Below are 54,843 nucleotides of genomic sequence, written 5' to 3' on the forward strand. Positions count from 1 at the left end.
TCAAATGCTGCAGATTCTTCCAAAAGATAAACTAAGAAAATGCAAGGGTTGAAGAGGGAATCAGTAGAGACTTAAAAGATACACATTTTTAAAAATACGGTCAAGACTAAACTATAGGGTCTAGGGATGTGTACTTGGGCAATAAAACTATAAAGAAACACAAAGAAATACTGTACAAGTCAGGCTGCGACCAGGGTGGGACATTTGAGGGGTTCCTTTTTTTTTTTTATTTTTAGAGAGGGAGAGGGGCAGGGAGGGGAAGAGAGAGAATCTTAAGCAATATCCACGTCTGACAGGGAGCCCCCTGATGCAGAGGCCCCGACACAGAGCACCCCCAATGTGGAGCCCAATCTCACAACCTTGAGATCGTGGCCTGAGATCGTGACCTGAGCCAAAATCAAGAGTCGGATGCTTAACCAACGGAGCCACCCCGCGTGCCCCAAGGGGCTCCTATTTCTTGATCTGACTGGTGGTTACAAGTGGTTTGTCTTATGGGGTCCCCACTGTTTTGTGTGACTTTCTGTACTTGTTTTATGTTACAATAGAAAGGTTTTTTACAAAATAACGGCGGTAGTCATCTATACACCGACATTTTCCAACCATTACCACCTTAATTAACCACACATGAGGATTTTAATCTCCTTTTAATAGTTGAGGATGCGAGGTTCAAAGAGGGAGGCAACTTGCCCACAGTCACACAGCAAATAAGTCTGGGAGCCGGGACTCGACCCCTGGGGCCTGGTGCGTCTCCGCAGCACAGCGGTGGTTGGGCGGCCAGTGGTAGTTCCTGGCCCCCCAAGGAGAACTGGAGACGCCTCATGACAGATGCAGAGAAACTGGCTCCTCAGAAAATAAAGCACACTCAGAATCCCCTCTGGGCTCCCAGGTCTGCCTTTTGCTTCCTCTGCACCCGGATGGCCGTGTCACCTCTCAAGCAGGTTACCCAAAAGGAGGCAGGATGGTCTCGTAGTGGGCAAGGAGCAGAGCTACGGCGTCAAACAGGCGACCTGACTCTGAGTGCTCTCTGAACCTCAATGTCCTCCTCTGTAAAATGGGAACAATAAAGGGGTATTACCTTATTTGGCTATTATGAGAATTCAGTGAGATATATGTTAGCACACAAACCCAAGTTTGTTCAAGGTCAGCTGTGAACCTCCCGCGACAGAAGCACTGTGATTCCGTTGACAAGCTGCTCAAAAACAGGTAAAACTCACTGAAGGTAACGGAAGTCAAAAGTGGCTACACTGGGGGACTGATGGAAGCTCCGACCGAGGGCTGTCTCTGCCTTCTGTTTCGATCCAAGCGGCGGACACAGGGTGAACGTGTGTAAAAATTCATCTGGTTGCATACTTGAGATTTCAACACTTAAAATTAAGTTACACCTTAATCAAAAAATTTAGTTAGTTAAATGTGATTTTTAAAAACCTTTGTTTAAAAGAGTTCTTTCGACAAGTATAAAATGAAAATCCTATATAAGAGGAAACACACACCAATAGAAATATCCCATTCTGTCTTCCCAACAACACACACTTCCTCCCCCGTACACATGACTACCCCCCACACACCCACCAAAACTCCCAACACTCTACACACGTAGCCAGAGACCCCAACATCGACACAAACAGAAGTCACCGTCCAGCAGAGCAGACACGTCTGCACTCCTACTCAACCACACAGCACAACCATCTTCAAATATAGATGTTTTTTTTTTTTGCACTTTGGGTGCGTGGAAACACGCCCTCCACGCAAACACAAACAGAGACACACATAAGCCAAACCCATAGACCAAACTGACTCAATGAGTAGATTCGTGAGTCAGACAGACTCCGCCACTTCCTCACTGTAGGACCTGAAGCAAGTCATGTAATTCCTCTGAGTCTCAGGCCCATCTGCAAAATGGGCCCATTTCTCTCATGAAATGAAATCAATGGAAAAGGAAGAGAGTGAGCAAATACGCTCTTTGAGGAAAGGGGCTGTGTGATTTGTGTCTCTATCTTCAGTGACTCACATCACATCATTTTTCGTGAACTTGGGTGTGCTGTCCATTCTCACCAGATTACTCCTTAGATTCAATACAACCTTAACCAAACGTCCAAGTTTTCTGGAGGAAGTTGGCAAGCTGATTCTAAACTTCATGCAGAAGAGTCATGGCCCAAGAATTTGCAAGACCCTCCACGAGTGGTAATGATAGTCATACATGATGACTGAGCAGAAGCAGAAAAATGAGTGGAGGGTGAAGCTGGGACAGAGGGGTGGGGGTTGGGGACAGCACTACAAGGTGGGGGACAGCATGGGCAAAGGCTCTGAGGCAGGCAGGAGTTCAGTCCATGTGAAGCGAACAAAAGGCAGGTTAGGGAAGACTCCGGGGATGACAGAGTATAAGAAGGAGGTTGAGAGATGGGCTCAGAGGTAAGCAGAAGCCCTTTCTCGCTGGTGGGAGTCCTTGGGTGCCACACCAGCTGCAGGGCGGGTGAGGACCTGAGATCATCCTTTGTGCTTTGCCCTGTGTCCAGTCCTGCTACCCTATGGGGGTGTGGGGGCTGGGGGCTAGGAGGGAGGCAGGGAGAGCGGAGCAGGGCTTAGCCCTTTAGGGAAACTTTTAGGAGCTGATTTCCCAAGGACCCCCAGGACCCTGAAACCAAAGGGGTGCCCTTAAAGGCCCTTCCCAGTCCTCCCCCTCCCACTAAAGATTCTAAGCAGGGTGTTCACGGTGGCTGAGCCAGGAAGCTCCTTACCTCCTGGGTGTCAGAGAGGACTGGTCCCCTCCAGAAAAGGTGGGGGAAGCTGGAGGTTGGGGCTGGCCAGGCAGGCTTAAGCCCAAGGGGCACCCTGTGCTCCTGTGCCTTGGCCCACAGTCCCAGCGGGAGGCCGCTAGGGGTCAAGGCCATGCCCTCGGGGGGGCCAGCGGCCAGAGGACTGGGGAATCGTTCTCCGGTCCAGCCCGAACAGAACAGCTGCACCGCCAGGTGTGGTCACGGAATTTGCTGTGTCGCAGGGCGGTGCAGCCCGAGCGGAAAAGCCTCAGTGTCAGCGCCCCCCCCCCCCCCCCCCCCCCCGCCGCCGCCCCGCCTGGCCACCACCGCCGAGGTGCCCCACATTCCTGCGCAGGGCGCGGAGTCCGGAGTCGAGCCCTGCGGCTACATCCCCGTCACCGCCAGCCCTTAAGAGTTCAGCAGGGCTGGGCGGGAAGGGACCAGGGGGAGCCTCTGGGCCTCCCGGCTCCTCCGTGGCCTGAGAACAGAGTCAGACTTCTCATCTGTTCAGTGGGGACAGTGACACTTTGCAGTGCCTGTCTCACAAGTTACAGTGAGCAGCCAAAGATGAGCATCTTTATTTCAGAGGTGATCACCTATTGTGCGCCAACTGTATGCATGACATCTAGCACAATAAGGTTTGGCTTATTTATCTGGGAAACAAAGCTGACACTATAGGGTTCTCGTTTTTCAGACAAAGAAACGGAGAGGTAGGTGACTTGTCTTAGAGGCATACTGACCCCGGTCTAAATCCCAGGTCTGATGGATTGCCAGCTGTGTGACCTTGGCTAAGTTTCTTAGCCTCTCTGTGCCTCAGTGTTTGCAAAATGAAGTGATAGCGGTACTTACCTGTGGAGTTGTTGTGAGAAGAAAGAGTTGAATACAATAAAGCACTTAGCACAGTGCCCGTTGCTCAATTAAGGTTCCGTAAAACTGGTTCTTCTTAGAACCTGGGTATTTTATTCCCAGCTTGGTGTTCTTTTTAAAAATATATACCATCTCATAAATTGTGAAATATAACAAGTGTACTAGATTTATAAAATATAAATATATAGTTTAATCAGTTTCTTAAAGTAAACATCTGACTACCCCCCAGGTAAAGAACTAGAGCTTTGCCTATGCTCCCTCTGATCCCAGTGTCCTTCCTTCACCCTACAGGTAACTGCTCTCCACACTGGGATATTCAGTGCCTGGCTTTTCTTTCTAGTTTTACCAATGTTTTTTCGAACAACAAAACCTCAGCCCCGTGACCGCCTGAGATCGGAGGAGAGTCTGGGGTCCAAAGGAGACTGGGAGTGGAGGAGGGTGTAGGGCTGGTGAGGGTCCAAGGCAGCCCCTCCTGCTGGTCTCCCTGTGGCCTGCAGATGAGCAAAGACGGGTCCCTGTAGCTCCTGCACCAGCCCTTCTGACTCTGTGCCCACGAGCTGAGCTACCGGGGGTTGTGTGTGTTGGGGGCAGGGCCAGAAGACACAACCTCCTCCCAGTTAGCAGTCAGGCCGCCTGGCCTCTGGCAGACATTGGCTTTGCTCAGCTGCCTCACCCCAGGGAGTGGCTAGTCGTCCCCTCCGGCCAGAAAGAGATAGCCAGAGGTTAAGAATGGGGGAGACATTGCAGAGGACAGCTCAGAAGGAAGGGATTGGTGCTGGTTGGCCAGGAGCTGTGGACAGAGCGAGCTGCCCACTGGGAGAATTACTGGGCCTGACCCCTCCCCCAACCCAGAGTGAATTATTTCACACACACCAGCCAACAAAAGGACACCTGCTGGTCGCTCTTCCTGGAATGACCGCTTCCCACTGTTCTTCTGGACAACCCCTGATGTCCACTTAGAAATCCTCTCCTCCAAGAACTCTTCCCTGACCCTTTCTGGGTCCTATGGGGTCTTCTCCTCATTGGCCCTAAGCAACCTCTACCAAACCCACTATCATTCTACTGCAGCATCGTTCAGACTTTATGGACCAGAAAAATCCCTTTCCTGGTGATTTACAATTTTAGAAACCCCTTAAGATTAAAAAATAATAATTTCATAATTATTATTCTGTCGTCTCTTCAGTTTATTAAAAAAGCCATTTTAATTTAAAATAACTTCCTTTACACCAGCGTATTAATAATGATTCATTCATTTATTTAACAACAACAAAAAAAGGGTGCCTGGTAGATTCCAGCTACAGTTTTAGACACTTGGGATGCATCAGTGAACAAGAGAGGCAATGTTCCCTGCCCTTTAGAGTTGACATTCAAGTAGGGGAGACAGAAATAAACAAACAAGTATGTAAATTATAAAGTGTATTTTATTTTGTATTTTTAAAGTGTATTTTATTTTTAAAGATTTTTTATTTTTTTAAAGATTTATTTATTTTTACTTGAGCGAGAGAGAAAGCAGGGACCGGGGCGCTAGGAGAAGCAAAGGGTGAGGGAGAGAGTCCCAAGCAGACTCCACACTGAGCATGGAGCCCAGAGCAGGGTTCAATCTCATGACCCTGAGATTACAACCCCAGCTTAACTGACTGCACCACCCAGGTGCCCCTAAAGTGTATTTTTAAAAGGACCTTTAATGATACTCCTCATTCATAGAGACCTCCTATTCTTTGCCATTTCATCAAGTGATTCAGGTCAATATACTTTAAAACAAACCAAGATCATTGTCAAAATAAAGATCTCTTTTCCAATGGAACAAACACTCAAGATTTTTATGTATTCTACTCTGGCAGAATGTAATCTCCTTATAAATCCAGTGGCACTATAATGTAATGTGGTTATAAAGAAGAAAAATTCTTCATGAGAAGGCAGCACGAACTTACTTTTTCATGTATTTAATTAGCTTATATATATGCATGTCCAACCTGGCCAAAGCACCATGGCAACCTCAGATGATTTCCATGCAACCATTCCATGGAGTCAGTGAGTCTGCCTCCAACTAGGGAAATTGTGTTTTTAAAGGGTGATAATCTTTAGTTATTAAGGAAACTCACCCACTCAACACATAGGCAGTCCTAACATCTAGCCCAGTGCTTGGTGTAGAGCAAATTAATAAATGTTGCTTGGCTGAGGAAATGAATGACGATCACCTTCACTAGATTTTAAGTTCCTTGAGGTTGAAGACCATACACTTGTAACAATAGCTGCTGGATAGATAAAGGAGGGGTGAAACTAGCTATTAGGCAGTACAATGGAAGCCTCAGGTGGGGCAGAACCCTGGTATTTGCGGTCTTCTATCACCCTCTGGTGGGGAGGGTTAGGGCATGGTCCTCCAGAGCGTTTTTCGAACTACATACAGATCCCCACCCATTTGAGTTGTAAAATCATGTTCAGTGGGTCATGACTAGCATTTCTAAAAAATTGAATTTATAACTAAACAGAAAATATCAGAGCGTCTCATACCTAGCAGAGGCAAATTCCGTCATGAACTATCATAAAACTATTTTTACCGCGATGTCTATATATCTGTTAGCATGTCTATTCTCTCATACGCTACAGATATATTTTTACGTGTGTGCTGGATTACAGCCAGCGATTTATCGATAAATGTTTTACAACGAGCGCTCTGAGAAAATGTCTAAGCATATATGGGCATAGGTTTATCATTAAGTTTTCTTAATATAAAGTGTAGAGTACAGATTTTACAAGTAGTAACATGCACAAATATTCTTTACTGTAAATTTCAGATAGTAACTTCACAGAACGCCTTCTCTGATTTTTGCTGGACTCTTGTCTCTCTAAACAACTTACAGTTTCAGTTCAACCGTACTTGACAAATGGAGTCACCTCTCAATCTAGACAATCCACACACCAGATAAAGCCCTGATTTACCATGACTGCCAGTTTCACCAGTGTAAAGACTTCCACCATGGCTGGTTTCAAGCTACTGGTGTGATGTCGCTGAACGCACAGTTGGGAAAATTGCACTGTAACATACCATACAGATACAATAGATGTAAGTAATCCCAAGAGCAAGGAAAATAAGGACACATAGTAAAATAATTAGGAAATAATGAGTTTTGAATATGTATGTTGAGTTTGTTAGTTTATATAACATAATTTAAAATAATGGCTGTGTTTCACAATCAGCTTTCAAAAGTCCTGAAAATCTAACACTCTGCTCTCACAGGCCTGAATAGGTTAGCCCCAGCACACCATTAGACTCACAACAGAAACATACATTTTCTAATATGGGTGAAAGAAAAAGAAAGAAAGAAAGAAAGAAAGAAAGAAAGAAAGAAAGAAAAGAAAGAAAGGAAGGAAGGAAGGAAGGAAGGAAGGAAGGAAGGAAGGAAGGAAGGAAGAAAGAAAGAAAGAAAGAAAGAAAGAAAGAAAGAAAGAAAGAAAAAGAAAGAAAGAAAAAGAAAGAAAGAAAGAAAGAAAGAAGAAAGAAAGAAAGAAAGAAAGAAAGAAAGAAAGAAAGAAAGAAAGAGAGGGAAAGAGGGAGGGAGAATGGAAGGAAGGAAGGAAGGAAGGAAGGAAGGAAGGAAGGAAGGAAGGAAAGGGAAGGGAAGGGAAGGGAAGGGAAGGGAAAGGAAGGGAAGGGAAGGGAAGGGAAGGAGGAAAGGAAGAAGAAAACTTCTCTAAAGACCTACAATTTTTCAGATCTGGGTTTAACCTGGTCTTCCAAATTCTCCAGGGATGAAGCAGCATAATCTTAAATGGAACAAACCCAAATCCTTTCTACAGAAATACACACCCGGGGGGCCTGGGTGGCTCAGTTGGTTAATCGTCTGCCTTTGGCTCAGGTCATGATCCCAGGGTCCTGGGATGGAGCCCCACATCAGGTTCCCGGCTAAGTGGGGAGTCTGCTTCTCCCTCTCCCTCTCCCTCTGCCTGCTGCTCCTTCTGCTTGTGCTCTCTCTCTCTCTGTCAATATAAATAGATAAAATCTTAAAAAGAGAAAGAAAGAAAGAAAGAAAGAAAGAAAGAAAAGAAAGAAAGAAAGAAAGAAAGAAAGAAAGAAAGAAAGAAAGAAAGAAAAAGAAAAATCCTGAAAGTTTCAGGGGGTACATTTTTGAAAGTTCAGTTTGGGTGATGTCTAGAGTTCCTGTTTGCCTAGCACCCTTTCATCTTTTCTTGGGGTGGGGGTCAGCATTTGGATTTTCACTAATGAAACACTTTAATAATGTCCAGTGTGCCTCCCTGTTCTTAACCATTATACAGTTTGCTATGGAAAGGAACAATAATTGAGCACCTGCCAACCTTCAGAAGCTAGAAATGGTTTCAGATACTATTTACAAGCTGCCTTCACAAATAACATCTTTCTAGCTGTGTAGTTTTCATTACCAATCATGAAAAACCAAACTGGCTTGATCACCATTACATTTTCTTTTTAAAACATAACTTTTTGAAGGTCCAGAGACATCTTGCTATGGAAGAACCCTGATTAAGAAAATGTAAATTTATAGATATGAAGATCATCCTGAGGTGGTTAAGAAATTAATGCTTTTATTCATTAGTTTATTAATTCTCTGCATGAGAGATTTTAAACATCAGTCTATTATAGGCATAAATCAGGACAGTCTTTCCCAATGGTTCCAACTGTTAGCTATCCTTGATTTAGGGGCTTGTGATTATTTTAGGCAGCTGGTGATGATGAATATTTAAATATAAATGTTTTATTTGTAATAGAATAAATATAACTGGAACACAGAATTCATTATTTCAAGGATATTTTCGGCTTGGGAAGCTATTCAGTAGGTATTTAAGTTTGAAATGTGTGCTGTTTAAAGGAAAGCTTTAAGTAAATAATAGTATTTGGTGGTGTATGGACATAGCAAAAGAAGTTAAAGTGGCTGTAATGGCTTGAACAGTGATCCCCAAAAAGATGTGTCTTAACTCCTGGAACCTGGGAATGTGACCTTATTTGGAAATAGGGTCTTTGCTGATATGACTAAGGATCTCAAGATAAGATTATCCTGGATTTAGAGTGGACCCTGAATCCAAGGACTATTGTCCTGATAAGAGACAGAAAGAGAAAGACACACTGAGGGGAGAAGGCCACATGCTGATGGAGGCAGAGACTGGAGTTATACAGCTTCTAGCCAAAAAACGCCAAGGATTGTGAGCAGGCGTCAGAAGCTAGGAGAGAGGCATGGACAGGAGTGTCTCTCAGAGCCTCTAGAAGGAACCAACCCTGCCAACAGCTTGGGGCTTCTGGCTTCTGGAACTGTGAAAAAATAAATTTCTGTTGTTCTAAACCAAGAAGTTTGTAGTAGGTGTACCTGGGTGGCTCACTAGTTAAGCGTCCGCCTTTAGTTCAGGTCATGATTCCATGACATGATCAAGCCCCACATCAGCCTCCCTACTCAGTGGGAAGCTTGCTTCTCCCTCTCCTCCCCAAACTGCTTCTCCCTCTTCTCCCTACTTGTGCTCTCTCTTGTTATCTCTGTCTTTCTGTCTCTCTCTCAAATAAATAAATAATAACATTTTTTAAAAATAGAAGTTTAGGGGCTCCTGAGCTGCTCAGTCGGTTGGGCATCTGCCTTCAGCTGGGGTGGTGATCTCAGGGTCCTGGGATTGAGCCTCGAATCTGGCTCCCTGCTGAGCAGGGACTCTGCTTTTCCCTCTCCCAACCCCCTGCTCATGCTCTCTCTCTCGAATAAATGAATAAAATCTTTAAAAGAATAAATCAATAAAAATTTAAAAAATAAAAAAAGAAGTTTGTAGTAATTTGTTATGGCAGTGCTAGGAGGCTGATACAATGAGGGGGGGAGCCTGAAATGTGGGAAACACTGAATTAGACACGCAGCGATGATGGGGGTGAGAGGGTTTAGTTCTGTGATAAACTGAGTGACTAAGTCACCAACACCCTCATCTGATCTTAACCCCCAGGGTCCAGCATTTTCACTCAATACAATAGTTGTTTTAAAAGTTTTTAAAAAATCGAATAACATTTAAATTGAGTAATTATTTTATGCACTTCTTTTCTAATAAAATTGTCTCCTTTCCCTATACCTGGATCACCGTAATGACCTCGGGTTCATAAACTAACTCTTGGGAAGTGTTGAGCTCCTCCTGTCTCCCCATTTTACAGATCAGAAAACGAAGGCGCAGATGGAGGAGGTGTCTCCAAACTTTTAGGAGAGACTAAATGATGCTGTGATCACTGCTCTAATTCCTACAGTACTGCATTTATTCTTCCACATCTCCAGCAAAGACTCCCAGGAGCTCTTTTTCCCAGACCCAAGCAAGACACCGCGACTGTCGCCTGGCGGCCGGACCGGGAGGAAAGGAGCGCGGAGCTTCAGGACCGGACGCGCTGCAGAGGCCGCCACTGGCCAGATGGGGGAGGGCGAGCGCGCTGCAAGGGGTGGGGCTCGCGGGCGGCGCGCATGCGTCCGGAGGGGCGCAGCGGCTTCTTCCGAGCGAAGGGCAAGACGGTGGCCGAGAGGACCCGGGGAAGCGGACGGTGGCCGACGAGGTCGGGCATGGAGCATCTGGAGTGCTGCGCGAGGCTCCTCCGGGGGACGCTGGTGCGAGCGGCCGTGCGGCGCTACCTGCCCTGGGCGCTGGCGGCCTCGATGCTGGCGGGCTCCCTCCTCAAGGAGCTCTCCCCGCTGCCCGAGAGCTACCTCAGCAACAAGCGCAACGTCCTCAACGTGTGAGTGCGCCCCGGGTCCTCTCCTGACCCCGCCATAGCCGACCCTCCGTCGCCTCGTCCAGAGAGCCGGGGCTTAGCGGCCCTGATGGACGAGTCATCGGACAGGGAGGCCCTCCTCATTGTGACAGCTGCATCTGCACGCGTGTCGCGAGCGAGGGACCCCCGAATGGCTGTGTCACTAGCAGTTGAGGTTTACACGCCCAGACGAGCAGGCTTGAGTTGACTGGGCAGGGAGTGACTGGCAGGGCTGTGTGTGTGCCGGCGCGCGCGTGGCGGGGGGCGGAGTGGGATGGAGTGGGATGGGGTGTTGAATTGGTCTCAGCCGCTGCGCCCCCCACATCCTCCTGGAGTTAGGCTTCGACCCCGTACCTGCTTGGGAGATGCCACCTCCCTCCTGCCTGGCTGTGTCAGACCCCACGCTGAGTCGACCCCTCCCCCACCTCGCCCCTCCCCCTGGCTTATAACAGAATTCCATCGCCACCTGTGCCGTCTCCTCCTGACCCCCCAACCTTTGCGAGCCTTGCACCAGCCGATGATAGAACCCCTCTCCAAGATAGTCCTTCTGACCTTTACCCTGGATCTCCTTGGACTTTCTCAGCTACTCAGAGTTCATGGCAGTGGCCCAAGAAAGCAAGCCTAGTTGGGCTCTTTGGGATATCTCCTTGACTCCACCCACTCACGCCTTTTTTCTTTTTTCTTTTTTTTTAACTCCTGGATTTCAAGGTTTTGCACAAAAACACTTGCAGTAGTAAAGTAGTAAAGTTTTATCTGAAAGATAAAAAAAAAAAAAGGTAAAAACTTCTCCCCTGAAGTGAGCTGAGATTCTTCTTTAGAATTACAGTGTCAGTAGCATCTCCCAAAAGTCACCCCCACTTGGGCTATCTACTTAAACCCTGCTTTCTCTCCCCAGCAGTTTTGCCAAATGCCTGACAGGTCTTGCATATCAGTCTCGGGGAAGATGTGAGTGACATGCTCTTGGGTGGTGTCTGAGTAGCCTTTGGAACCCAGGAAAAAGTCGTCCTGTCCTTGGCCCCCCTTCCTTCCTCACCCACCCCCTGGTGGCTGGGCTAAGAATAGATGATGATGAATGTGGTTGTAGCCCCAACTCTTGCATGTGTGTTTCCCATGGCTGGTCCCCAGGTCAGCCACATTTGATGAGTGAGGGGAGGCAGACAGGCAGCTGCTGCTTTATCTGGCCTGGGTGAGCTGGGAGCCAAGCGGCCTGTCAGACAAGTCCCTGTTGTTTGTGGGTAACCATGACCATGGATTCTGACATTTTGTTCCAAGCCTCTGTGCTAATTGGAGGGAACGAGTGAATCATTGGCTCTGGGAGGGACTTAAAAACTCACTTGGTGTCCTCAGCTCTATTTTACAGCTGGGGAAACTGAGGCCTGGAGACGTGTGGTAACAGGTTGAGTCAGAGTCAGCATTTGAACCGGGTCTTCTAGTTTGAGGTCAAGCTCTGTTCTGAGATCATTGCTGCCATGTAGGAAAGAGCCAGGGTGTAGAAAAAAACATGGGCTTTGGGGCTGGCCAAACCTTGATTTACTCTGGGCTTGCTGGTAGTGTGACCCTGGGCAAGTTATGGAACTTTTCTGAGCCTCACATTCTCTATAAAATGGGGCAAATGAGACCTTCTTCCCAGGGTAACCATGAGTGTTCTATGTGTCCACTTTCCCAGGCCCTGGATCACAGATTAAGATCACAGGTACCGGGTTTGAATCCCAGCTCCACCACTTATGACCTCTACTTTGGGCATGATACTTCTGTACCTCAGTTGTCTTATCTGTAAAATGGGGATAATAACAGTACCTACCTCACCGAGTTGTTTAAGCATTAAGGAGTTATTCCATTTGAAACTTAGTAAGTGAAGTTGTTATCTGTAGCTTTTATCAACTTTTCTTACTTCCCCTCCCTGGAGAATCTAGAGACCCAAGTCATGACCTTGTCTCCTCTCTGCCATGTCCCCTGTCTTCACCTCCACTTTCGTCTTCTGGCAGGTATTTTGTCAAACTGGCCTGGGCCTGGACCTTCTGTCTCCTCCTGCCTTTCATTGCCCTCACCAACTACCACCTGACAGGCAAGGCTGGCCTGGTCCTGCGGCGGCTGAGTACCCTGCTTGTGGGCACGGCCATCTGGTATGTCTGCACAGCCCTCTTCTCCAACATCGAACACTACACGGGCAGCTGCTACCAGTCGCCCACCCTGGAGGGGGTCAGAAAGGAGCACCAGAGTAAGCAGCAGTGCCACGGGGAGGGAGGCTTTTGGCATGGCTTTGACATCTCGGGCCACTCCTTCCTGCTGACCTTCTGCGCCCTTATGATTGTGGAGGAGATGGCCGTGCTGCATGAGGTGAAGACGGACCGCAGCCACTGCCTCCACACTGCCATCACCAGCCTGGTGGTGGCCCTGGGCTTCCTGACCTTCATCTGGGTGTGCATGTTTCTGTGCACGGCCGTTTACTTCCACAACTTGTCCCAGAAGGTGTTTGGCACCCTGTTTGGTTTGCTGAGCTGGTATGGGACCTATGGGTTTTGGTATCTGAAAGCCTTTTCCCCAGGACTTCCTCCCCAGAGCTCTAGTTTGAATTTGAAGCAAGACAGTTACAAGGAATAAAAGATAAACAAAAGGGGTGATGGCGGGACAACGGCTAATGTATTTTTTCATGATTCTTCTTAGTTATTTGACTAAATTATTGATCCTGCTTCAGAGAGGAAGCTTACCAGGGAGGTTTGGTGAGTGGTGGTGGAGTCTGGGGAGTGAGTTTAATCCCCACACTTCTTGTCACAAGCACCACCATTCCCAGGCGGGCACTTTTTGTCCCTGGCAAGACTTGACCTTAATCTGGAATGTCCCTTATGTCCCTGGAGGGCAGAGCTAAGGCTCAGTGAGAGGACAGAATCAGGAGAGCCGCTATTGTGCGGCCAAAGGGGAGGCTGGGGCCTCAGGACCCTTCTCCGCTGCCATCTTTGTCTCCGTGATCCTGGGTGTCCCATATTGTAATGGCTGTTAACGCTGTGGTTTAACAGTATTGCCCTCTGGTCAGTTTTGCATAAGCATTTATTTCCAGCAGGGTTCTTTATAGAACAACCAACCGCCTGAAAGACGTTCTCTGGTGGTGATATTTCTTTATCCACAGAATGTTATCTATTGCCACTGACTGCTGATTAGCTACAAAACAGTGACACTGGAGTGCCTCTCTGGCTGAGTGTTGGACGATATTTATGTAACGAACGTTGCTAGTTTTCTGTGTGTGTTGTCTATTATGTATTGGTTTTTGGAGCAATAAGGTTACCTTTTTTTCCTACAATTTTGAGCAAATGCTTTATTGTTTTTAATAACAACTGTGGCATTTGTTCTTTGTTGACAAAACCCCTGAGAATAACTCACAACTTCAATGCTGCACTTTGGCACGTGTGTAGATAGCTTTGAGGTTTTTGTTTTTGTTTTTTAAGAACACTAATTTACTTTTTATAATCCAAACTCTTGGCTTATGGTATTAAATTCCACCTCACTTCAGGGGCTGTTTTCTCTATTAAGAATAAAATCCGACAGCAGACATTTTGATGACAACTGGATGAATTTTAAGCTGAGTCAGGGTAACTTTGCAAAATGCATTCTTGCACTGAAACTTTCCTGACCACCATCAGTGGTTAATCTGAACAGCATGCTGAGAAGTTCATCGATCAGTCTGCTCTGGCCCAAGGAATTTTTACATTCTCAACAAGAGTATGATAAATTGGAGGTGAAGGAACGTGCCTTCCATTGCCTCTGATGGCAGGAAGCCAACCTGTTTGCAAAAATGTCCCTATTAAATATTGGAGTGACTTTGGCCCCACCCTCCTACTTGTACCAACACCAAACCAAACCTGGGCCTGTTCAGCTGGCCTTGAAATCGATCTTTTCTCTCCCCTTTGCACACTTCCCGATGTCCAGCCTTATCCTTCTGTGGCCTGTCACCTCCACCCACAAAGGTGCGGTTGCAGCTCTGTGATAGGACACCCCCCCCACCTGCCCCCGCAGGCTGTGTCCTTAGGCCTTTTGTACCCAGCCCCTTGCACTTTGGATTATCATCCTGGAAGCTTCCCTGATGTTCCTTCTCTCCCCCCAAGTTAAGCCTGATAATAGCATTAACTGACAAGCACTACACTTGACTGCCTTAACTCAAGCTTAGATTGTTAAGAGCTTGAGGCCTGGAAAATCTTCAGGGTAAATTGTCTTTCATATAAAGATGTATTTAAAATATATAGTTGGTATCCCATCAGGCTGCATGTTAATTTGTATCCATCCAAATGTGAGTTGTGATACATTGTACCCAGACGTGGCAGAAACACTGGCACTGAGATTCCAGAGATGTCACCAGGGTGCTTTGAGAGCCTTGGCAAGATGGCACAGGCCCCGTGAGAGATTTTTTTGCCCTCTGGAGTTTCCGTCTGTGAACGGGGAGTGGAAGAGGGGGTGGCGTAGGTGGCAGGGGCTAGTTGAAGGGGTTGGGGTCTCTCCTGAGTTTCATGTTCAGTACCAAAAGGCAACAGACACGAGGTAACTCTACACGTCCATGTATCACCCTTAAATCTCCAGTCATTTCTCGCAGATCGGATCCAGGCTCAGCATTAAGTTAACTCTGTGGAACGTGTCCGTGACTGACCCTTGTGTATCAAGTGGTCTCCCACCACTTCCTGTTCAGTCTTAGCACCCTTGCCTTTCTCTTGGGGACATGCTCCGTATCCCCATGCGAGACAGCCTGGCGTAGCTGAGAGTGTGGGCTTAGGCAAATCCAAGATGTGGGTTCCAGTGTTGGTACCACTGCTGAGAGTCGTCTGACCACGGGCAAGCTTCGTGTCCACACGTGGACAATGGAGGAGATGACACTGTTAGGATTAAGGGCAGTGATGTATATAAAACACTCAGCACCTGTGCTCAGCAGACGATAATCCCCCGTCTCCCTTTTTCCCCACCAGGCCTTTAGAACTTCGTGGCTCCTTGGGGAAGGCAGGGAGACGGGCATGTGCTTTCAAGTACCATTTGGGGTCTGGGTCTCCCACTGAAATAGTCTTGTATCATCTGGAAAGTGTCTGTTGTCCCCAGGTGCTGAACAAGAGGCTTTTAAAGGCTCTGTGATCCCAGAACCCCGCCATGCTGGTTTTGCCTCTCGTGCTGAGGTTCATTCACTGACGCCTCATTTTCCATGTGCATCTGTCATCGTCTGAGTAGCAGATTGTATTTAGAGAATGGCTCTTGCCACTGTTATGCACACACAGACCGTGTGTGTAAACAAGCAAATTAAGTAAACTGGAGATAATGAAATCCCACATTCCATGTCTCGTGTGTTCTTTTCTAGAACCCTTAAGAAAGCCCAGAACTAGGAAAGCTCAGCCTACTTGAGGACAGTGGTGTAGTTCTTATCTGAGCTCTCGCTATATAGAGTGTTTCATGACCATACTTAATCTTTTTGTTTCCTCCTAAATCCTATAAACTAAGTTTGGTTTATGTTCAGTCTCATATTTCCTAGCTTCATTGACTCCTTCCCTCGTGCCATATCCGTGTCTGTGAGTCCTGAGGTCTGGATCAACCAGATTTGGGAGTTTTCCTGGCAGAAGGAGAAGAGCTGAGCCTCATGGACGTCCCGCTGGAGAGCAGTTACAAAGTTCACTCCCATGAGGTCCATTGGGAAAGTGCCCCATGCCCTGTGCCCTGGAGGCCTAGACACATGTGAGGGCTTTCTGTGCTTTTTCGTGCCCACTCATTTGTCAGCCTGACCTGCTTGGCACCGCCAGGCAGTGTCTGTCGAAAACTCCACGGCCGCAGGATTAGAAGCTCCTTGTGCTCAGAACTTCCCTGTGCACATCCCTTCAGCGGCACCAAACTTCCCGAGTTCGTACTGTGAGCCAGGAGCTGATGGGGTAGGATAACTCCCTCCCTGCTGGCATTTGTGGTCCGAAGTCCATGCCCTCGGAACGTCGGGTGCGTGCTGGGGTTGCGGAGGAGAACGTGATCCATCTGTGCGTTCAAGAAATTTTCAGTCTTGTGGAGGAGACGCAGAAGGAGCCAGCAAGTGCCATCAAGTGTTCCCAGTGCTGGGGCAAGGTCAGGGCATGGGGCCATAGTGCGGGCACAACCGGCTGCCCTGGGGAGGGAGGGGATATTTTCACAGAACAGAACCAGTTAGGCGGAGAAGGGAATCCCAAGAAGTGACAATAGGATGCACAGAGGCACAAAGATATGCTATGGTGATTTTTATCCGACATCCCTTCTCAAGAAACCTACTATTCCCCCCATTTTCAAGAGCAACAGAGCATAAGAAAGGTCGACTTAAAGAAGGACTCTCAGCGGAGGTGATGGATGGCCCCGCTGTGATATGAAGAGCTCTCAGCTAGGAGTCAGGCTGCCTGGCTCTGAGCTGGATTCTGCCACTACTCGTGCTGCTTTTCTGTGTGACTTTGGATTTGTCACTCACCCTCTCTGGCTCTCAATTTCCTTATCTGATAAACGATTGGAGCAGACAGAGTCATCTCACCCACTCTTCTGGTCTATTCTGTTTCTCTGTTCTGCCTGGTGAAGCTTCCTAAGCGGGTTATGACTCCTATTTTAGGAAACAACATGAAAAGAAACTCCTACTCAGAGCTGAGGTGGCCGCTGGTTTTCTAGTGAGTGACGGAGGAGCCTACCTCAGGGGGCTCTTATCACCCCCCAGACCTTTACTCTGCATGAGCAGCCTAGGGCAGCCCAGACCTGATGGCAGGCGTTCCCTGCACTTACCGGACGTGGGGAGCTGAGCCTCGTTCCCAGGGCGATGAGCTGCTCTCAAGCCGTTTTGGCGGCTATCAGGGAGGAGGGAGGTCCTGTTGAGAGAAATCCTGTGCGTTGCAGTCACCTTCAAAACTTGTCCCAGAAACCCCCTCACACGGTCTCTGACGGGTTTTTTAAGTTATGCACCCACAGCACAGAAAGCAGGTACTCCCGTGGCTGGGGAGACAGGAGACGGTAAATTGGTACCCATGTTTAGAAGGTAACCTGGTAGTGTCCAGACTTAGCATGTGCAGACCCGGCGATCTCAGTCTAGGGCCGCGGGCTGTGGAAGTGCTTGTGGAAGTGGGCAAACAGAGGTCAAAAGACTTTCTTGCCGCTCCTTGTAATCATGAAAAGTCATCAAGATTCGTGTAACTGATGCCCGTCAGTAAACGGACTATGGTAACTGTACCCGGGAGCGTAATGCGCTCACTAGAGAGAATCCGTGCTGTTGTACTCAGTGCGGGATCTGGGGGCAGGCAGCCTTGGGTTCCTGCCGACCAGAACTTACAACTGTGTGCCCTCAATCACATCCGTCTGTCTGAGCCCCTGTTCCTGAAGCGGAGGGTCGGGATGCCACGGTCTCACCTCCTTCAACATTCGAGGCTCCTGAACTGCGGGAGCGCCGAGGGAAGCACAGTGTTCGTGCAGAGAGATGTGGGGCCTGCAGGGGTTCGTCTAGCTGGGTGCAGGCAAGGAAGGGAGCGACTCCAAACTGTGCTGAACCCCTAAAGCAGGGTGTGTCCCTGACCCACCCTGACCTGCCCAGCTTGGGCAGAGGCGGTCTGCGGAAAGCGCTGAGCAGAGCGAAGGAGGAAGGAGGTTAACATGGACCCCAGCCAGACTGCCAGGGTTCCAATCCTGGCTCCGCCACACACACACACTGGCTCTGTGACCTTGAACAAGTTCCTTCACCTCTGGCCTCAATTTCCTCATCTGTAAAATGGGGATAATAGAAGTACCCACCTCATAGGGTTGTTGTGAGGATGAAATGAATTGATGCTTGCAAAGTGCTTGGAACAGGACCTAGTGTGTGGGAAGTATGGTCAAATGTCTTCAGTGCACAGAGTCTCTCATGTGCCATTGTCACCACGACTTACTTTACAATCAGGAGAAAGAAACCCCATACACGTCAGTGTTTTAATTTTTATTAACTCTGAAGTAATTAAAATGTACAGTTAATGAATGTAGAAGGCCATGTGCCGGTGACCTAATGTGGGAAGGGAGTCTCTGAGAGTCTGCAGTCTGCTTTCAGGGTTGGTGGAGGGGGCGTGGTTTGAGGGAAAGCAAGAGAGGTGTTCTCCAAGAGAGCCGAAAGGAAAGGCCATCTGTTTGTGGGGCTTGGAGGGCAAGGTAAAGTAGGTCTCCCTGTTTGAGGTGCCGTCCACGCACAGGCAAGTTAAAGTCTGGCTGACCTGGCAGCTTGTTTTTGAGAACTGGGCTGGATGCCTTATCATGGAGCCCTGCCACTCCGCTGGTCTTCTCTGCCAGGGTGTGGCTGCCTGGGTACGTGTGCCTGAGATGTCTGAGAGTCTAGGAGATAAACAGGTGGAGAAGCCTGGGAGCCACCCCTGATTAGCATCTTCGTTTCTGGAGCAAAGTTGTTCGGGCCCTGCCCAAACAGGCTGTTGTCGTCCATTGCCCACGGCCCCCTCCTTTCATCCCTTTTTGACTTCTGCTTGCATTTCCTGAGCATTTTGTGTCTGCCAGGTACCCCCATGCTCCTGGGGACTAATGCGGGGGCCAATGGGTGACTCTCATCCGGAGTTATTAGAAGCTTTGGATTGGAGCAAGCAGACTACATTCAAATCCTGCTTGTCCACGCCTCGGCTGTGTGGTATTAGGCAAGTCACTTAGTCCCTCTGGGCTTGTTACTCATTTATGAGATGGGGATAATACTTTTTTTTTCTACCTCTCTAGTCTTTGGTGTAATGAAATCATGGATGGGAAGATATTTTGTAAGTTTTAAGATGTCAGGCACCTTTGAGGGCTGCTCATTACTGAAGAGATTCCCCTTTGCCTAGTAAATGTCTCTCTCAGAAGCTTGGGCACTGTAACTCCCACATTTCCCCAGCAGCCCTGAAATGACTCGGTGTCATCAATGTACTCTTGAAAATGCAACATTGAATACAATGAATAACAGCTAGCATTTGTTCTGAATTTTTTAATCTGGCGCCTGACATTTTTATTATATGATCTCAACTGCAATTCCCAACGACTAGGCCCTAGACAAAACAGGAAGGTCTTTGGCTTCTAACAAATGCCTTTGGCTTCTGATCCCAGCTCTGCCACTGTATTCGTCAGCGATTGCTGTAATAATGCCTGGTGACAGACCTCCCCCAACGTGATGGCTTCTGACCACAGATGCTCACAGGTCACTGCCACTCACTGAAGTGGGCCGGCCCAAACCTGTAAGCTCTGCTCCAGGGCCACATGCTGGGCTCACATCTGTTCTACTTCCATTCTGGGGCCCAGACGAAAAGGCCAGCAATTACCTGGGATGTGCTCTTCTTGTGACGATCACTGGGCATGAAGGCTAAGACAAACTGAACAGCACGTTAAAGCCTCTGCTTGCGTCCCGTCCTTCCACTAACATTCCACTGGCCCAAGGTGGTCACAGGGGCAAGCTCAGCACCCACGGGCCAGGGAGCAAGCTCTGCCCACAGTGGGAAGGCAAGGCTGTGGATGTATCATCCTGTGAGGGAATCCAGTAACCCAATCTACCCCTTGTACCTTGGGTACTTAACTCTCTAAGCCTCTGTTTCTTTATCAGTGAAACATAAAAATCGGTGTTTTGCAGAGTTAGGAATAATTTCTGTGAATTTCCTAGGGCATGGTTAGTGTTCACTAGATGGCAGCTACAGTATTACCAGCTCCATTTTAGAGATGGGAAAACGGAGGCCTTTAGCCAGTGTGGACCCAGGTTGTGAGGGGAGGATCAAACAGGTCTTCGGGAATATGTTGGAGTGACCTGGACAAGTGATTCTGTGACTTTGGTAGTGAAGAGTCGGTGAGCTGTGGAGAATGTGAAATTACTGTCCTCCCCACCACAGACCTTTCGTGACAGTGGAACTTTGGGGAGACCCATTCCCATAGCCCAGGGGGTGGTGGTGACCGAACTCTGATAGCCCCACACCCACTTCATCCCTACATCCCTCCGCGGAGCCTCATAGACGGCTCAGCAACTGATGGATTGTGAGCAAAAGTTTGTGTGTTGCCCCTTCTTGTCTCCCACCCTAGGTTCTCTCCATGACATTCCAAGAGACAGAATGCGACCAGGGAAAGGACTCTCAGCTCTGGCTCACTCATGGTGGGATCCTGACCAAACCAGACACCAGTCTATCTAGGGCCTCAGTTTCCCCATATGTGGAACAGGTGGCTGGATGTTCATGGTGTCTTCCAGCCTGGACTCTGTGATTTTCTCCAGCCGTCTGCCTGTGCCTCTTCTCATTCAGTTATCCTTTGTGTTAGAGGCTGCTAGCTGTCCACTCACATCTGTTCTCTCCTTCCTTAGCAATAGGCTGCCCAACCAGACGACATTTCCCAGCCCCTTTGCAGCTGGGCAAGGCCCAGCCATTAAATTCGTACCCATGGGATGTGAGTGGAAGTGACGTGACCCTCTCCCAAGTGTAGGTCTTAAACCACTGGAAATGTGCTCTTCCGTCCTCTCTTTCCCTTCTGATCAGATGAAACCTGGACATCACAGGACCTTGCGGATGAGGACAGTGCCCCAGAGGAAGGTGGGGCAACAGCACGCGGGGACTCTGGGTCACTGAACGAATGTGAGAAACAGCTTCCAGCCCAGTCTCTACCACTCACTCACCTCGTGAATGGGAGAACACTGAATGTCCACTCTCCTAAGTCCCTGATGTTTCTCCCTCTTGTTAAAAACCGCTTGGTATGCACCGTAGCAATTCTGCATTCCCTGCCTGCTGTACTCCTCCTTCTTTATTCCCACTTCTCCAGGCCCGACTTCCTTGCTCTCCAGGAAGGTGCCCTGGGAGAGCTCAAGTGTGTTAGGCGTTTGGTGGAGACACAGCTCGGCTGGGCATCAGTCTCTGTGCCGGTTCTGGGCAGTTGCCAGCTCCTCTAACAGCCGAAGACCCTCCCTGCCTCCAAACGGAGCCTGGGGCTTCTCTGTCTGCCGTGGGCAGTCACCAGACAGACCTCTACCTCCCCCTGCTGGTCGGTCACCCTCTTCTCCCGTCCCCAGTAACCCAGGCCAAGCCTCCACTTAGCACTTGGGCCGAAGTTATGTGTTAAGCCCATCCCAACATTTTATCTCCCCATTTAGGTAGAAGGGCCATTTGGGTAGTTGAGGGGAAGGCTCCCAGAACTAGCCACCACCCCCACACACTAGACTAGTTTCCGCACTGGACAGGGGATGGCTCCTGGAGACGGTTTTATTGTGAACTCCATCAGGTGATAACTCGAACTGCTGCTATTCCAGATGTGGTTTCTTTACTAAAGCAAATCAACAGTGTCTGGCACTTTGAATTCAAACTCTGGTCTGGAAACCGTGGTTCTCTGTATCATTTAGTAAGGACCAAAGCCATTTGCTGTTACTTGGCATGGCAACAGTTTCTTAACGTGGGGCTGTGTCAGCTTTTTGTCCTCCGTCGTAATCTGATCTGTAGAGACCTTTGGTCTGTATCACAGGACACCGATGCGCTACAGTGATGACATCGGGCTGTGCCCAGTGAGCAGGAGAGAGCAAGTGCACCAGATGCCTTAGGAAGACCCACGCATGCCAGAGGGTGGGATCTCAACAGCAGGAAAACTCGGGCCCGTCACCATGGTGAGATTTGTCGAGACCCAGGGGGTAGGAAATGTCCGGCTATCCCCTCCAAGTGAAAGACAAGTGGCTACACCTACCGCTAAGATCAAAGCACTGCGGGTGCTGGCCCCCTTTGGCTTTGAGAGGCAATGTACTCCCATCTGTGTGCCGCTCCAGACCATTCGCTGACGGTCCGTGAGACTGCTGGGTTTGCAGGGATCCCCAAGCAGATGCAGGCTGCAGTGCAAGGTGCTCGGCCCGTCGAGCCCAGCAGATCCAGTGGTGTGTAAATCGTCTGTGATGTAGACATGGTGCGTGGAGCCTCCAGCCAGCCCTCATAGGAAAATCTCGGGCACACCTGAGCACTTGCAACAAAGCTGTGTCCTCTTCTGCAAATAACAATCCTCCTTCTGAAAACTAGTTTCTGGTCTACTACTGGGCCCTGGTCGAGACCGAACACCTGACCATGAGACACCCGATGACAAGGCAGCCTGAGCTGCCCCTCACGAACCGGACGTCATCTGAGCCATCAAACCACGAAGCTAGGTATGTCCAGCAGTGTTCTATCAAATGGAAAAGAAACAGCTCAGACTATGTCAGCTGTTCCTGCCACATTGCCGTCTCTTCCTCACCCAACACCTAAGGCCTTGTGACGAACTCCCTATGATCAAATGACGGAAGAAGAAAGATGTCAGTCCTTGTGCCACCTGGAAGTGGATGGTCACAGCACTACGGGAATGGCCTCAAAGACACGGGAGAAGGAAAGTGCTCCTGGCGAGGACTTCAAGCAGTACCTGTGGTTGTCCGCTGTATCGAGATGGAGACAGAAGTCCAGAAATACGGATCTACACATTTTCATGGGATGGGTGGTTTGGCTGGGTGACCAAGAACAAGAACGGAAGATTGGTAACGAGGAGATGTGTGAGAGAAAGGCTGTGGCTGGACCTGTAACAAGGGGCGCGGAGAGAGAGGATATTTGTGTTCTATGCGGATATCCCCGCTGGAAATACTTGCCTGAGAGGAGACTCTCAGCAAGTGGATGGACATGACTTGTTCTGTAGGCGTAAGTCACCCCTTTGCCCAGCCACCCTAGTGCTTGCTCCGTGCGCTGAAATACAAAATGGCCTTGGTAATGGAGTTAGAGGTTCTAGGTGGACACAACAACATGGACTTCCTCTCGGCAAGACTGAGGTAGCTAGTACCAGCATCGAGTGCCCAGCTTGCACAGAATTCCCGATATGGCACCGTTCCCCGTAGGAACTAGCCACTTTGTGGCAGATGGAGTACACTGACCCCTTCCACCATGGAGGGGGCAGCAATTTGTATATTCCATATATGGATTTGCCTTCTTTGACCACCATGCCCATGGACACCTTGTTCCAGTCTTGGTGTTCCATACAGCATTGCTTCTGACCAAGGAGTTGATATTACAGCAAAAGAATGCAGCAGTGTAACTATACCTATGGAACTTTCTGGTCTTACCCTGTGCTCTATTATCTAGAAGCAGCTAGGCTTATAGAACATTGAAATGGCCTATTGAAGCCTCCATGACAGCACCATCCAGGAGATGCTGCAATGCTGGGGTGATGTCCTACAGGATGCAATATATACTTTGTACAAACCACAGTGCTGTTTCTCCTACACCCAGAAAACATAGATCCAGCAGTGCTGAGGTGAAATGGGAACTAGCTCTCACTACTGCACCTAATAACCCATTCACTAAAATGTTACTTCCCATCCCTGAATCTTTGGACTTCCATGGTTTGGAGATTGTAGTTCCCAAGGAAGGAATGCTTCTGTTGGAGACTACATCAGTGGTTCAGCTGAATTAGCAGAAGCTGAGATTGCCATTTGGCCACTTTGATCTCCTCAGACCATTGAAACTACAGGCAAAATGTTTCGTGTACAGACTACGGTGGTTGGTCCCGATCACCGAGGGTAAATGGGCTTGCTACTGCAGTGGTGGCATGGGACACACTGTACAGGAAGCAGAGGATTCTCCGGGGTGCCCCATCATATTGCCACCACCAATAGTAAAAGATTAATGGAAGACCACAGCAGCCCCAGGACCACCAAGGTCTGAAGCCTTTCCCCGGGGAAAATACCCCAACCATGAGGTGTTGGTTGAGGACAAAGAGAATTTAGAACAGCCAGTGGGGAAAAGAGGAATTATCAGTATCAACAATGGCCAGGTTACAGAAATGAGGACTCTGGCAGCTATGTGGATTTCCTTCCTTGCTTGTTATGTGTGTATATCCACTGTGCATACGGAACACCGTGATGGCTGAACTGACGTCTTCGTCTGTAGGTTACGGCGTGTTGAGGAGTGCCGGTGACCTCTGGAAGTAGAGGAACAAGAAGAGAATCCAGCATCATCCAGAGCGATGTTCTGATGAGGCTTTGTGAGTCTCATTTTGGAGAGGGGGTGAGAGCAGGAGACCAGTCAACCCCACCGGGGTGAAGCATGATGTTTTTGTTCTTGAGTGGAGTTTAATTATGAGCGGAGAGTCTGCGTGCATGTTTGAGTAGCCTAAGGGGGGAACAGCGCTAGATGGTGACTCTGCTCTCATGTTCCACGCTTGCCCTGTCTGGGCCCTGGCTATTTTTTTCTTTTCATCTTGATGAACAAAAAAATGGGCAAATTAGTATGCATTTTTGCAAAACCAATAAACTATGCTTTATGTTCTATAAGTTATATCCCTGGTTTAATGTTCTTTAGACATCTTAGCCCATTTTTCCCTCTGGGGGACTGTGGGGCAGGTGCCCTGGGTGTACCCTGGGGACCACCTCCAGGTTAACGTGAGCAGATGGTTGTGAACATGCTTTATAAGCTGGGAAGCCCTGTGTCCAAATGAGGTGGGTTTGGGCCAAGGTCAGAGCATTGCAAAGTCCATCTGGAAGCCATCCCCACAACCAGCAACCTGAGCCTGGACTCAACCCTTGCTTGCTCTTACAAAGCACTGAGTTTGAACCTCGTGTCTCTGCATCTCCGGCCCCAGATTCTGGAAACGAGAGATGGATGGACAACACGGGTTTAGAAATGAAAAGCAACCGCTCCTCCTGAATGCTTTATTGGGGGCTTTCAGTGGTTTCTAAGCATGAGCGGCAGTGACACCCAGACCCTCTCCCAACATGCAAAAGGCACAGGAAAGTGAGACACGACCAGGGAGGGCAGCAGGGATGCAGGGACCCCCCCTCCTCCACGTGGCATGATGGGGCACAGGGGGAGCCCCACGAGTGATGGGGAAGGGGGACATTAAAGGAGGTGGCTTTGGCATAGGCAGACACAGACTAGCCAATCCACCTCCAGACCCACCCCTGCACTCAGGCCAGGACTGACCTTCTGAGAGAAGGTCAACATGGCTGTCGCTGAAGGCACCTCCCATGGTGGGAAATGTCAACCCCAGGTAGGAAGAGGATGATGGATGGATGCTGCCTCCAGGGGCTTCTGGTAAAGTGTCAAAGCAAACACACTGGCCAAATCAGGAGGGGAACGAGAGGGTGTGCTCATGGGGTCGGTCCCAGGCGTGACCTGGTGGTTGGCTGCCACTGTGTTGGCTGGAGCCAGTGCTGTCTCAGTCCATGTGCAGGAGAAGAGTGGAGCCCCTTCGGTCTTCAGGGGCCTCCCTGGGGTCTGTGGTCTCCAGCCTCACCCGGAGGCACCACTTAGAAGAGCCAGTGTTGATGTTGGCTTTGTCCTGTGGAAGAGTTCCCTGGGCAAGAGGGAAGGGGAGGCAAGGTGTCAGGCCCTCTGAGCCCCCAGCACCTCCCGGAATCTGGGCCCTGGTGGATGAAACAGCCTGGGACTCACCTCAGATCCTAACCAGTCCCCACAGTTCCATCTTGAGACCTTGAATCAAAAGAAAAGGCATTCGTGTTTTCTCTCTCTCGTGTTCTCTCTCTCCCTCTCTCTCTCTCTCTCTCACACTCACTCTTTCTCTCCTTTAGTAGAGCCGTGGCCTCAATGCACGGCATTGGCAACGTCTACTTCTAAACTATGGAATGTTTTCACATTGACGGTAGAATTACTCCAAACGGGGCGGGGAGTGGCTGTTCAAGTGTTCATGAGACAGTGCGTAACTGAGAGCTTGCTGGGAGTCACACAGTACAGACACACCGACAGGCACCAAGCCCGGGCCTGGCTCTAGATGTATTTTTTCTTGAGGTACCAGTAGGCAAAGTAGCCCATCCCACCCAGGGAGCCCATGAGGAAGGACGCCCCAAAGAAAGATGGGGGTTTCCGCTTGACCAGCCGGAACGCGTTGGGGATGACGGCCGACAGCAGGGTGGTGTGGATGTCGCCAAGGACTTTCCGGAAGGCCAAGCGCTTCTGGACCCTCTCGAAGAAGGACTGCAGGTTGGGCCGGCTGCCGTCTTCCCAGTACTTCTTGGACAGTCCCAGGAACTTGAGGCGGTGCAGGGTGGCTCCCAGGAGGACGTCGGCGAGGGTGAAGGCACAGCCGCAGAGCCACAGCTCACACTTCTGCCCTGGAGTGGAAGGGAGAGGAGACGGGGGTAGAGGGGCTCACTCATCCGCCGCTTATGCCTCTGGCCTCCACCCCCTGCCCACCACAGCGCTGCCAGGCCGCCCGCTCCCTACAGCTTCGATCACTTTGGCCCAAGGCTTATACTACCTATGTAAGTATTTTTTCTTTAAATCAACTGACTTTTAAGTGCAAATACATGTGTCTAAACTCTAGACCCCTACGTCCAACTGCCCATTTGACAGGCTCCACTTGGATATCCACCATGCCCTTCAAACTCAGTATATCCAAAACCGAATTCCTGATCGTCACCCCCAAACCCACTACACTCATCACCAGGTCAGCGACCGTGTGCCCCCAGTTGCTCCGGCCAAAGCCCCATGCCACTTCGAGTCCTCTTCCTTTCATTCCCCACGTATAGTGTGTCAGCAATTCCCAACAGCTTCTCTTCCAAATGCATCCAGGGTGTGAGGTTACCTCTGCTGTTACCAGTCCTGTCCAAACAACCATCCTGTCTGACCTGAATTATAAGAATGTCCCCTTGATAGATCGCCCTGCCTCTGCCCTTGACATCCTCAAGTCTGTTCTGAACACAGCAGCTGGAAGGACTGGAAATAGTCATGGCTTGCCTGGCGGGGGGGGGGGGGCGGTGAGCAGGGAGTGATTCATGAGAAGTCAAGATTAGAGAAGTAGATGGAGATAAACTAGGGTAAAGCTTAGAACCCCCCACAAAGGAGTTTGGACATGAACATGGTCAGTGGGGAGAACTGCAGGGTTTTGAGCCAAGACGTAATGTAGGAGACCAAAGGAGCTCCATGTCCACCTCTGGGCCTTTGCCCCTGCCAGGCCTCATGCCTGGAATGCTCTCCCCTCTGCCTCCACTTCCTGTGAGGTCTGCTGTCCCGGGACGCTGCTTCTGCGTCTTTGAGCAGGTGTTCCGTTCAACTCAGAAATGTCCTGAATCTGAGGCCCTCCACCATCAAAGCTGGAGCCCTTCTATCCCTCTCACTCATGGCTTCTTGTTCATTCATTTATTCATTCACCCAACATGTTTATCTAGTGGTATGTGCTGGGCACAAAGCCCTGACATGACAAGATGCGTGACAAGACACAGGGTCCCGAGAAGCTCGTGCTTTCACAGGACGAGGAGGTAAAGTGTAATGAAGGCTCTAATCCGAAGCCTGTTCTTGATACGTAACCTTCAAGATGCCTGCTGGATATCCAGGGGGCGACAGATGATGAATCAGCAGTTAGAGGTACACATAGCTAGTTCAAGTGTGCATCTTCAGCATGGAGCTGGAAGGACATCAGCAAGGGAGTGAGTAGACAGATCTGACAATAGGACCAGGGGCTGAGCTCTGGAGCTCTGAGATTCGGATGTTGGGCAGCAAGGAGAAACCAGCAGAAGGGCATGAGGAGGAGCACCTGCGAGGTGCGAGGAACCAGGAGAGAGTGTTTTCCTGGAAGCCAAGGTAAGAAAGTGTTCCAAGGAGAAGAAGGGAGGTGTTCGAATGCTGCAGAGAGGTCAAGTAGGAGGCGGAGAATTGTGGTGGCATTTGGTGACTGGTGACCTTGACAAGAGCAGTTGGAGCCGATGCTGACACTGAAAACCTAGTTGGAGGGAGTCCTGGTTGGAGGGAAAGGGAGGAGAGGAACTGGAGACTGTGAGCAAGGATCCCTCTGTCAAAGAGTTTCGCTGTGATGGGAAGGACATGCCAATAATGCGAGGCAGGTCAAGAGTGTCTTTGCAAGCGGGGGGGNGGGGGGGGGGGGGGGGAAACCCAGCACGTTGACGGCGATAATGTAGCAGAGGGGGAAATGACGCTGCAGAGGACAGTGGGGGAGTTACCAAGACGGGTGCTTGAGCGGATGGCCGTCTAGTGCACCAGGGGAGGGGTTGCGCGTTCAAGGACAGCTCACTGTCCGTGGTTCGAGGGAGCGCGTGCAGCTATTATCTCACCAGATCTAAGTTGCCGCGGAGTGGAAGGCAGCCACCCCGGGGGGCACAAGCGGTGCCAATTCGACTTTGACTGTGAGACACATTCCAGTTTCAGAGATGTTAGGATGTGATGGGACAAGCTGTCTCTTAGAGCTGATAAAATGGGGTGTGTAGAGTACGAGCACTGACGCTGGTGGGGGCGGCGCTGTGGGGTCAGAGAGCTTCGGTTTCCTGGGTGAGTGAGGGGAGAGCTGGAGGCAGCGGGTGGAAGGTTGAGGAGGAAGGAGACGGTATTAAGCAGTCACCTGGAGAGGGGAAGGGGGGGAGGCCAAGGGCAGGTGGAGAGCCAGCTAAGGCTCGTGGTCGTGAATTCAAAGTGAGACCAGCCGGCACGCGTGTTTCTCCAGCCACGTTTGGGCCCACAGGCGCCGCCGAGGTAGAGAGTCGGGTGTAACCACTTGAGGTTTTGCAGAGTACGCTATAAAGCCAGAGCAGGGCAAGGATGCCGATAGCACAGGCAACGGAGTGCTCTTACTGGTGGACGACGGGCGTTACTGCCAGGTCCAGAGCAGAGTGAGATTGGGATGGGGGTGAGGGGCAGCGAAGGGAAGCAGGATCAGGGGCCTGCAGTCCCTAGCGACAGACTGGAGGAGACAGCCAGATTTGAGAACAGGAGCAAGGACTGAGCCCTGGGGCACTCCAAGGTCTAGATGACGGACAAGGAGGACCCGGCAAAGCTGTGGGGGAAGGGTCCGTCTGTGAAGTGGGAGGTGCGCCAGAGCGGGCGGTGTCACCCCTAGGCCTCACAGCAACCCTACTGGCAGGTGCTATTACTATCCCCACTCTACACATGCGGACACTGAGGCACAGAGAGGTTAAGTAACTTAGCCAAAGCCACACAGCAAGGACGTGGCAGAGCAGAATCTGGATGTGAACCCAGGCCGTGTGGTTCCAGAGTCTGTGCTTGTAACCGCTACAGCGCACTGCATCTTTCCCCGTGCAGACGAGCACACGCACAGGCATGTACTCCACACGCACTTGGGCCCTTCCACAGGCGCCTTCTCTGTCGGGTCTGTGTGCAGATCCGTGTGGCCGCACCGTGCGTGGCATGTCTGTTCGCCCCCGGGTGTGCCTGCCCAAGTCCATGTTTATGCACGTGGCTATCTGCCACATGGCCACCTGCGTGCGTGCGGTGTGGAGGCCCCAGATGTGTAAGTGAAGTGTACGCCCACATCCATTGGGCCGTTTGCCTGCAGACAGATGTTCCCAAGCATGTCTGCGCGTGGCACTAAGTGTGTCCACGCCTGGGTTTCTGTCTGTGGGCAGATGCTGAGAGCCACGACCACCACGTACGCAGACACGGGTCGCTTCCTGGCAGGACACCCTTCCGTTTGCGCCTCTCTTCCAGCTGTGCGCGCCCTTCGAAAAGCCCCCAGCCCTGGACAAACCCTATCTGGGCCTTCCCCGAGTCTGCCAGCTCAGTGCGCTGACCAGTGAGGCTTCGAATTCATTACACAAAGCCCAAGGGGGCACCCAGGCATGCCTGGGCCTCTGTGAGTTCTGGAGCAGACTGGCTTCCCCATGACCTGCAGACACAGCCCTCCAGCTTTCATCTCTCCTCACACCCGGGCCCTCGTCCTCGCTCCGACCGGGACGCCACCGCGTGCATTCAGAACACAGGAGCCTTCAGCCAGGAAAGCCTTCACTCCAACCGTGAACCCTAAGCCAGGCACACGCACCCTGCCTCCGGCCACCCCCACCCCNACCCCCGCTTAAGGCCAGGCCCCCTGCGGTTCTCTGCATCGGCTGAGGCTGCACATCTCCCCTTCACCTTCCAGATCCGCTCTCCTCCCTTCTCCATGCTGCTCTGCGCCCCAGGAGGACAACTGGACGGATACCCCAGTGGGGCTCCCAGCCCTCAGGCTCCAGTCGGGTCAAGCCGTTGGGGAGCAGAGGCAGGAGGTGGTAGGGTGGGCGAGAGTGAGGTGGGAGTCCTGCTTCCCTCAGTGTCCTCTCCGCGGGTCCACAGATGGAAGGCATAGCTCCTGACCTCCTGTCAGGCGGTCCCCCTCTCCACACAGCATCCTGCAACTGCTCCCACCCCTCACGGCCTCAGGCCCGGGGACCCCGTTCATCCTTGTGCTCTCCCTGCATCCTGCCCACCTATTTGTGAACAGTCCCTTGATGAAGTCCTCCTCAATTTACCCCATTTGAAGGTGCCCTGTTTCCCACGGGGCCCCTGCCTGGAGCATGCCCCTGGCATCCTCTCCTGGACTTGGTGTCATCCGTCCTACAGCACTGACTTCTCCTTCCCACTGGGTCTTTCTACCGACCTGAAAACATGCTCTTGGATCTCCTCTTCACCCCACATCCTTCCTCAGGCACCATCCCATCTCACTACTCCCTCCCACAGCCAAACATCTCAAAAGGGGTGCCTACACCTGCCGTCTTCATCCCTCACCTCCTCACCTGCATTCAGTCTTCAGCCACCCACGCCCGCATTCCCACGAATTGCCCTTGGCAAGGTCACCAGCAACAGCCGTGAGACAAAATCCAGGGGACGCTTTCCTACCCTCGCTTCACTCAGACTCCCAGCAGCGTGTGACATTGTGGTCTCCTTAAAACACAACCCTCTCTGGGTCCCATTGACACAGGGTCCTCCTGCCTCACTGGTGACTCTCTGTTGGCTTTGCTGGCTCCTCTGCCTCTACCCCTCCCCCAGCATGGGGGGGCCTCAGGGCAGGAGTGGCAGTTTTAAAATGCACTCACAAGCCACTCCGTACTTCTCTGTTGGAGCCCGATCTCCCTCCCCTTGAACGTGGACTGTATTTTGTCACTTGCTTCTAGTGAAGAGAATGTGGCAGAAGTGACAGTGACTTCCCACAGTATGTTGTAAAAGGCACTGTGGCCACCTCCCCCCTCTCTCTGCGCTCACTGGTTCTGGGGAAAGCCGGCAGCCGTGCTGTGAGGACACGCAAGTGGCCCCATTGAGAAGCACAGGTAGTGAGGAACTGGGGCCTCCCGCCAATGGCCAGCAGGGAACGGAGACCTCTAGTTATGAACCACGTGAACGAGCCATCTTGGCTGTGGATTCCCCAGCTCAAACGACTGCAGCCCCAGCCAACAGCTTGAGTGCAACCTGCATCGTACAGCCCTAAATTAGAACCACCCAGCCACCGTGCTCCAAAAGTCATGAGCCACAGAAAATGTGTGATGTAATAAATGTGGTTTTGTTGCTGCTTCAGCCCCTAATTCATGGGCAATTTGCTGTGCAGCAAAAGGACACATCAGCCCTGACTCTGTTGTGTTTCCCTCCAGTCTCTCCCTAGATGAATCACCCAGTTCTATGGCTTTAAATACCACATATGTGCTGGAGACTCGCAGATCTCTGTCCAAATTCTGACCTCTCCTTCACAAGGCAGACTAGAATACCTAATGGCTTGTGTGACACCCCCTCTCGGGTGTCTGAAAGGCCTCTTGAACACACTGTGTCCCAAATCAAACACTCGGCCCCCTTGTCCGTATCAGGAAATGGCACTCGGTAGCTCAGACCAAAACCCAGTAGTCATCTTGGATTCCATTCCCTTACTCTCCTTCCTCATACGACCACTCAACAAATTCCAATCCATTCTGTCTCCAAAATGCCTCTCGAGTCCATCTACGCCTCCCCATCGCCCCTGCCACCTCCTCAGTCCAAGCCAACATCATCCCTCCTGGGCTGCTGGGACAGCCTCCACTCTGTCTCCCTTGAAATCCATTCTCACAGCAACTAGAGTGCTCTTAAAATCAGAACGTCTCACCCTGGGTGAAAATGGCCACCAGTTCCTCCCATTCCTGTATGCGTGTGGATTTGCTGCCTCTGCCAACAGGAGGTGAATCTCACTTTTCACCCCTTTAGTCCAGACTTGCTTTAGCTAATGGGACTCTAGTAAATTCCACAGAAATAGAGGCCTGAGAAATGTTTGCATGCTGAGTCTTTGCTCCCTTGCTGCTGTCAGAAACCCTGCAACCACCACCATATGAATGAGCATGGGTTAGCCCACTGGGTGATGAGCAACCTGTGGCCCAGTGGCCCGGCTGACAGAGAGCCAGCCACTAGACATGCCAGGGAGGTCACTGACTGCCAGCTCGCTGCAAATACATGAGTGATGCCACCACCAGCATGTGGGACAGAGATAGGCATCCCAGATGGGCCCAGTCCAAACTGCCAAACCACAAATCATGAACAAATAAAAGGTTCTTTTAAGTGACTCAGATTGAGTTTATTTGTTACGCAGTAAAAGCTAACTGATACAATCCCCTTCTCAAAACCCTCCAAAGATTTCCCATATGATGGACTGTACATAGTACAAAATCTAAATTCTAAATATAGACTAAATTTTAAATATAAATAAAATATAAATATGGGTCTGTTCTAAATTCTAAATACAGGTCCATGATCTTGTATCTCTCTGGCTCTGTCCAACCTCACTTATGCCACTCTTCCCATTACTCACCACATAGTAGCCAGTTACTGGAGAGTTCCCAGCTATCCCCTCACCACGGCGTCCCCTCAGTCTAGGACACACCGGTCCTGGTTCTTCACTAGGCTAGCCCTTCCATAACCGTCAGGTCTCATTTGAAATGCCACCTCTTCAGAGAACCTTTATCATATTTGCCTGGCTCTTTTACTGTTAATCTTAATACTTATCACTGTTTATAATTCTGTTTTTACTGATGGGATTATTTGACTAATGTCTTTCTTCTCTGCAAGACTATAAACTACATGAGAGCAAGAACAATGTCTTGTTTTTACTTACAGTTTTATCCTCAGGACCTGGCACACAATCGGTGTCCAAGAAATATTTCAATAAATGAATGAAGAAAAATGGTAATAGTAATTATTTTTGAAACTGCTATTTCTAGAACATTCTACCTTTCACCAGGCACTGTGGAGAGTGGTAACACCCATTATCTTTATGAACCCTCACAACTTTCCTGTAAGTTAGATACTGTTATTATCCACATTTTGTAGATGAGCACACACGAGTGAAGTGAATTCTACAAGGTCACAGAACTAGGAGGTAGCTGATGAAGAATCCACATCAGTGTCATCTGGCTCCAGGCTAGGGTTCTCAACTGTGACATTTTAACACTTCCCAACCCGGTCCCTGCCTCACAAGGGGACAAGTGGAGGGCATAAGCATCACCCCCAGGAAGTTTGGGGGTGCCCCAGTGGATGCATGAGACCATGTGGGCCCAGCCACCTCCGCAGACCTGTGCTGCTTCCCCCAGCCATGGAGGGACACAAGGACTGCCCAACGTCTCCATCTGGAACAACCCCAGTCATCTTGCCATGGGGCAGTACAATGCTGCCTCCTCTTGGAAGAGCTCAGGACCAAAACAGAGACTGGAGGTCTCCAGGTCTGGAGGCTCCCAACCTAGGGATTGCATGAGGAATGAACATCTACAGCTGTTCTCCAGGACTGTCCACTCTGCCCTCCCTCTAGGTCACACTCTGTGTCTCCCTTGATAGATCAGCAGCTAATACTTGTGGACATTTCCATACCGTGTGCCAGGCCATGTGCTTATTCCCTTACACGCACTTTCTCACTGGGCCTCACAACAGCCCTGTGAAGTAGGCTTTCATTTTATCACCCTTTACAGAACAGAAGAAGTGGCAGAGCTAGCGCTTAAAAACTCAAGACTCTGGGAGCCACGGTTTGAATCTGGGCTCCACCATTTCTATCTGTGTGACCTTGGGAAGGTTACTGAACCTCTCTGTGCCTTAGTTTCCTCATCTGTTAAATAGGATTACTCATATTACTTACCTCCTAGAGTTGCTAGGGGCATTAAATGAGTTGCACTACGTGAAACACAGCACAGTGCCTGGCCCACAGGAAGTGTTGTTAAAGATACATTGTATGGGCTGAATTGTGGCCTTCCAAAATTCATATGTTGAAGCCCGAATCCCCAGTATATCAGAATGTGACTCTATTTGGAGAGAGGGCCTTTAAAGGCAGAAGTAAGTTAAAATGAGGCCATCAGGGTGGGCCCTAACCAATATGACTTGTGTCTTTATAAGGAGAGGACACTGTGCCACACAGACACCAAGGGCGTGCACCTGGAGCAAAGCCTGCGTGAAGACACAACAAGAATGTGGCCTCTGTAAGCCCAAGAGAGGTCTCAGAAGAACCATACCTTGACCTTAGACTCCAGACTCCAGAACTGAGAAAATAAATCTCTGTGGCTTAAGACATCTAGTCTGAGGTATTTTGTTAGGGCAGCTGAGCAAATTAATCCATAAATATGTAAGATGTGCCTGGTAATGAAGGTCAACCAATGAGAGAATGGCAGAGCTGGGCCTCTGACCGCAGAGGCAGTCTTGGAAACACCACACCTTCTGGCCTCTGAGCACTCTTCTGCGACGGCTCCCCCAAGCACATTCTCTGACAGAAAGGAGAAAGTTCCTGCTTGAGGTGCGTACTATTTTTATTACTAAGCCTTGCCATGCTTTTTTCTACAGAGGAGTTAGGGCCTGGCCTTAGAACTCCTGACAGTGTCCTATTCAGGACTTTAGGTATCTATGAGCACCTTATGCTTGCCTCAGTTGTGAGATGCTGGAAGAGCACTGCACCTGTCAGGAAGGAACCTGTTCTTGCCCTAACCATGCCATTTATGAGCTGCACGAAATTGAGCAAGTCCCTGTATCTCTTTGAGCCTCAGTTTTCTCAAATAGAGAATGTGCAAGGCTTTGGCTGTCATATGTTTAAACTAGCATGTTCCAGGCAATGGGCAGAATGCTTTTACTTTTTATGAGTCCAACAAGATGGTATTAAGTTATAGTAGTACCATCCCATTCTACAGATGAAGAAACTGAGGCTCCAGTAGGGAAAGCAGCTTATTCAAGTTGCACAGTAGAGAGAGCAAAGCCGGAACTCTAACTCAAACCCCTGTCTGACTCTAAAGCCATCTTTTTTTTTTTTAAGATTTTATTTTAAGTAATCTCTATACCCCAGTGTCGGGCTTGAACTCACAACCCCAAGATCAAGAGTTGCATGCTCTACCAACTGAGCCAGCCAGGGGCTCCTAAACCCATCTTTTCGAACACTGTGCTCCACGGCTTCCCCATACAGATGGTGTGTGCATGTGTAAGGCTGTGCGTGTAGCAGTGCCTGTCACATAGGCTCTATAAATTAGCATAACTGAGGAGACAAGACTAACTGGCTGCCTAAAACAGAGCAAGATGAGAAGGTCCAGAATCAAACTCAAAGAGGGGCAGTGGCAAAGACAGCACATAAAAGGAAAAAGGAGCAGAGTGGTGTGGAGAGGGTACTCCCAGGCAGAAGAGCTGCAGGAGCAAAGGTGTGGAGATGGGAACGAAGCTGGCACACTCAGGGTCCAGAGAGCCACTCAAGGATGGAAAGAGTCAAGGTCAGAAAGAGCCATAACATATCCTTCAGCAGGGGAAAGGTGAGAGGGTCCTGGTCATCACCTCCAACACCATCATCATCTTCACCAACCTCTATTAAACATCTACTGTGTGCTAAGCGCTGACCTAATACCTACATGTATTATTTCATGCAACGTCTCAACACCTTTCTGGGGTAGGTCTTATTCTTATCCCTATTTCACAGATGAGAAACAGGTCCAGGGAGGTGAAGTACCTGACCCATGGTCGCTTAACTAGTAAGTGGTCAAGCTAGGACTTACACCTAAGTCTGTCTGCCTCCATGGCGTATGACCCTAACCACCTGGGAGGTCCTCTGAGATCTTTGGGATAAAGGGGCTGGGAGTGGGCAGGAGCGGGTAGACTAGATGGGCTCCAGCACCCACCTACCCCAGAGCTGGCACCCACCCTCGTTCTCCAGCTTCCTCTTCTCCAGCTCCGCCTCGATCTGGTCCAGCACCATGGCCAGCTCCCCAAGGATCTTCTTCAGGTAGCTCACATCATCCTGCTCCAAGATCTTGGCCTGGGGACAGGACAGGCAGGAGCCAGAGGAGTTGAGCTGGCTTCCATCGAAGCCTGGATAACCAGGGCTGGAAGGAGCTTGACCCAAACCCCCTTCGGCAAACCCAGCCTCCAAATATCCCCCTCAGCATAGAGGGTGCCCCACTGTTACAGACAAAGCACCCTCATCTGGTACTCACAGCACTCCTGTGAGCTTGGCTGTCCTGGCCAGACCTGGCACTTTCATATACCAGCTGCTGTGAGGATCGGTTGATAGCAGCTCATTGCTGCCCCTTCTCCAGGGTTACTCGCAGCCAACAAGAGCTGCCTGGAAATACTTGGGAGGGTATCTCCCACCCCTCACGCCCCGGCCAGGTAATCTGTAGCCAATGACTGACTGACATAGGGGTATAAAAGGCTTGCCCTTGTCTCCATGTGGATTGACTTTGTGGTGACACTTATGCTGCAGAGCTCCCTGTGGGGTCAGGTGAAACTTGGCCCCTTCTTCCTTCCTATCCTTCCCACCCTTACTGGGTTCTCCTCAGAACACCCCCTCTATGCCACTCTTACCCAAGAACCTCTGTCCAATGCTTTGCTTTTAGGGACACAACCTAAGATGTGAGGACACCAAGGCTCCAGTGAGACAGTGGCTTGCTCAAGGTCAAAGAGCCAGTAAGTGACAGAGGAGATAGGATTGGAAAATCAAGCCGTGTTGTTTTCCTTTTATGCCATGAGCTGATCCTCTATTTAGAACCAGCTTCTCCCATTTGTTCTGTTCCATGGGAAAGATGGTGGGGAAGGAAACTGGGCAGGCCTGGAAGCACTCACCATGAGCTTCTTCTGTTTGGAAAGGTAGGGCTCAGAGAGCTGGGGCTCCTCTTCATGGTCCAATTTCATGAGGTCTGTGGTGGCATTGGCTAAATGTCCTGGGGAGAGAATAAGGAAGGCCCCATCTTTCTGACACCCAGGGCCACTCCCACCCCTTCTTCCAGAAGTTTACAGGTAGGTCCCACTCAAACATTGATCTGGGAAGTAATACTATCAACAGCCAACACCTAGTAGGCCCAACAGGCTGCAGCGTAGGGACGGATGACATGTCATCCTGCCCGAGGCGCAGGCGAGTGGAAGACATAGACACATAAAGAAATCGCTGTGATATAGCATGATCAATCTGTAATGAAGAGCGAACAGAACACTGTGGGACACAGAGGGCCACCTGCCTAGGCCACAGGGCATCAAGAAGCCTCACTGAGGAGGAGACTACTCGGAGATGAGGAGGAGTTCGCCAGAAATGGAGAGGTTATAAACCTGGACAAACTCATACTTCAGTGCATTTCTCCCCCTACTCTTTCCTGTGGTAAGGAAATGGGTTCAGAGGGGCTAAATAATAGCCACACTAGTAAATGATAAGCAGGGCTCAAGCCTGGGTCCACTTGATTCTTAGTCTAGTGCTCACTCACTGTAGCCCACAAGGAAAAACTTGCTTAATGCCAAGAAAAACCATAAGAGACTTTTGCTGTCTTGAAACTTCCCGTTCTGGTGAGACAATTTTCCTGAAGATTTAGGAACATGCTAACCCTATATTTCCTGAGAAAACTGGCCTTTTAAAGATGTTAAAAAGGGAAGGGTGATGGAACAGAGGGTCAGTGATAGAACTCAAGGCAGCCCCCTGAGATTTATTCTTAATGAGAGAGAAGTGTCCTATAGTCTAACTTTGAGAGTCTAACTGTAAATTGTGGGAGTTATAAGAGGAGGTGAAAATATCATGCAGGATAGGATCCTGGGGTCTGTTCCATGACTGGGATGGGATTTCTCCAGAATTCTTGGCCAGTAAGTCTGGGATGTGGTGGGTCATGGGGACAGTGGTGCCTCAATCCTGCCCTGCCCTTTCCCTTGTGTCTCAACCCCACTTAGAGATCCCTTAGGCTCCTTGAACTCATCCTGGCCCACTGACCTCATCATCTTCTCTGCTCCACCTGCTCCTCGCCTGCATTCTCCCCTAACTGCAGCACCCCTCCCCCACACTGAGCCAAGCCAGATGCCTGGGTTGGGGGTGGGTGTCCTCAATTCCTCCTTCACCTCCTCCCTGCACCAAATCAGTCCCAGGTCCTGTTGATTCCTCCTTCTTATTCTTTCTCATACTTAGCTTCTCCCTTTCAGTCCTCTGCCTCCCTTAGTTCAGACCCCTTCATTGATCTCTCTTTGGATGATTCTGACCCAGCCCAAGGCACTGACACTGTTTCCTCTCCGTGCCGTTCTCCCCACTCACACCAAAGAGGTGTTCCTCACACACATACTTGACCATGCCACTCCTTGCTTAAAAACCATCCCTGGCTCCTCGCTGCCCTCAGATAATGTCCAAGCTCTTCAACTTGCCTTAAAAAAACAGCAGGATCCTCTCCTCTTACCAACTCCATCTTTCATTGAGTTGCCCCACTTGTCCCTGTCCCCAGGTGGTAACATTTCAGCCACTCCAAATGCTTGGCATTCCCTGAATGTGCCAGACCATCCCAAACCTCTGGGCCTCCGCTCACACTACTTCTACCTCCTGGAGTATCGTTCTCCTGTATTCCTGATAATCCCCTTCTAGATCCAGATCACTTCCTCCATGAAGCCTCTCCTGATCCTCTAGGAGGTCTGACCACTCAATGCCTTTGTCCACCGGTGTACATTGTACAGATTTCTGCCAGAAAATGCAAATACAGTGATCAGAGCTGCCACTGCACAAATCCATTCACGTTACAATCTATGTGAAAAGTGCCCTCTGGACTTGTGCAGTGCACAACCTGTACTGCTATATCTCTGGATGTTGTACTTATCTCTGGATGTGTATGTCTCCCACTAGAATTTGCGTCTCTGGAGACCAGTGGCTATGTCAGATTTGCCTCTGTTTCCTTAAAACCCAGTACAGGCCTGACACAGAACAAGAGCTTAGTGAGAGTTGAATGAATGAATGAATGAATGAATGAATGAATAGAATGAGTGAATGAGTGACTACACATGTTCAGCTTCTGCCCTCTAATGTCTCATCATCTACCAACCCATCTCCTGGCCTGATACAAAACCCAGTAAACACACTCCCAGACATTTCAGCTTTGGGGCTATATTAAGTCTCATTGATATTTTATGAATGTGAAGGTCAAGTATAGCATTTTCTCTCTTGCCAGTCACCTAGGGCTGCACATGTGGCTCTCTTTAGACTCCAGGAGGGCAAACCAAGCCCAGGAAAGACCTTGGGCTGATTGGAGGGATCACTGCAGGATCACTCTATATCCTGTGAGATCCCCCTCATTCACCCAGTGGGGCTGGAGTCCTGAGATCCCTTTCCTTGAAGGAGGAGCAGGCTGGGCCTTCTCAGGACCCCTCACGGCCTTCTAGACTTCTTCAGATGACTTATGGCAGAATGAGGAAGGGCCTTCAGCCCGCAGAAGCATTTAAGGACTGCCTCCACCAAGTCCAGGCCACCATCATTGCTCACCTACATGACAGCAGGACCTCCTAACTGCCCCACCCATTCTTCTCTCAGCGGAGGGAGCTCTATAAAATGCACATCAGATCACGTTCACTTTCCATCCCTAGTTTCTCCACTGCTCTTTGGACAAGATTCCAATCCTGTCAGACCTACTCCCCAGACTCACACCATGGCCGCTCAGACCTCCCTTGGGCTATACACTTCATCCACACTGAACTTCCTTCAGTTCTCCAAACACACCACACCCTCTCCTACTCCTGAAGCTGAAAGGATTCTCTCTCCTTCCCCTTCTACCTCCTCGTCATCCTTGGGTGTTGCTCCATTTCGGAAGCCCTGGTGCCCCCAAGGCTGGGATGGGCACCTTCTTGTCATAACACTCATTGGTTCTAGGGTGACAGTTTTTTAATCAGTTACTGTTTGAACAGGTTATACATACATACTTGTTTAAAAATTCAAACAATATTAAAGAATGTGCAGTGAAAAGTAAATCTCTCCTCTCAATCTGTGGTCTCTTAGTTCTGCTCCCCCAAAACAAACAGCTTCTCATGTATCCTTCCAGAAATCCTCTGTGTTTGCAAGCACCTGTGTGTCCATTTCACCCCCTTTTAAATGCATTAATGATAGCACGCTAGATGCATTTTTTGCCCTTCATTCCTACTTACTAATATATCTTAGAGAGCATCCCATATGCTTATTTTTTTTAGATTTTATTTAAATTCAAGTTAATTAACATATAGTGTATTATTAGTTTCAGTGGTAGAATTTAGTGATTCATCAGTTGCATGTAACACCCAGTGTCATATGCTTATTTTTTTTAATAGCTGTGCAGTGTTCCATCATATGGGAAGACTAGAAGTGCTGCAGTGTAGGGGAAGACTAACTCATGCACAGCTGGGTTGTTTCCAGCTTTGTGCTGTTACCAGCTATGCTGCGATGAATGTCCTTGTACGTGACTCTTGGCGCGCACATCCAGGTGCGACTACGGGATCACCTCCCAAGTGCGGGCCTTTCTGTGTTGGATCCAGAGTGCCAGGCTGCCCTCCTGAGAGGCTGTTCACAATGCAATTACCCGGTCATTTGTCGTTCTGCTCCCCTGTGACAGAACTGTGACCCCGGGATGGCAGAAGCTGTGTCTGTCCCCATCTGTCCCCAGCCCCCTGCCCAGGGCCTGGGTCATAGGAGATGTCATCAATGTTGTTGACTGAATGGAGATAGGATGATGCTGATAAATTCCAAGTCTTGCTCGAGGGTACTCTAAAGGGACGAGATCAAGTTCCACAACCTGCCCTTTCCCACTTTTAAACATCCGCTCACTCCTTCAAGAGGAAGTGACCATTTACTAAGCACCTAGCATCTACTTGGAATGATCGCACTTCATCTGTCTATAGGACCCGATGGTGTCTGCACAGAGCCTGGAGCAAAGTCTGTAAATGGCTGTTGATGGATAATCTGATCTAATCCAACCCCCATTTATTGGGTGCTGGAAACAAAAGGATGAGCCGGGCTACGGGCACATCCAGGTTAGCACTTAGGACAGGATGTGGGTGATGCTTACATCAGAAATCAGAGACCCCACAGGGGGCCTTGCACATCTGGGCAGCCTTCCTTGGTGGCACCAACCCTGATGTCACTCAGTGCCCTGGGTCACCAATCACAGTCCTGACCTCCCTGGGCCCAGAGTCCAGGTGTCTGGGGCCGGGACTCTGCTATGATGGTGCCCCAGCTCCCCAGGGATGAGACAACCCTCTGGGGGGCAGAGAGCCCCATAGCCTCTTTATGGGATGGCAGGACAAGAGGAGGGACAGGACAGGGGAATGAGACAGCCAGAGAGGGAGAGACATTTCAGTTTGAAACAGAGTGAATGAGATGGAAGGCCAGGGAGAGTGGTGGAGAGAAAGCAAGCAGGAGAGAGGGAGGGAGGATCAAGCAAGAGAGGCCCAGAGGGAGGGTCAGACAGATTAACAGAGACAAGAGAAGGGCTGGAGAGAGAGGCAGAGAGGGATGAGGGAGATCAGGAGGATGCGAGGAAGAAGGCCAACTAGAGACACATGGTCGGGGGGCGGGGGAGGTGGAGGAGGAAGACTGCTGCTAAGGGAAAAGGTGGGCAAACGGGGGTAAGCGGCAGCACTCACTGCGGATCTCGGCTGTGGCGTACTTGGGGATCATGGAGTCGGTGGTGAGCTCGGGGTGCAGGATGCAGCCGTGCGTGTAGGCGTCCATGGGCAGCGCGTCCAGCAGCTCACGGTACTGCCGCACCCTCGCGTGCTGAGGGCTGCCCGCCTCAGGCATCAGGGCCACCACGTGCTCTGCGGGGCACAGCCGGGGCTGGGCTGGGAGTGGTGGTCCTGCCCTGGCCCCCTACCCACCCTGATTTGGACAGGCCAGGCTTGGGTACCCACCCCTCGATCCCAGCATTCTGGAACCCTGAAATGTCGAGGCCCACAGGGACCAGCCTTTTCCCCTGGCTCCTGATATACAATCTCCACCCAGCTGACAGGGGATCCTAGCGGTTCTGCCTGCCTACTCACCTCCCTGGAGTCCTGCCAACCTGTCTCCTGAAGGGCAGCCCCTCACCACTCCAGGCTTGTTGCCTGATGGGGGTCTAGGCCCTGCGTTGCCAGGCTTCAAGAGAAGCCAGAAATCTGGATGCTTAGCTGAACTTTCTTTGATTTTTAATTGTTGACAATAATTCATATTATTTCTACACAGTACAGGTCTGGGCCCTGACCCCCTCTCAGCTGGGTCTGCAGCATCTGCCATAGGCAATGGGCTTTTGAACCTGAAGCAGGCTGGAAGGAAGGAGGGAGACAGACATAGGGTCCTGTAGGATTCTGGGGTGTCTGGTCCCTGCTCACATCTGCAATGTTCTAGGGTTCCTGGGCCCATGTCTATGGGGTGCCCAGGGGGACTATGGCGCTGACTATGCTTCTAGGGATTCAGGAGGCTGGGCCCTGCCCATGCCCTGGCATTGCTGAAAGATCTGGGCCCTGTCTGTGGTGACACACAGGTGACACCCTGTGGAGGGCCTGGCTCCTGCTCCCGCCTGGGGGCTCTGAGGACCTGTGGCCATGCCTCTGACTGCCGAGCTCCTGGGAAAGGAGGCTGCAGCCCCAGTGCTCCTAGGGGCGTGTCTAGCTAGCTAGCCTTTCCCTGGAGTACTGGGGAGAGGGTTTGTGGCGTCCCAAGGATCATGGCCATGCCTGTAGCTCTGTGATTCCTGGGTGGCATCTGAGCCCTGTTTGCAGGCCCATCGTTCCTTTCGGGGAAGACTGAGCCATGGCCACAGCCCCAGTGGGCTTCCTCAGGCTCCCCAAGGTTCTGGGAACCTGTCTGAGCCTGTGGGGTCCCTGGGGTCTGTGGCTGAGGCCCTGGTGGGTATGGCAGCCGTACCTCCTGTGAAGGTTCGCTCCACATAGTCGATGATCTGGTCGTAGTCGCTGATGATATTGTCCCGATGGATGATGACAGGCACCTCCTCGCCCAGGTTGAGCCGCATGAACCAGGGCTCCTTGTGCTCGCTCTGCGGCAGGCTCACGTCCCGCTCCTCACACACCAGGCCCTTCTCGGCAATCACCAGCCGCACCTGCAAGCACCAGGGCCAGAGTGGGGAAGGTGGGAAGAAGTGGGGGGGCACTCTGCCCGGAGGGGCGGGGCATGCAGGAGGGAGGTCAGAGGTCACACACAGGAAGTGACATTGCTTCCAGCTCCTTCTTGGGCTCCTGGTGGGCAGGGGTGGGGGGTGGAATCTCCCAGGGGCCTGGAGCCTCTTGGTGGGAGGAACACAGCCCTACCCTACTCTGGGGTAAAGGGGTAGTGCTCCCTGGTGGTGATAGGACTGGGTTTCACAGCTGGACATACCTGGGATAGGATTCCTGGCTCTGCTGTGTGTGTTTGGGCAGATTCCTTAAACTTTCTGAGCCTCCGTTTCCTTATTTGCAAAATGGAAGTATTAATAGTACCACCCCAGTGTCTGGTATATGGATGGCACGCCATTCATGATTTCATTATCATGATTAGATGCTCAGCCCGGCCTCAAGAGGTAGATGTGATTGGGAAATTCATAGAATTTCTTATCAACATAATCAATAGCTTAATTTCTCAAACTATCCAGGAAACAAAACAAGGTGCAAAATAATTTGCCAACATCAGTTGTCTTTTATGGCCCCACACTTTCCCATCTGGTTGTTGGATGTTCACAATAGCCTCCCAGAAGAGGGTAAAAAGGAACTATCCTCCCTGTTTTTCTTGATCAGAAAACTACAGCCCAGAGAGGGCAAGTAACTTACCCAAAGTCACACAGCAAGGTAGCAACAGACCTCAAACTGGAAGCAACAGGTCCTGACTCCCAGCCCAGTGTTCTCTGCCCTGCGGGCACCTTCAGAGAATCCTGGACCTGTCCTTTCTTAGTTTTTCCCTATGTCTCTAAGGGGTACCAGACAAACATTTGAGCTGGTAGAAGCTAATGGAGACCCTTGAAGCTGGGGCCTGTTCCTCACCCAGCCCAACATTTCTGAGCTGGAAGACAATTAGAGATCACCTGGTCCAACTGCCCCCTGCCTGTGGACTGAGACTCAGAAAGAAGATGACTTGCATAAGGTCTCCCAGCAAAAAAAAAATGGCAAATGACTCCACTCCTCCCCACTAATGGCTCCAGTTCAGGGGAAAGGGAGGGCATCTCTGAGGCCAGCAAAAGTGGTTCTCCTGGAATGTCAATGTCTGGGTGTCCCCAGACATTGGGGGTGACACCCAGACTGGGTGTCCCTGGCCTTCCTCCCAGGTGCCAGGAGTTAAACACTCAGATGGGAAGCATGGTATCATGGTCAGACCTTGGACTGGGGCCCAGCCTGTCAGTTCAAATCCCAGCTCTAGCACTTACTTGCTGGGTGACTATGCTTTACAACTGTGTGTCTCCGTTTCCTCACCTGTCAAATGAGAGTCCCACTAGCAATTCCCGCAGAGGGCTGCTGTGGGGGTGAGATACTTTAGTCCCTGCGAAACAGCGCCTGGCACACTGTAGGCATTATGTGTCTTAGCCACTTGTATGAGATCAGGTTTTGGAAGCAGACAGATCTGGACTTGAAGCCTGGCTCTGCTGCTTATTTGCTTTGTGACCTTGGACAAGTCACTTGATTTCTCTGATTCTAGGTTCTATGAAATGAGGAATGTAATCCACTCTTTCAAGCATGGCATGAGGTTGAGATGGGAGGACGTGGATGAAGTCCCAGCCCAGGAGGTTAATACATGGGTTCTACCATCACTATCTCTCTCTCTCACACACACACACACACACACACACACACACACACACACACACGCATGCACACACACACACACACACACACACACACACACTACCCCACACCCGTGGCTGATGTCCTAGAGCAGTACTTCATGCTCCACCCTCACCACTAACATGAACACCCCTTTCTTGGTGGGGAGGGAGAGGCAATGGGCCCCTGAACCCCCAACCCTCATTCACAGATTCATTTGTTCCATTAGCCAAAAGCAGGCCCTGCTGATGGGGCTGGGAGGTCCTCACCCTGGCTCTGCCACAGCAATGTTATGTGACCTTAGAGCTATCATGCCCCTCTCTGAGCCTCCTTTTAATCATGAGTAGAATGAGGGCTGGTCTCCCTGTTCAAGGCATGCCCCGCAGCCCTGCTGCAAGCTGACACTACATTTGGACCACACCAGAGACAGTGGGAGGGAACTGCGGGTTCTGTCTAAGAGAGGGGGAGGAAATGTGCCAGAGAGTGAGCACCGGGGGAGGCATCTGTTTGGTCTGGGGATGTGAGAGTATGAGTGCATGAGCCTGAACGTGAGTGGCAACTGCATAAACGAGTGTGTGTATGTGTGTGTGTGCGCGCGTGCGCACGCGTGCCTGGATATGTGTGCGTGAGTGGGGGTGTGTATGATGAGGGCATGTGCATATGCGTGCATGAGTGTGGGTGTGTATGGATGAATGTCGGAGTAACTGCATTATTGTGTGAGTGCATGTGCATTAGTGTGGATGTGAGTGTGCACAGGCATATGTGTGTGTCCTTGCATGTATGTATAGGTGACTGTGCATGAGAAAGAGAGAATGCGCTTGTGTGTATTTGAACTCCTGGGTGGTCCCAGTGCCCTGGAGAAGCCCAAGAGCAGTCAAGGCTGGAGTTTGGCTGGAGCCCAACTGCCCACTCCCTTCCTCCTGCCCATCCTGGCATCCTCCACCCTGGGCGATCAGGCTCCGCCCAGCCATCCAGCCTCTGGGCCATGCTGGGACCGCTGAATGGATGGAAACGGAAACCAAACCAGGCCCCTGCCCTTGGCAGGTCCAGACATTTGGCCTTGCCTCCTGGTCGGGCACCTGCTCCCAGGGACCACTCCCAGGCCCTGTCCTGGGACTCTAGTGAGGGCGCCACGTGGGGCGAGTGCCTGGGGAGGTGACTCTCTTTAGGGATGTAACAGTTTTGCTTGGAGCTGCCTCAGGGTCATGCCGGCAGGCGGCCAAGGAGACTTTCTCCTTTAGCTGAGCTGCAGGCCAGATCCATGTGCCATCCTGCAGGGGAGGGGGGTGTGGGAGGAAGCCAGGCTCAGAGGAAGGCCATGCAGTCACTGAGGCCATCTGCCATCTCTGCATCCCGGACACTGGACCAGACTTAGGTAGTCACCACTCAGAGTGACCAGACATCAACCACCCCTGCGCAGACTATCTTCCCCATGGGTACATGGAATTAGCTCACTGGTGCTTCAGTCATGGTTGGGCACTGCCCCTCCTCACCCAGGCCCTTGTTTATGAGGCAACTGCAAGGTGCCGGGTTGGCATCTCTGCCCAACCATTGCTGCTGTGTGACTTTGTAAAAGACACTTAGAGTCTCTGAACCTCAGTGTATTTATCTCAAATACTTTTTTTTTTAAATTAATCAAGGTGAGGGAGTGGCCCACACAGGGATCTGAGGAAAAGAGTTCCAGGCAGAGGGAATGCCAGTACAAAAGCTCTGAGGCAGGGGCATGTCTCGCATATCTGAAACACAGCGAGGAGGCCAGTGTGGCTGGAACGGGGGGACAGGGAGATGAGAAGAGAGGAGGTCATGCACAGCCTTGTAATCAAGAGTCCCAGATTCAGGGGTCCACGAATCAATCCAGGGACTCCTTGAACTAGGATGGGAAAATTACATGTTTATTTTTAGTAATCTCATACTGACAGCATTTTCTGCAATTATGAGTGTAGGCGACAAAGCATGGTAGTGTTAGCAGTGCCTGAAATATTGTCACCACAAGAAATCACTTTCATCACTCCACACTGCTACAGTTACACTCATTGTGACTTTGACATTACAGTGATCGGTCCTGCCACTAGGTCAGGTTATAACAGGTTAATACAGGAACATATTTTATTATATAAAGAATTTGTTTTAAAAATATGTCAGTAGCTGTACTTTGATTGGCTTTCCCTTGTAGTAATGCTATGTATTTTACTTTATTCCACTAAAAGCATTATTGTGAGAAAGATCCGCAGGGTTCCCCCTGTTGATGAGCGGTCCATGACCCAGGCATGGTTAGGATCCTGCAGTACAGCCTAGGGAGATTAGGAGGATTCTGGCTCTTTCCCAGAAGGACCTGGTGAGCCACTGCAGGCTTCTGAGAAGAGCGGTGAGATCTGTAGCTGCCACCCCTGAGCTTCTGGGGGTGGGGTGGGGTAAATGGTCAAGTGCAGCAAGGATGGGGCTGGGGGCCAGTACCCAAGAGCTTGAAAGGCAAGGCCAGGGTGGGAGGCAGGGATCACCCTCCACTTCTTGCTTCCTCCTGCCATGTCCGAGAGGGGACCCTGGAAGACCTGCTCAGTCTTGGGTGTCGGGACTGTCTTCTGACAGGACCCAGGTCTGGGCCTCTGACTGCTGGGGGCAGAAGGTTGGGCCAGGTTCTCCCCACAGGTACATCTAAGACAACAGCAGACCCTGAGAGGATGGGGTCAGGGAACCTTGAATGGGCTTGTTGCAAGAAGCCAAGGATGGCTCTCAGAGACTCACCTTGGTAGAAATAACACGAAGAATAGCTAACTCTCATATAGCACTTTTTCTGTGCCAGGCACTGCTTTAAGACATTTACATGTGTTATAAAAACCTAATGAGGTAGGTACTAGTGCTCCTTTTACAAAAGAGGAAATAGGCACAGAGATAGCACTAAGATGCTCAAAGCCACACAGCTAATGAAGAACAATCGTGGTTTTTTAAAAAACTGGCTGGTGTGAAGACAGAAGGATGCTCAAAGAGCTGGAGACACACAGAGACAGCGCAGTTCTTCCTGCCTGGGGAGGGAGGGATGCAGGTTGTATCAAACATCGAGTCCATTTTCACATTGAAAAGCTGATGACCGAAGAGGGTAGGGACCTACCTGAGGTCACAAGGTAGTGAGTGGGAATGCCAGCAGTCAGAAAGTCTGCATATTTGCCCCTCACTGTCTCACCCCTCTGTCCACCTCCCCAGCCAGGGAGAAGGAGGCTGGGGGCAGGAATGGCCTCAGAAACAAGCTAACATCTACACTTCGCATTTAGAACCTCCTCTGAGCCCTGGGGCCCCAGGTGATCACTTATGATGGTGCCTGAAAGTTCACTGTTAGCACGCGATCTCTAAGGCATTGTGCTAAGTGTGTGGCCATGCATGTTATCATTCAATCCTCACAGTCCTCTGAGGTAGGTATCGTTCCTCCTGCACAGAGGAGGAAATGGAGACTTGCAGAAGTGAAGACACGTGCACGAAGTCACACAGTGGGAAGTGGCACAGTCAGGCTTTGATCTCCTGTCTGATAAATATTAAGTGTGCTTACTGGGCACTTTCTATGAGCCAGGCACTGCTCTAGGTGATTTAATGGATACGCTTGCTGAATCCTCACAATGGCCCTATCCCAGAGGTGCTGGTATTATTCTCAAATTACAGACGTGATGTCTGAGGCATGAGAGGCTAAGCAACCTGCCCAGAACTACCCAGCCAGTCAGTGGCAGAGTTAAGATTGAACCTTGGGCAGTCTGGCCTCAGAGTCTGGGCTCTGGACCCCCCTCACTGTCCTGCTGCCCTCTAGCTTTGGGATAGTCCCCGGATGTCCCATGAAGCCACCACTACCACTCTTGGGGGTAGGCTATTTTCTGCTATTCATGCACCATTAAGGACAGGATTCTCAGATGTTCTACAAAGGGGAATTGCTCCCTGGGTGCAGGCAGGGCAGGGCCCTTCAGGACTGAAAAGAAGGAAACTCACCTGCTAAATTCCTACTATGTGCCAGACACTTAACATATATCCATAACCCCTTAATCCCTCAGGAATCCTGCAGGGTTGGATGCAAAAGTCCCTTTTGCCAGATGAGGATATTGAGGCACAGAGAGGTTAAGTGATTTGTCCAAGGTCACACAGCCAGGAAGCACTTAAGATGAGAATGGAACCCAAGACCATCTGACTGCAGAGCCCATGCCCTTTCCACCAGGCTACACTGCCCCTAGAACCCATCTTCCTCAGGCAAGAGGAAGGTCCTGAAAGGGGAGGCAGGAGGATACTGAGGCTGGCCTGGTCACAAATGGGGTTACAGTGGGTAGTCCTGTTCATGAATAGGCACCACCTCAGCCCTGAGTGCAGACTGAATAGGATATATTCCATGGGGGCAAAGGGAAGAGCAGGAAGCTCCCTTGGGGAATGGTAATGGGAGGTACCATCCTTCTGCCCCCTGTCCAGTCCCAGCCACTGAGGCCTGGCTCCTGAGGTTCTGGGTGGGAAGGTATTTTGAAATCTGGAGGTCAGTCTGATTCATCTTCAAACTGCCAGCATCTGGCGTAGAGCCTGGCATGCAGTAAGTGCTCAGCATGCACGTGTAGAATTTATGGATGAGTCCCAGAGTGGCCCTAGCTAACCCGAACCCTCCTTCCCCTAGCACTTTAGTGATATCATTACACCTATAATTATCAGAGCCTTGACCCTGTGCCAGGCACTGCTATCAGCACTTTTTGTTTGTCACCTTATTTCACCCTCAAAATAACCCTCTGAGAAAGGTACTGCCATTAGCTCCATTTTACAGATTATAAAACTGAGGCTTTGGAGATGCAAGGTGACCCCTCCAAAGCTTTACAGTGAATTATTGGGGAAGATGGCTCTTCTACTGGGGACTGTCTGACTTCAGAGTCTATACTCTAAACTGGAGCTACTCAAAGGAGGATCAGCTTTACCAGCATCACTGGTAGCTACTGCTGCAGACCTGCTGAATCAGAGTATCTGGGGTGGGACCCGGCAGTCTGTGTTTTAACCAGGATCATGCAGCGATTCTACTGTATGCTCAAGTTTGGGTAGTGCCATCTAGAACACTAAGTTATACCGCCTCTTTGACAACCCTCTCAGCAGCTCTGAGAAGAGGTGGGAATTAGAAGAAGTAGCTATTACTATTACTATTACTATTATTACTGTCATCGTCTCATTTTCCAGATGATGAACTGAGCCTGGACCAAGACTCAAACCCAAATCTTTTGGTTCCAAGGCCCTTTCTCTTTATGGAATCTGTTTCTCCATCTGAAAAATGAGTGAATGGAACAAAAGGATCTTCCAGGAAGAAGAGGAGCCCCAGGGTCTGTCAATGGGCGCCACTTAGAGATCAGCCGCACTTGCTGTTGGGCACTGGCCATGGTGCTGAATTCATGCCCCACTGACGGACAGCCACCCAGGGTGGGAGATTGCGCCCCTAGAGGTGCCCCTGTCTTACAGCGCAGTGTCTGGCCCTCACCCCAGGAAGCAGGACCCCGAAAACTCAGCACCAGGTTGGATTCCTAACTGCCCCCCAACTCGTCTGGGTCTGAGAAGGGGCGGAGGGGCCTTCTGTGTCTTTAAGAGCAAAACATCGATTTTTAGGGGCCGAACCGAGCTGGTCTAAGGAGATGGGTTAACTCCTTCCTTCTCAGCTCAAGATAAACGTGGATGCTGGAGAGGACTAGGTACAGATCCTCCAAGCCCCAGCCAGAGGAAGGCTCCCAGCTAGGCAGGAGCTGTGACCCGGGGGGCCTGTAGTATCCAGGACAGCAGCGTGGGGGGAGGCCCACCACCGACTACTGGGGCTGGAGGCTGGATCCCAGGAAGCGCTCCTCCTCCCTCCTCGCAGCAGCCGCCCCCTCCAACAGGCCGCCTTCCCAGCAGTGCCCATTCCCTTCCCCTTGCCTTTGTCTGTCTTCTCAGCCCTCCAACAGACCAGGTCTTTCTGGGAGGGAAAGAGGCACAATGGATATTCCCAGAATTGGGGACGGTGCTCCTGGGGCCCAAGACAGAGCCAGTCACCTCCCAGGAGAGCAGCCCGGCATCCTCCACCCTCCGGCCCCGAAACCCCACATTCCACCTTCCAGCCTCTCACCGGGGTCCTCAGCCCCCTTCAGCCCCCTGGATCCCCTCCCCCAAGCCTCCTAGCTACTGGGTGCATTCTGCTCCCTCGCTCCTTTGGGCTCTACCTTCTGCGAGCTGAAGGACTGGGTCCAGTGGTACAGAACCAGGCTCTCCTTGGGCCAATGGGCGGGGCTGGCCGCCTCGGGCGCGACGGGAGCCTCCACCGGCTTGGCTGCATCGCTCTCCAGCGCCGAGATGGGCCACCAGCTGCAGTTGGTGGGGGTCAGGTTGTTGGGGGTCGCCATGACAGCCGGGAATCAGAGGGAGGAAAGAAGGAGGCTCCGCGGCGGCGGCTCTCTCTCGCCCAGCATCACATGGCCTCGCGGAGCCTGCCCCTCTGCTTCGCTCCCTCCCTCCCCTCTCCGTGAATGTCATTACTCGCTGGGCGAGTGGGGGAGGGGCGTGGGGGATCCCAGGAGCTCCTTGGCACGCCCCTGGCCCCTGCCAGAGAAACCATCAGTCCTCTCGGTCTGGCACCATGGAAGGGTTCAAGAAGCCACAGGGGGGGGTGGGCCATGCCCCGCAAATATCTCATATCTGGCCAGTCATCTGCCAAGACCACCACTGTTAACGCATTCTGACTCTCTATCTTCCAAGAAGCAAATACCTCTTAGGACAACTGGTGTTACAGAGACCCATTCCTTTTATAAATCAGTGTCTGGAAATAGCCTGTCTCTCTTAGGGGCTGTCATTTTCTAGCATTTCTCTTGAAGGACCTCTAAGGGCAGAAGGGAGAAAACTATGAAGTCCGGAGCAAATGCTTACACAGCACTTGCCCTGTGCCCCAGCTTTACAGCCATCAACTCATTGAGCCCTCACAATAATCCTATGAGCCTCGTTTTACAGAGGAGGAAAGTGAGGCACAGAGAAGTTAAGTGACCTTGGCCAAGGTCCTCTAGCTAGTAAGTGGTGGGGTCGAAATTCGAACCTATCCTGCCTGGCTCCAGAGTCTATGCTCTTAGTGATAAGGTCATGATACCATGATGATGATAAAGACAACAGCACAGCAAGCATTTATCAACCCAAGCACTTTATAGGCATCATCTCATTCATCTGCATGATAATCATTTTTACTAGAGCAGGAAAATGAGGCTCAAAGATGTCAAGTCATTGGTCCAAGGTCACATCTCTACCTAGGAGACTGAGGCACAGGGCGGAGCCCAAGAAAGCCTGTAATGCCCTGCTGTCACCTAGTTTATCCTAAATATTCATGGTAGTTTTACATAAAGTTCCTTAATATACCCTTGCTTCCCCTGCTATAAATGTTGTTTTAATTTACTTACCATTGAGCAAATAGATGCATCAGGAAGATAAGGTTCTGAATTTGCCCTCCCTCCCCCACGTGATGCTATCAGGAACTCCTGAGCACAGGAGTTCACCCTTTCAGACTGCTAAGTCTGGCTCTTGAGGAATCATTGTCCTTCCTTCTACCAGATAGCAAAAGTTCTGTGGCCCATGGGCTTCCCTTTTTGCTTTGGCTGCCAGGAAGCTCGGAGCTACACTTTCTGCTAAGTACCAGTTGCCACATTAGCCTCCCTGGTTCAGCAAATTCTTTGTCACTCTTCCATGAAATTCTTTTTTAAAGATTTTACTCACTTGAGAGAGCGAGTGAGAGAGGCAAGTGAGCACTGAGTGGAGGGGGAGGGGCAAAGGGAGAGGGAAAAGCAGACTCCCCACTGAGCAGGGAGCCTGACTGGGTGGGGGTGGGGGAGTGCTGGATCCTAGGATCCCGAGATCACAACCTGAGCTGAAGGCAGATGCTTAACCAACTGAGCCACTCAGTCACTCCTCCATGAATTTTTATTCCTTCTTTTTCCTCAAAGTGTCTTGTTCATGATTTGATTTTACGAAGCAGAATATGATGTGTCTTGAGGGAAAATTCAAGTGTCTGAATTCAGGGAAGTAAGACCTTAGAAATTTGATCAGGCTGGAAAATCTGGTCCCTGTAGAGGCTGCTTTTAGGCCATGGAAATTTGAGCAAGGCAAAAGGACCTACAGTGACCACCTAGCTGATGCAAACCGGCTTTTAAGAGACCCAACTCGAAATAGCCATCAGCCCTAACTGACCAGTTACAACCAAGCACAGTTCCTAAGATTACCAAAAACAAAAACAAAAACAAAACAGTACAGTTCCATACGTCCCCATACTCCCTTACTCCACCCTATAACTATAGCTCTTCACCACTGTCTCCTGGCAGACCATCTCTCCTTTGCGGTCCTGCTGCTGCTCCCTTGCAGTGTATTCAATAAACTTCTATCACTTTTGTTCTGCCTTGGGTGACTCTTTCAACCCTGACGCTGCCAGCCCCCACCCAACTGGGATGCCCCACAGTCCCTATTCTGTAATGCGTCCAGGGAGCCCTTGTCACAGCAGTTGCACTCAAGCGTGTAGTCATTCCCTCCACAAATATGAATTGTACACCCACTGCATGCTAGGCACTTCAATGGCATCAGAAATATGGTGGCACATAAGACAGACATTGGCCTGCTCTTTGCATTTTTCACTTATTGATATGTCTGGGAAAGAGCCTCCTATCAACATAGGTCTAGCCCATGCTTTGTAACAGTCTACATTGTATGGCTGCACTGTAATAAATTTAACTGCTATTAACAGATATATATGCTATTTCTAATTTTTTGTTATAAAAACAATGGTGCAGCAAAAATCCTTATTCCTACAGATTTGCACACAAGTTTGAACATAGTTTGTATGATAGCTTCCTAGCAGTGGAGTCGCTAGATCGAAGACTATGTCTCTGCCCAAGTTCCCCCCATAAGGCTGCTGCAGCTTACACCCCCACCACTAACCATCTCCAAAAGGGCCCATTTCCCCGCACCCTTGCCAACTCAGCATCTTTTTAAACACTTGGTTTTTTTCTTTTTGAATTTCTGGGTGAAAAATGGTACACTGTGGTTTTTATTTGCTTCTCTCTTTTGAGTTTTTATGATAAAGAAATTTTCAAACACATGACACGCAAACAAATTAGCTCAATGAACACCCCTGTATCTGTCACTTAAATACAATCATTGGTTAGAACTTGCCATGTTTGTTTAATTTGGGAAGGAGGGTTTGAAGTATTTTGAAACAAATTATAGGCTTCATAATATTTCATTCATGAAATACTTCAGTATTAGATACTTTCTAAGTCATTTTCTTGCATAAACAACACACTTTTCACATTTAAAAAATTAGTAAAGCCCTGATATCTAGTTCATGTTCCCATTTCTTCTGTTGTACCAGAAATGTCTGCATAGTGAGTCTGAACCAGGATCCACACAAGGACCATGCCATGAATTCTGTTGTTACCTCTCAAGTCTCTTTTAATGGAGAATGGTCCTCATTCCCTTATATATATTTTCCCCACCATGTTAACTCATGGAGTTGTCCTGTACAATGTTCTGCTTGGGGGTCTGATTGGTCACTGTCACACCTTTTAACGTGTACTCTCCTCTGTGTTTCTTATAAACTAGTACTTAGGTCTAAAGGATAGACTAGATTCAGGTGAAGCATCTGGGGCGCAAGAATTTAACTAATCCTTTGTGGGTGGAGCCGTGTGCTTCATTTTGCCTCCAGTCCAGAGATCCACAATGTCTTGGTGTCCCACTATTAATGATGCCATGTTTGATTTGAGGTGCTGACCACCACTCTCCATGTTAAATGTCCATTTTTCCTCTTCCCACCAGGACCTTATGGGTATCCGGTTTCTCATCCACTGATGAGATGGTTTTT

General features: G+C 50.3%; 2 protein-coding genes and 1 long non-coding RNA gene across 5 annotated transcripts; 1 reads left to right on the forward strand and 2 right to left on the reverse strand.

Moving 5' to 3' along the window:
* Positions 1-651: 651 nt before the first annotated feature.
* Positions 652-2,953, reverse strand: LOC117795409. The gene is made up of 3 exons (XR_004619402.1): positions 2,736-2,953; positions 1,215-1,382; positions 652-1,044 (listed from the first exon to the last, which is right to left on the reverse strand). It is a non-coding gene; the product is annotated as an uncharacterized LOC117795409 (long non-coding RNA).
* A 7,124-nt stretch (positions 2,954-10,077) lies between these two features.
* FITM2 (fat storage inducing transmembrane protein 2) lies at positions 10,078-15,647 on the forward strand. Its single transcript, XM_002917362.4, has 2 exons — positions 10,078-10,335; positions 12,336-15,647. Exons 1-2 carry the CDS (start codon positions 10,163-10,165, stop codon positions 12,949-12,951), a joined length of 789 nt encoding a protein of 262 aa, XP_002917408.3. The 5' UTR covers positions 10,078-10,162; the 3' UTR covers positions 12,952-15,647.
* Positions 15,648-25,494: 9,847 nt separating this feature from the next.
* GDAP1L1 (ganglioside induced differentiation associated protein 1 like 1) lies at positions 25,495-51,465 on the reverse strand. 3 transcript variants are annotated; one of them, XM_034641918.1, is made up of 7 exons: positions 51,179-51,465; positions 43,117-43,309; positions 41,859-42,032; positions 37,083-37,180; positions 36,162-36,276; positions 26,151-26,389; positions 25,495-25,751 (listed from the first exon to the last, which is right to left on the reverse strand). In XM_034641918.1, exons 1-7 carry the CDS (start codon positions 51,356-51,358, stop codon positions 25,644-25,646), a joined length of 1,107 nt encoding a protein of 368 aa, XP_034497809.1. In that variant the 5' UTR covers positions 51,359-51,465; the 3' UTR covers positions 25,495-25,643. The 3 variants fall into 3 exon arrangements, 2 of the variants coding, with proteins under 2 accessions (XP_034497809.1, XP_002917407.2); XR_002142281.2 differs by having other exon boundaries at positions 25,505-25,614; positions 25,713-26,389; positions 51,179-51,464; XM_002917361.4 differs by having other exon boundaries at positions 25,642-26,389; positions 51,179-51,464.
* Positions 51,466-54,843: the final 3,378 nt, after the last annotated feature.

This window comes from Ailuropoda melanoleuca, chromosome 13 (assembly GCF_002007445.2).
Source record: "Ailuropoda melanoleuca isolate Jingjing chromosome 13, ASM200744v2, whole genome shotgun sequence".
Taxonomy (NCBI): Eukaryota; Metazoa; Chordata; class Mammalia; order Carnivora; family Ursidae; genus Ailuropoda; species Ailuropoda melanoleuca.

Excerpts from the sequence above, each read along its gene's own strand:
- FITM2 (XM_002917362.4), top strand. The coding sequence starts at position 10,163 with ATGGAGCATCTGGAGTGCTGCGCGAGGCTCCTCCGGGGGACGCTGGTG. Across the intron at positions 10,336-12,335 it reads AAGCGCAACGTCCTCAACGT|GTATTTTGTCAAACTGGCCT; the intron begins GTGAGTGCGCCC and ends GTCTTCTGGCAG.
- GDAP1L1 (XM_034641918.1), bottom strand. The coding sequence starts at position 51,358 with ATGGCGACCCCCAACAACCTGACCCCCACCAACTGCAGCTGGTGGCCC. Across the intron at positions 42,033-43,116 it reads GGAGCGAACCTTCACAGGAG|AGCACGTGGTGGCCCTGATG; the intron begins GTACGGCTGCCA and ends TGTGCCCCGCAG. Across the intron at positions 26,390-36,161 it reads GAGGAAGCTGGAGAACGAGG|GGCAGAAGTGTGAGCTGTGG; the intron begins GTGGGTGCCAGC and ends CTTCCACTCCAG.